This window comes from Schistocerca nitens, chromosome 2 (assembly GCF_023898315.1).
Source record: "Schistocerca nitens isolate TAMUIC-IGC-003100 chromosome 2, iqSchNite1.1, whole genome shotgun sequence".
NCBI lineage: Eukaryota > Metazoa > Arthropoda > Insecta > Orthoptera > Acrididae > Schistocerca > Schistocerca nitens.
This window is the reverse complement of record NC_064615.1, coordinates 960,881,587-960,953,675: the sequence shown is the minus strand read 5'-3', so window position 1 is coordinate 960,953,675 and position 72,089 is coordinate 960,881,587. Positions and strand designations below refer to the sequence as shown.

General features: G+C 42.5%; 1 protein-coding gene across 1 annotated transcript; it reads left to right on the top strand.

The window, feature by feature from the left end:
• The first annotated feature begins 20,638 nt into the window (after nt 1-20,638).
• On the top strand, nt 20,639-49,468 carry LOC126237281 (glutathione S-transferase 1-1-like). Its single transcript, XM_049947218.1, has 6 exons — nt 20,639-20,776; nt 40,243-40,391; nt 40,757-40,815; nt 45,613-45,751; nt 48,476-48,637; nt 49,225-49,468. Exons 2-6 carry the CDS (start codon nt 40,251-40,253, stop codon nt 49,372-49,374), a joined length of 651 nt encoding a protein of 216 aa, XP_049803175.1. The 5' UTR covers nt 20,639-20,776; nt 40,243-40,250; the 3' UTR covers nt 49,375-49,468.
• Nucleotides 49,469-72,089: the final 22,621 nt, after the last annotated feature.

Below are 72,089 nucleotides of genomic sequence, written 5' to 3'. Positions count from 1 at the left end.
TGTCCTTTAAGTTTTCTTGAGTTTTTGCAAGTTGCATAACCGAATCGGTAGATGCAACTGAGTCAGTTTTAGCTTGCAGGGTCTCATGATTTTGATGAACAATAGTTTGCAGTTCTTTTATGGCTGCTTCGTGATTCTGTAATGCATTTTCATGCCGCGAAAAAATAGGTTGAAAATGCTCACAAATTTGTGTTTTTACGTCATTACAGACTTTTTGACATTTCGATTCAATGTTATGTAACTCAGTAGTTAAATCTTCACGTGTTTGTTCAAGTGTGGTGTCTAACTTTTGAAGATTTTGTTCCATTGTGTCTAACTTTTTAAGATTTTGTTCCACTGTGTCTAACTTTTTGAGATTTTGTTCCACTGTGTCTAACTGTTGCTGTGTTTGTCTCTGGTGTTGTTCCATTGTGTCTAACTTTTCAAGCTTTTGTTGTGTTTGTCTCTGATTTTGTTCCATTGTGTCTAATTTAATTGTAATAACAATGCACTGGTGTCTGAAACATGTTCCTCAGTGCTTTTCGGCAGTGAATTTGCTCCGGCAACATTCACATTTTGACAAGTGGAAAATGTGTCTTGACTCATTTGAGAAAACGGTGAGAACCCAAAACCTGAGTCTACAATATTTGCAAAATTGTGTCCTGTCATTCCCGATTCCTGAGGCGAGCTGTTGCTGACCGATCGATCGATAATGCTTCCCTCTTCACTAATTGTTTCACTGTCCACGCCATTGTTTGCCGCCCGCTCCATTTCCCTATGCACAATTACCAAATTACTACTTTGAACATCAGTTAATTCATTACTCGGTGGCGCTAACACACTGCTTTCGTTTTCACTGTCATTTCTCAGTTTACTTTGGAGCCTAGTATTACGTTTTCCACACGCCATTATTGTCACAGTATTTCACACGACAACACAGAACAACACAATTTGAAGAGCAAAAATAAGAGAACACATTAACATAACACTGAAAATAATATCTAGTTAATTGCAGCTGCGAAATACTTGGTGCAAATCTACATGCATGCCACAACTGTTTTACTGTACAACAATGAAAGACTGCAACTACAAAGGAGATTTTCTCTACAATTACGCGCTAGCAATAAACAAAAGCTACACTAATTACACAAACTACAAGAAAAAAAAATCAGAAGATTCCAGTGAGGTATCCTCGGCTAAGGGTCGACATATGAAACGTCCCCTTAGAACAATTTATACATGACTGTGCTTAAACTGACACACAATATTTTTAGCGCAACGCAATATGACTTTCAAAAATCCCTACAAAAGAATGGCCCTGACTAACATTAACCTATACGTTTCACAAATCACTTACCTCACAAAAATCTTGGTTACTCGAACTACTGCAATACAGCGAGCACCACTACGGCCAGCTAAATAAAAGATTCAAACTACGGAAGGCACTAACTACTGATAGGCATAGTTAGCAAATGAAAGATTTTAATAGAGAACAAACAATGTATTTACCTTAATAGTCATAATATATATAGCAGTTCATGACAAATTACAAAACTCCGCCATCTCTCTCCCCACATCCACCACTGCTGGCGGCTCACCTCCAACTGCGCAACGCTACGCGCTGTTCACAGCCAGCTGCCTAACACTACAATGGCGAGTATTACAACAATGCAAAGCAGCCACAGACTGCACACAGCACAGCCAGTGATTCTCATACAGAGGTGGCGTTACCAATAAAAAAACCTACACAGCCTACTTACACTCTTTAGCATCGTTCCGTACGACCCGTAATATTTTTTATCTTCTCTTGATGGTCTTATGCAGGAAGTATGTTGGTGGTAGTAGCATCGTTCTGCAGTCGCAAATGCCGGTTCTCTGAATTTTTTCCCGAAAACATCTTCCCTCCAAGGATTCCGATTTGCGTTCACGCGCCATTTTCATAATACTCGCGTGTTGGTCGAAGCTACCGGTAACAAATCCAGCAGCACGACTTTCAATTGCTTCGATGTCTTCTTTTAATCCGATCTGATGGGGTTCCCAATCCCTCCAGCGGCACTGAAGAAAGGGTCGTGCTAGCGTTGTTTTACAAATAATCTACGCTTTACCAGAATTCTGCCAATAAACTGAAGTTACCTTCCCTACAACCGACTTTACGTGCCCCTTCCACTTCATGTCATTTTGAAATGTAACGCCTAGATATTTAATCGACACCTCAGGCAACACACCATTAATGCTGTATCCCAACATTACAGAATTTTTTTACTGCTCTTCTGAATTAATTCACATTTTCCACGTTTGGGGCAAGTTGCATACAGCCATACCAATTCTAATTTCTGTGAAAGTCATGCGATGTCGCCCTACAGTCATCCAACGGTAACACTTCCCCTTACACTACAGCATTATCAGCAAACAGTCGCAAATTGCTGCTCACCCTAGTAGACAGATTATTTATTTACGTAAAGAATGTCTGATGGACAATCACCGTCAAGGACAACGTCAGAGGTTTCTTTTATTTAGTCTTAAAAACACTCACACACCTGAGAAGCTATTCTGTGTGCTTGGACTTCCGTTACCACTCTGCAGTGTGGCAGTGTGACAAAGCTACTTAGTAAAGACCGATAATTCCGCCCTCCTGGAATGCTCACAAATGCTGGCTAAGTACTTTTCATGTCAGTGAGACATGCTAACTCTGTCACGTTTCCTCCTCCTTTGATGCTCTTAAGCGAGTGAGCTTGCTGTGGAATAATCTTTCGCGGTTATGTAAGTGCGGGCATATTACTTCGCTATCCACGCCGGCTCTGTGGCCGAGCGGTTCTAGGCGCTTCACTCTGGAACCGCGCTGCTGCTACGGTCGCAGGTTCGAATCCTGCCTCTGGCATGGATGTGTGTGACGTCCTTAGTTTAGTCAAAGTAGTTCTAAGTCTAGGGGACTGGACCTCAGATGTTAAGTCCCATAGTGCTTATAGCCATTTTAACCATTTCCTATCCGCTTCCAGTTTTGTTCATCCATTCGGGCTATTTATTTTCGGCGTGATAATTTCCACAAATGTTAGTGCTCGTAATTTCGTGTCCAAGAATTCTCAGTAAATGTAAAGGGAAATCATATCGGACTTTTGATTCGTAGATCTCAAGCAGAAGGTTCCGTCACCATCTACACAAATGGGCCACTGTCAGCGGGAGCAACCCAGAAGGAAGTCTTGAGTCCTGTGAATGTTTGACGAAGGTATACTTCCTAATATGGGGAAGTTTGGAGGGATTGTTACGTGGACCAACGAATCTACTCGCAAGAACAATCTAAAGCCTCCCGTAAAGCAGCACAGTTGTGCATCCTCGTCTATTATAAATGTTCACGTTCGAGTAAAAGAATGGAATGTGAGTCTTTCGAGAGCAAATATGTGGTGAAGTTTTTCGTCGTGCACATTAATTCATCAATTTGTCTTTGAAGATACGGAATCTCTTATGGATTTACGCACTCCAGCCAGATAAATGTGACCACCGACTACGTTCGACGTCAACGTGCAATAACCACTCACAGACTTTAAGTGGCAATATTAGTAGTGAAGTGTATATAAAACCTGTCCGGGGGCCCGAATCTCGTGGTCGTGCGGTAGCGTTCTCGCTTCCCACGCCCGGGTTCCCGGGTTCGATTCCCGGCGGGGTCAGGGATTTTCTCTGCCTCGTGATGGCTGGGTGTTGTGTGCTGTCCTTAGGTTAGTTAGGTTTAAGTAGTTCTAAGTTCTAGGGGACTGATGACCATAGATGTTAAGTCCCATAGTGCTCAGAGCCAGCCTGTCCGGGGGATGCGGAAAATAGCAGTTGTAATGCGGGAAAGGAGCGACTTCTGTGATGTCCAAATATCATAGGCTTCCTGGCCAAAGGTGGAAGCATTTTCGAAACGGCTAAGTTTATAAACAATCCGCGGTCCGCCGTGGTTAAAGTACACTGTGCATGGCAGACCGACCCCGTACCAACCGTGGTGCACCACGGGCCACGGATGACAGTGGTGAACGATGGCTGCAGAGATGTGTACGGCCGCATATACATGCAATGTTTGAGCAACTGACAGCCCAAATGAACCAAGGGGCTACCAACAGTATCTTCTCAACATCATTCAGCGAACGTTGAGCGTAATGGGTTCCGCAGCAGGTGCGAGGTGCATGGCTCATACGTCTATACTGGCTGCTGGAATTTGCACGCCAGTACCGCAACTGGACGTCCACCTACAGGTGGTCTATTCAGATGACAGATGACCGTTGGTATACACACCGTGGAAGATATGAAAGGAAACAGTCTGCAATAGTCGTCGATAGGGTCTAGGCCAGAGGAGGGAGCTTTGTAGTCTTGGGAATGTTTTCTTCGCATTCCCTGGGTCGTCTTGTCATTCAGTAAGGCACAGTGGATCACACAAGAATGTATCTACCCTTGGGGACCATTTTGGTATTCCTCGGCGCGATGTCATCTACCAGCAGGACAATACAATGTGTTAGACAGCTCTCAGTGTAAATGCGTGATTCGAAGTGGGCCAGGATGAGATCACCGTACATCCCTGACCCGACATCGCTCCACATCCCTGTTGGTACCTTCCAGAACCTCACAGACTCTCTTCCTGCACGTCTCGCAGCGGTCCGCGCTGCAAATGATGGTTATTCAGGATTTTTACAGGTAGGAACATTAATGTGACTGGACAGTGTATATAGTGATTGTGCCTGTCATTACTGAACTGTCTGGAGACGAGGGATGACACCTTAGTATAGTTGACATGTTGTGACATACTTCGGTGACACTATGTTGATGAGTCAATTCGAATTGTATTATTGGGATCCTATAACGATTTTCAAATTTCCATCCATGGTCTCTAAGTGTCGTCTAGAAGGTACGAGGCATAGACTACACAGAAGAGCTTCAAGCTGCCCCCGATTCAGATGCAACGTAGTGTGGGGTTAATTTCCAGAGAGGGTGCACACAACGAAATCTACACTACTGGCCATTAAAATTGCTACACCACGAAGATGACGTGCTACAGACGCGAAATTTAACTGACAGGCAGAAGATGCTGTGATATGCAAATGATTAGCTTTTCAGAGCATTCACACCTACAACGTGCTGACATGAGGAGAGTTTCCAACCGATTTATCATACACAAACAGCAGTTGACAGGCGTTCCTGGTGAAATGTTGTTGTGATGCCTCGTGTAAGGAGGAGAACTGCGTATCACCACGTTTCCGACTTTGATAAAGGTAGCATTGTAGCGTGTCGCGATTGCTGTTTATCGTATCGCGACATTGCTGCTCGAGTTGGTTGAGATCCAATGACTGTTAACAGACTATGGAATCGGTGGGTTCAGGAGGGTAATACGGAACGCCGTGCTGGATCCCAACGGCCTCGTATCACTAGCAGTCGAGATGACAGGCATCTTATCCGCATACCTGTAACGGATCGTGCAGCCACGTCTCGATCCCTGAATCAACAGATGGGGACGTTTGCACGACAACAACCATCTGCACGAACAGTATGACGACGTTTGCAGCAGCATGGACCATCAGCTCGGAGATCATGGCTGTGGTTACCCTTGACGCTGCATCACAGACAGGAGCGCCTGCGATGGTGTACTCAATGACGAACCTGGGTGCACCAACGGCAAAACGTCATTTTTTCGGACGAATCCAGGTTCTGTTTACAGCGTCATGATGGTCGCATCCGTGTTTGGCGTCATCGCGGTGAACGCACATTGGAAGCGTGTATTCATCATCGCCACACTGGCGTATTACCCAGTATGATGGTATGGGGTGCAATTGGTGACACGTCTCGGTCACCTCTTGTTCGCATTGACGGCACTTTGAACAGTGGACGTTACATTTCAGATGTGTTACTGCCCGTGGCTATACCCTGCGAAACCCTACATTTCAGCAGGATAATGCACGACCACATGTTGCAGGTCCTGTACGGGCCTTTCTGGATACAGAAAATGTTCGACTGCAGCCCTAGTCAGCACATTCTCCAGATATCTCACCAATTGAAAACGTCTAGTCAATGGTGGCCGGGCAACTGGCTCGTCACAATACGCCAGTCACTACTCTTGATGAACTGTGGTATCATGTTGAAGCTGCATGGGCAGCCGTACCTGTACATGCCATCCAAGCTCTGACTCAATACCCAGGCGTATCTAGGCCGTTATTACGGCCTGAGGTGGTTGTCCTGGCTGCCGATTTCTCAGGATCCAAGCACCCAAATTGCGTGAAAAGTAATCACATGTCAGTTCTATTATATTTGTCCAATGAATACCCGTTTATCATCTGTATTCCTTCTTGGTGTAGCAATTTTAATGGCCAGTAGTGTATATTAATCATCTGCCTTACGCCACGTAATTCCCAACGGGACATCCATCGACCAAACGTGAATATAAGCAGACACAGAGCTCCATTCAGTGTGTAGTACCTCAAGATAATCATCGGACAGTACCAGGACAAGGTCTTAGAGAGTGTCTCAAGACTCATCTACAACCTCCGCCAAAAAGAGCCAAACAAGATATTATACAAGTGATGTTAGTCGTCGTTAGGTGGATTTTGGACTATACTAGTGTTTAGAGATGGAGCAGTGTACGTGAACTTTGAACGTTATTGCCATCCACAATTTCATACCCCAGGTATTGTGTAATTTCTATCACTAAACCACTGTAAAATATTCCTAATCTATGTTGCTTTCAATTTTTTCCACAGCTGTTTCCTAACCTTATTTGACCCTCTGAGCAAGCCGCTTCATAACAGCAACTACTGCAGTGGTAATGTTTGACCCAAGTGCATTTGGTGACTATAACAGCAACATATCCAAACTTCTACTTATGGAGGACGTTGAAAGATGCCATTTATCAGCAAACCCCACCTCGAGTCTTACTGGAGTTTCATTTTCAGCCATCTCACCAGGCACAAGTGCAGCTCCAAATTTCTCATCAGTTCGGCGAATCCATTATGTTTAATCGTTGATGTTTTTCACTTCGAGCACTACAATAACTTGACAATCACGGAAGAAAAGTGATTAAACTTTATTTTGTTTCAAAGATGTAGACCTACACCCCAAAGACAGGACGTATTTTGGTACCAGGTGTGAAGGCTGTGTCCTGTTTCAGCTTTAATGCATAATATTCGAATGTCATTATGACAGGTATTTCGGCACATGTCATGTTAAGCATATCATTTAAAAACGAATCAGTGATCGTACTATTTCCTCAGAGGGAACACGCTAAAATCAAAGAAATTCGGGTTCATGCAAATGGACACCAATAGTCACTTCGTCGCGTTCCATCCGCGACTGGAAGAGAAATGAAAGACTATGCACGCTCGACCACACACCATATGGTGACTTAAAATGTGTTAATGTATCATTATATATCTTCGCTACAGATAAACCTGTTTTCGACTGTCGAAACTGAACAATCGAGTGGTACGGCTATGTCGTGGGGAACGCTGATTATTGACCTGATGGGTGGACTTCGTGGGATGAAACGGATGAAATATTTAAATCAATTTGTACACCACTTCGTGTGATCTCTAGAAAGACTGTGATTAATGCTATTTAAATTGTTAAATGTGTACTCCGCTGTTATGCGAGAATGAACTAAAACAACTTTTGCGTGTTCAATGGACGCAAATCGGCGAGTCTCCGGTGAAACAATATGTATGCACGATATTAGGTTCCAATATTTCGACGACTTAAAAAAAACCATGAACTATGTTGAATCAATTATTAGGCTGAAATTGTTTCGAGGGTGTCACGCAGTAGGACATTGTATAGACTGTGGAATATACTCCATAAATAAGTCAGTTCCGTTTACTTAAAAATGTGCACACTCTGGAAGTTGCAGTCCCAAGACATCAAGATCAAGACGACAGCTGCGACGGTACAGGAGCAATCGCACTGGAGACATAATTTTCAATGTAGAATAGTCTAATACCAGAATCGCGTGTCGTCGTCGCCACATTATACTTGAATCTTGTAACGAAGCGAGGGGCAGCCAAAGCAGAGATTTTTGAAAGACTGCTACATAAATTAGGCACTCATATGCAAAATTAATGTAGTACCTGAATTCTCTTTAAAACAGAATGTTGTTCCAATCCTAAAACTATAATTTCTCAGTCTATGACAACAATGTCGTTGCAATAGTGTCAACATATAAATGTAGGGTTTACTCCACATCCAACGCTACAATTGTCCTACTATTTAGTGACATAAGTCACACACGTTCCAATTTATCCAGTGCATTTGCCGTGTTCGCAAGTTCTGATTTCTCACGTAATAAATAAATAAGTTTATGAAGCGAGCAAATCTGCAAGCTGCCATTATACTGTGTGTCTGAGAACCTATCACAAATGTGCTTTGTATTGATTGGCCAAATACTGTAGCATGCTCGTTGTTTGAAATTGACAGCCGACATACACGTGTTTCAGACTGGTTCATTTACAATAACATGAGTTGTATATGTCTGGGGCATCAATATGTTTCGAGCAACTGAATGCATTTCTGAGCGCATGCACACTTATTACGCAAAAACGTTAGTACTATAGACACACGCCGACTGTATTTAATGTTGAGGGTCGTGAGTCGTGCTCATGAAGCTCAGTCGGTAGAGCATTTGCCTGTGAAAGGCGAAAGTCCCGAGTTCGAGTCTCGGTCTGGCACACAGTTTTAATCTGCCAGGAAGTTGCATGACATTGTTGTATGTCCTACCTTTGTATCTGCACAGTGAGTGTACTAATGTGTGCAAACTTAGCTTACCACTTAGTGTGCAAATTGACAAAACATCTGAACTGTCTCCTCAAGCCCAGTGTGTCAAACAGACATTCTAAATAAATATGACCCTGGCCCTGTAAGGCAGCTAATATCAGGTGCGGATCATAACAAAAATCACAGCTGCTGTCACGTATCACTTGTGCGGTCTGCTACGAGACGAGAGAGAGAGAGAGAGAGAGAGAGAGAGAGAGAGAAATTTTAGGTCTCAAAATGCTTTTATACAATGGGGATCTCCCCACCGTATGGCGTCTGTGTCGCCAAGTATGGCTTCAGCCAATCACTGTCTCGCTAGAGGGTAATAAACGTATTTTTCTTGATGGGTCGCAGCCTAGCCCTGTTAATGACATGCAGCCGCTTATCCTCGGTTCTGGCCTTATTTACGTTAAAAGGAATAATGTATTGTTCTTGCCTTATCCGTTTCTGCGCTGAAGCTAGCTCGCCATTCCCTTGCTAAACGGGAGTTTTACAATATCATGAACCAGCTGCTCTGTTCACCTCCAAACTGCGTTTCACTTTAACTTGTTTGTTCATGCCAGCCCATATATTGGTAGATATTGTTTTGTTAGTTTCTGTTACATGAGATTAACTGCAATTGCCTTTTGTTGATATGATATAATTATTATTTTCTGAAGATCTCATACTGTATCGCCCTGTCGTTATGGATCAAGGTCATGTAAGGTCCTTAAAATCCGGACGCCTTACAACATGTCATCATTGATTAGTGTTTGTTTAGCTTTGGACGTTATGCTTCCCCGTGTGACGGTAGCTCGGATAGGCAGATATCTATCTCTTGCGAGTTCCGATCGTTCCTATAGCCCTGGGAGCTTCCCTTGGGCAAAGGGTCCGCTAAACAAGTGAGGGCGCGACCGACAGCCATCTCTCCAGCTGTCCGTTCCGTTAGCGGCGAGGGCCGGCAGTTTGGCGCCCACACCGACGCAACAAATCTCACTTGCCTGCGAGGCTTTCACAGTCGCCACAAATTGGCGTTTACACTGCGCCACGATCAAACTGAACTCCCGGCCATCTTTCCCTCAGATCATATTCCATAGTCATTGATGTTGTGGTCCTCACGACGATAACTTAAAGACGTAATGAAACTCGACGAGAAAAAACGGCAAATTCTACGATTCAGTTAACATAATCGGTGAAAAGCAGGTAGAATGAAGCTTTCTTCCCCACTTATACGATTCAGTTCTACGATTCCTTCAGTTTCATGGGATAGTATCTTTTACATGAAAGAAGATAGAAACTGTAGGAGACTGTACGAAACATATATCTGTAGGAATTCATTGCCTTGTTTTGAAAAGGACAGTCCGATTTTATAAGACTTTACTGTGTATTTCAAAAACAGAGGGAGTAACTTTAGGTGTGTTTTACCAATATGTAGACAATTAAAACAGTTCATTACATTATTTCTCCAAACGCACGCCATACAAATCTGTAGCAGTACATAGTTTTTGTTTTTCGAAAGACAATCCGATTTTACAAGATTGTGCAGTGTGTTTCAAAGATTGGGGGCATAATTTCAGGTATGCATTCCCCATGTGTAGCCAATGACCATAGTTCATTACAACGCGCGTCGAAGTTACAGTTTTCAGAATGGTGATATTCCCCGAACGCATTCCTTCGCACATGTAGATGCCGTGACAGAAAATATTGAACCGACAGTTCCTTTCGAGACTACGTGTTTGACATTCGACATGAACTCAAGATGGCAGAAGTGTACTTTCTGTAAGGTAAGGAAGACGAAATTTCTCCGCTGGCTCGTAGTCTGCACCTGGAGAGGACTCGCACTGAAGATGTCCAGACATCGTCGTCTGCGCGCTCGTGAGAAGTTTATATCTCTTGATTTCCAGAGCTCTATAGTCCCAATGGTAGGTGAATAGAACTTGAATTTTTTGCATGCGACGCCTTCTGTTGGCACTCGAAATTTGGTATTGCAAGTGAATACTACTTCGACGACGGTATGAAGATAGTTTCAGTAGCAACAATGGTATTCAGTATGTAGAGGGACTCTGGTTCTTGCAGCGGTATGCTACAAATTCCAACTTTCGTGCCTTAGTATTTTTCACAAATGAAGCACAATTCAAACGAGATGACATTATAATTTTCGACAATCAACATATATATATATATATATATATATATATATATATATATATATATATATATATATATATATATATATATATATATGAAAACCCACAAGCAACTGTTTCATCTCATCACCAAGTGCGGTTCTCCCTCAAAATGTGGGCCGACATCTACATCTATACAGATACTTCGCAAGCCACTGTACGGTGCGTGTCGGAGGGTACCCTGTACTACTACTAACCACTTCCTGTTACAGTCACAAAAAGACTGAGGGAAAACGATCGTCTATATGCCTCCACACGATCCCTAAATTCTCGTATCTTATCATCGTGGTCTTTACGAGCAATGTATGTTGCTGGTGGTAGAATCCTTCGGTAGTCGACTATAAATTCCGGTTCTCTATATTTTCTCGATAGAATTTCTCGAAAAGAACGTCACCTTCCCTCCACATATTCCCATTTGAATTCTCGAACCACCTCAGTAACACTTACGTGTTGTTCGAACCTACAGGTAACAAATTAACAGCCCGCCTCTGAATTGCTTCAGTTAGTGACTGGTTAGTGGGACCTCATACAGCTGTAAACATACTTAAGGGGCAGTCTGTATAGGATGGGCTAAGGATGGATTTTTTTGTGGACTCTAGGATAGTTAAGTTCGAAAGTGAGTACCGCAGAAATCTACAAAAATGTTTCGAGGTTTGTTCCATTCCAAAGGGGTACAGGCAGCGTACCTAAGGTAGCTGCCATCCATCTGGAGGTGGGCGAAGTCCCAAATAGAACACGGGAGACTAGGAGAGGGACTTTTTAGCGGATCGGACGGCACCAGCCAAGAGAGCGAGGAGTCTATTCTGTAGCTATTCCAAGCAACACCCGAGCTAGAGGAGCCGAAATGGAGCTGGGTACCATTAGGCTAGAGTCAATATATATCTTTTACAGTGTCAGTCATTAATATGCGCAGTAGCGCGATCCATACTGATCTGTCACTTTTCATGAGCAATGAGTTCGCCAGCTGACCGTAGCAAACCCTTGTCGATAAGGTATAGTAGCACTGACCAATTGTCTTGAGAGTGTACCTCCAAAGGTATCTCTCTTAAATATAAAAGAAAAGTCTAAGTTTATACTGAAATGATATTTCAGGCGCTCTGACGACTTAGAAGTAGGTGTGATGCTACCACAGTGGGAACTATTAAACAGTAAACTGCTACCGATTAAAGTAACGCCGCAGGTTTCAGGAACAAACGCTTCAACATAACAAATTAGAGTAACAGTCGACGGTACAGACACAGAATACAATCGGCTGTTTTCAACTGATATAAGAGTAGCACTTGCATCCTACGTCCTTTCTCATTTGTTGGGTGTATTCCAACCTCTGTCTTCCTTTACAGTTTTTACTCTCTACAGCTCCCTCTAGTACCATGGAAGTTACTCCCTGATGTCTTAACACAGGAAAATTTGGAAATTTGTGGTAAGGTCTTATAGGAACAAATTGCTGATGTCATCGGTCCCTACACTACTTAATCTAACTTCAAGTAACTTACGCTATGGACAACACGCACGCCCGTGCCAGAGGGAGGACTCGAACCTCCGACGGAGAAAGCCGCACAGAACGATACAAGGCGCCTCAGACCACGCGGACCCCGCGCGGCTCTTAAGACAGGTCCTATCATCCTGTCCCTTCTTCTTGTCAGTGTTTTCAATGTATTCCTTTCGTTTCCGATTATGAACAGAACTTCCTCACTCCTTTCATTACTTTCATATGTCTTCAGATTACTCCAATACATATTCAGAACTCATTAGAATGTTCATTCCATTCAACAGACCGTATAATACTTCTTCACTTTTACTGAGGATAGCAATGTCATCAGCGAATCTTAACATTGCCATCCAACCGCCTTGAATTTTAATCCTACTCTTGAACCTTTGTTTTATTTCCGCCATTGCTTCTTCGACGTACGGATTGAATAGCAGAGGCTACAGACTACAACCCTGTCTTACACCCTTCATTTTTTCATGCACTTCTTTCTTAGTTTTCCACTTTTATTGTTCCCTCTTGGTTCTTGTACACTGAAGCGCCAAAGAAATTTGTTCACCTGATTAATATCGTGTAGGGCCCCAGTGAGCACGCAGAATTGCCGCAACACGACGTGGCATGGACTCGACTAATGTCTGAAGTAGAGCTGGAGGCAACTGACTCCATGAATCCTGGAAGGCTATCCTTAAATCCGTAAGAGTACCAGGGGTGGAGATCTCGCTGAACAGCACGTTGCAAGGCATCCCAGATATGCGCAACAATGTTCATGTCTGGGGAGTTTGGTGGCCAGCGGAAGTGTTTCAGCTCAGATGAGTGTTCCTGAAGCCAATCTGTAGCAATTTTGGACGTGTGGAGTGTCGCATTGTCCTGCTGGAATTGCTCATGTCCGTCGGAATGCACAATGGACATGAGTGGACGCAGGTCATCAGACAGGATGTTTGCGTACGCGTCACCTGTCACAGTCGTATCTAGACATATCGGGGGTCCCATATCACTCCAACTGCACACGCCCTACATCATCACAGAGCATCAACCAGCTTGAACAGTCCCCAGCTGATACGCAGGGCCCATGGATTCATAAGGTTGTCTCCATACCCATACACATTCACCCACTCGATACAATTTGAAACGATACTCGTCCGGCCAGGTAACATGTTTCTAGCCATCAACAATCCAGTGTCGGTGTCGATGGGCCCAGGAGAAGCGTAAAGTCGTATAGTCATCATGGGTATACGAATGGACCTCCGGCCCCGAAAGCCCATATCGATGATGTTTCCTTGAATGGTCACACGCTGACACTTGTTGATGGCCCAGCATCGAAATCTGCAGCAATTTACGGAAGAATTCTACTTCTGTCACGCTCAACGATTTGGTTCAGTCATAGTTGGTCTCGTTCTTGCAGAATCTTTTTCCGGCCGCAGCCATCTCGGAGATCTGATGATTCGCCGAATTCCTGATATTCACGGTTCAAAATGGTTCAAATGGCTCTAAGCAGTATGGGACTTAACATCTGAGGTCATCAGTCCCCAAGAACTGAGAACTACTTAAACCTAACTAACCTAAGGACATCACACACATCCATGCCCGAGGCAAGATTCGAACCTGCGACCGTAGCGGTCGCGCGGTTCCAGACTGAAGCGCCTAGAACCGCTCGGCCACATTGGCCGGCGACGTTTCACGGTTAACTCGTGAAATGGCCGTACGAGAAAATCACACTTCATCGACCTCGGAGATTCTGTGTCCCATCGTTCGTGCGCCGACTGCAACACCACAATGAAACTCACTTAACTCTTGATAACCTGCAATTGTAGCTGCAGTAACCAATCTAACAACTGCACCAGACACTAGCCGTGTTATACGTATAGGCATTGCCGACTGCAGCGCCGTATTCTGCCTGTTTACATATGTCTGTATTTGGATACGCATGCCAGTACCAGTTTCTTTTGCGCTTCACTGTACATATTGTATATTACGTGTCCTTCACTATAGTTTTTCTCCAGATATCGAACATCTTTTAACATTGTCGAACGCTTTTTCCAGGTCGACAAACCCTACGAGCGTGTTATGATTTTCCTTCAATCCTGCTTCCATCATTAACCGCAACGTCAGAACTGCGTTTCTGGTGCGTTTACCTTTCCTAAAGCCAAACTGATCATGATTTAACACACCAATTTTCTTTTCCATTCTTCTGTATATTAGTTTTGTCAGGAACTTTGATGAAAGAGTTGTTAAGATGATTGTGCAATAGTTCTCGCACTTGTTGGCTGTTGCAGTCTTGAGAAATGTATGTATGATGTTGTTCCGAAAGTTTGATGATATTTCGTCAGTCTCGTACATTCTATCGAACAATGTGAATAATCGCTTTATTGCCACTTCCCCCAAAGATTTAAGAAATTCCTTTCCATCCCTTCTGCCTTATTTGATTTTAAATCGTCCAAAGCTCTTCTGATTCTAATACGGGATCTCCTATTTCTTCCCTGTCGATTCCTGTTTCTTCTTCTATCACATCATAAAATGGTTCAAATGGATCTAAGCATATGGTACTTAACATCTGAGGTCATCAGTCCCCTACACTTAGAACTACTTAAACCTAACTAATCTAAGAACGTCACACACATCCATGCCCGAGGCAGGATTCGAACCTGCGACTGTAGCAGCAGCGCGGTTCCGGACTGAAGTGCCTAGAACCACTCGGCCACAGCGGCCGGCTTATCACTTCATAAGACTATTACTCCCCCTCATAGAGGCCCTCAGTGCACTCCTTTCGTCTATACCCTCTATCCTCTGTATTTAACAGTGGAAATCCTATTGCACTCTAAATGTTACCGCACTTGCTTTTATATTCACCGGAGGTTGTTATAACTTTTCTGTATGCTGAGTCAGTCCTTTCGACAATCATTTCTTTTACGATTTTTTCAAATTTTCATGTAGCCGCTTCGCCTTAGCTTCCGTACACTTCCAGTTTATTTCATTCCTGAGTGATCTGTATGTCTGTATTCTTGAATCTCCCTGAGCGTATTTTGTACTTCCTTCTTTCGTCGACCAACTGAATCATTTTTTCTGTTACCCATGGTTTCTTCTCCGTTACCTTCTTTGTACCTATGTTTCTTTCTCCAACTTTCGTGATTGCTCTTTTTAGAGATGTCCATTTGTCTTCAAATGAACTGCCTACTGAACTATTCCTTATTGAAATGTCTATAGTCTTAGAGAACTTAATTCCTTAGTACTTCCATGTCCCACATCTTTGCGCACTGATTTTTCTTCACTAGTCTCACAAATTTTAGCCAACTTTTCGTCTCTACTAAATTGTGATCTGCGTCCGTATGTGCTCCTGGGAACGTCTACAATCCAATATCTAATATGGGAATCTTGCTCTGACCGTGATGTAATCTAACTGAAATCTTCCTGTGTCTCCCGGCCTTTTTCAAGTATATCACTTCCTCTTGTGCTTGTTGGACAGACTATTCGCTATCACTACCTGAAAATTTTCGCAGATATTCAATTAGTCTTTATCTTCTTTTATTCCAAGTACCAATCCCGTATTCTTCCGTAACCCTTTATTCTGTTCCTTCCTCTACAACAGCATTCGAGTCCCCCATGTCTATTAAATTTTCATCTTCATTTAGTAGTGAATTACACGTTCAGTATCTTCTACTCCCTCTATCTCTTCATTTTATGCTCGCGACGTCTGCATGTGTACCTGAGCCATCATTGTCGACGTTGGTTTGCTGTCGATGAGAACAACTCGATCACTGAATTGTTCACAGTAACTCACTCTCTGTCCTACCTTCCTATTCATAACGAATCCTACCCCCGCTACATTTTTTCCTGCTGCTGCGGATATTACCCTACACTCATCTGACCAAAAATCCTTGTCTTCTTTCTACTTCTCTTCACTGACCTCCACTACATCTAGATTGAGCTTTCGCATTTCCCTTTTCAGATTTTTTAGTTGCCCTAGCACGCAGAAACTTCTGACATTCAACGCCCCGACTCGTAGAACGTTATCCTTTCGTTGGTTATTCAATCTTTTTCTCATGGTCATCTCCCCACTGGCAGTCCCCTCCCGGAGACTAGTCCGGATTTTTTTGCCAAAGGAGAGGTCATCATGACACTTTTTCAATTACAGGCCACATGACCTGTGTCTTAAATGCAGTGGTTTCCATTGCCTTTTGCATCCTTCTGCTTACTGCCCCATGGACAAGAGAGTGCCCTGAACCTCCGTCCACTCCTGCGCCGCCTTTGACAAGGCCGTAGGCCTCCTGCTGGAAGTTTCGGTCGCCAATGCTGATAACTTTTATTCAAAATTTAAGTATCGGCGATGTTCTAACCCGGGACCGAGGACATTTTGATTACTAACCAAGCACGCTACCCCTTGTCTTTGGTTGGGAACTCCACATTCCCTATCAAACCATCAGTTTCGAGGCTCCATCCACCTACGACGAAGTTAACCAATGACAGCTCATATCTGGCGTCTCCACTTACATAGAAATCGAACAGGACGTCATAGGGGTACTACTGTTTTCATCCAGCTTTGCAAGTCACCCATTCCGAAGACCGAATCCGACAACCTAAATCACCCTTGGTAAGATATTGTAACTTTAGGGTTTTGTAATGGTACGATTTATGTGTGACGAAAATTCCCGTTACGGGCCGTATGGTTGATCAAAGTTCCCTGTGAGATGCGGCGAGTTCTGCGCTTTGGACTCTCAATGAAATATCCCATAACAGTGGTTGCTCTTCATTCTTAGACGTTTCCGATCGTCCAGCTTTCAGTTTTACGGAACTTCGCGAGAAGTATTATCACCCCTTTCCAATCACCCCTTTCGAATTGTACAGTCCGAGTTGCATCCAGGATGGTGGCTTCCAAATCCAAAATGGCCTCCGTGTTGATAACGTAGCCTCAAAGATTTTTCCCTTCACCTTTCTCTTACGACTTTATTTTAAATTTGCGTTTATACATTTATTTTTGTGTTAGAAGCGTGGTTCCACACCTATGTACCAACCTGTGTACTGTTCTACGACCGTTTCTGCAGCGGCCTACTATTTACCGGCTTCCAGTGGTCTTATTCTAATAATTCCTAACAGTAGCTAACACCTAAGAGAAGTGATATATTTGGGCGTTCAGTTTAGTTCTTTTTAATCTAGTAGCTTCTCACGTTCTTCTAGCGCGCCGTTAGAATCGAATTCATGGGAAGACCTAAGGATAGTCTTCATTCTTCATCGACATTTGTTACCTGCGACCCGTCTGAAAACCACTGTCCATCATTGTCTTGACACTAGAGATTATCCAGAGTTGTAAACAGTTTATAAATATAGATCAAGGATTGCAAAACAGTTTCTGTTTCGACATAAAAGTTTTCTGGGTTTGGTACCTCGTCATAATGTAAAAACTACTGCTGCTATAGAAAAACCAACGTTTCGGCCACGATTGCAGCGGCCTTCTTCTGGGTCTAATGGTCCGTTCTAGCTATGCAGTGTCCTTTATATTTTGTTGTTAGTGTTCACTGCGCATGTCATTACGTCATAATTTTAAGAAGGTAGTTTCATTGGTCACTTAAGGAAGAAGGAGAGGGAACTTTATTTTAATAGGTTATTGCGGTGGAGAGAGAACGTGACCTCTGTTGTCCATTGGCTCTTGTGTTATGTACCATGATTGGTGGCCACCGTCGAATGAGAAGTTTGCTGCTGTTTACCAACTGCTGGACGTCGGCCGCGCGGCGGCAGTTACTCGCCGGTGGTGCTCGTGCCTCGTGTTGACAGTGCGGTCTGTTAGGCTCTCATTGCTGGCAGCAAAGATGGGGTAAGCCTGAGTCCATCCTCCCTGTTCATGTTGTTAGTATTTCGATGGCCCCTCTGATTTTTCGTTTCGTCATAATTGGCTGCTTGGCCAACACACAGGCTTCGCTGAATTTTATTTCTTTTCCGCAGTCATGGTGATGTTCTGCCACTGCGGATTTGTTGTGTTGCCCTAGACGAATATAATGCCCGTGCTCCCGAATTTGCGTTGCTATTGGCCTACCAGTCTCGCCGATGAATGCCTCTCTACATTCGCATTCCACTTTGTAAACGAATGCAGTGAGTAATGCATTCACCTTGTCCTTGGTGGAGCCGAGCACGTCCTGGATCCTACGACCACTATAGAAGACAGGCAGCACTCCAACGCGGCGAAGGTGTTTGCCTATTCGGTCAGTGACGTTTTTCACATAGGGTAAGCGCACTGTTGACTGCAGTTTATCTGTTTCCTGCTTATCTTTCTTGCTTTTGTTCGTCGACAGGGCTGTGTTTATCGACTTATGGCTGTAGCCACTGGCTAGAAACGTTGTGCGTAACCAGTCTCTCCTAGAATTTATGGTGTTCCAAAGCCTGTGGCTTTCCCAAGTTACTAAGTACTCATAAGTATGTAATCTCAAGTATGTAATTTACTGTGTAATCACTCAAATTATTTAAATGAGTTTGTTTCTTTGAACTTACGTTCAAGTTTTCAGTATCGAACTGCTTCTATGTTTCATATCGAAGACATGGGCACGTATATTGACATTATATAACACACAAAATTTATGGCAGTAGACAAAAACTTCCAGATAAGACACAAATTTACGTTTATATTAGTTCCTGCCCTTGTACCAATCTGTATTTTACTCATATTTCCTCTTCGCTTCTGCCTACATCAATTATTTTGCTACCGGAACTGCAAAACTCATCTACTACTTTGACTGTCTGTGTGGCCGTGCGGTTCTAGGCACTTCAGTCTGGAGCCGCGTGACCGCTACGGTCGTAGGTTCGAATCCTGCCTCGGGCATGGATGTGTGTGACGTCCTTAGGGTTAGTTAGGTTTAAGTAGTTCTAAGTTCTAGGGGACTGATAACCACAGATGTTAAGTCCCATAGTGCTCAGAGCCATTTGAACCATTTTTCACTGTCTCAGTTGCAAATCTATGTCCCTCAGCGTCACCTGATTTAATTCGACTTGTTTACATCATCGAAGTGCAGCTCTTTTCGAGGTTCTAACACAAGAAGCAAATATGATAATTTGAAACATGGTTTCACGGAACCGTGTTAACAATGTATACAGAGCAAGTAAGAAAAAATAGGCATGGAAAGAGGTCAACGGAAAACCTCAGCTATAAGAATGGGCAGTTTAATAAGATACATGATTTGACATTCAGGTATAATTATTTTGTCAATGGAAGCAGCGACAGAAGCGAAAAATTGTAGGGTAACCAAGGATAAGAACTATATGAAACAGATTGTAAGAAACATTTAATATCCTTTGTGTACACCAACTACAAGATTAACGCAAGACAATGAGTACTGCTGACTGGCATTAAACCAACAGAGTTACATCTTTACTGTATCTCATGAATGGAATACAGATTATTCCGAACAATAAAACCATGTTCTTAATAAGTTTTTATTTCTATTGATATTTCTTACTCGTTGGGCCTCTTCTTATATCTTTTTCTTCCTGTTGCAATTGAATTTGAGTCTATGAAACTTTTGTTCTTAGGTCACATCATCTTCACGGTTTGGCTCTGGCTAATTAGATGTTATTCTAAGATATTAATTAGACACTAAACGAAAATGTACGTATTCGCCGTACCTTTGATGTACAGCTTGAGGTTGTAATACAAGTTTATGTACACGAGCTTCGAAAACTTATTTCCACTAGCTGTGAAGTCCATAAGAAAATACATATGGCATCAAAGTTTATACATTAATTTTAAAGCAGTGCGCGCGTCGGACGGAAAGTACTGGATCATCCTCTCTATAGGTCATACTTGGCACTCAGTTATATCTTTCATGATGGATAGAGCTTGGGTGCATTTTTTTTTTCAAGTCCTGCAGGGCTATCAGTGCCCTTGCTACTAGTGTTATGTTTCAGTATCCAGCAACTGCAGCAATTTCCTTGTCTTTTAATAAGCGCACATTATGGATGCTACAAGTATAAGAGCCACAGAGCCAGTCTCGTGGCTGTGAATCCGTGAGTGAAAATGTGGGTAAACGTGTAAAAGTAACGTCCTCACTCAGTGAATTTCTGTGTTTCGCAGCTGTACTCTTAAACCTAAAAAAAGAGCCACGAAAGTTTCAAGCAAGAGAGTACAGGAAGTGAGTAGTAGCATTTTGAAGAGCAGGTTGGAATACAAGTCATGGCCTGTTTGGCCACAGAGGAAATGATGCGGGTTGTAAGATAAGTTACGGGCTTTCCACAAGAGCAGAACAAGCCGGCATGATAAGCAAGTTTGGAGCGCGCCGTATCACGGCCGATGTGCGTGCGCGCGCGCTGAGTGACCTTGACGCTGCGTCCACATAAAACCAGTAGCAGCCGCAACTCCGCTACAGACGCAACTTGGCTCCACAGGCAGTACGTGCTACGCTGACCTCATCTGGTAAGTAACGTATCAAATGTGATTCTGTACGCACCAAAGCTGTATGGCAGTGAAACGGCTGGTCTCTTCTCCTACAGCGTGTTGTAAAATCTGTCTCGAGGAAGAGGAATAATTCCGTGCGTGTCGTAAGACAAGTCACTGCGATATTCGCGTACCAATAAAGCTACTGGAATACTCAGAATTTTTTTTCGATATTACCGTTTCACTCACGTAATATTTCTAAACATTTGTCTTTCTAAAGTAACCAAAGATGGAAACGACATCAATGATAGTTGTTTACATTTGATACCAGCTACCTGGAGTAGTGAGTACATTGCAACTCTGCTCCACATATCATCTTTCGGTATTTGGCGGAGCGTACTTTTTGTACCACTATAATTTCTGCTTGGTTCTGCTTGTTCGAGAAGGATGCCCGGGAAACCGACCGTGAAAAAGAACGGCCTAGTGCATTAAGCCACATCAAACATTCAGTTTTGGTCTGTCCCTTATCTGCTGCATCGCAATATCTGTACGTTCTCCGGACCCCGTAATGCACATTGTGCCTGTTTACATTCCCGGAGATGTGAAAAGTCGCTTCATTGTCTGCATAGATTCCTTCTAGCATTTTCCTAGCAAGCTCAGAACTTCTAGACCTATCACCTGGCTGCAAGCTTTCAGGAGTTGGCACCTTGTATCCACGCAAATGCAACCGTTTGTGTAAAATCTCTGGAAACACGACGCCTCGATTTTCGTGGATTGCGTTAAAAAGCTGTACGCACGGTATCAATGGTGTCGTCACTCACCCCAAGTCTGCCGCCACTTGCTTTGTCACTCAGTCTGCCGGTCTCTCTAATCTTCTCGTACCATCCTTTCATGCTCTTCACATCTGACAATTCTTGACCACAGGCACTTCAGAACTGTCGCTGCACTATTAGAGGCGACCGTGTTTCATGAAACAAGAAAACACGTTGGGCTCTCTCCTAAAAAAAAAAAAAAAAAAAAAAAAAAAAAAAAGTTCAAATGGCTCTGAGCACTATGGGACTTAACAATTGAGGTCATCAGTCCCCTGGAACTTAGAACTACTTAAACCTAACTAACCAAAGGACATCACACACATCCATGCCCGAGGCAAGATTCGAACCTGCGACCGTAGCGGTCGCACGGCTTCAGACTGTAGCGCCTAGAACCGCTCGGCCTCTCGGGCTCCCTCCTACATAGAGGCCATTGCCACAGCATAACTCCTGAATTATGTTACCTGCAACAAACAGAAAAAATGAATCAGATGCTGCCAGAGCACATGCAGAACAGCATCCATGAACTAAGCTACTATTTGCAGAAAAACAGGAAACATGTGTGGAAGTGTATTCGTAAAACAGCTTTATGCATTGCGCTACCATTTGCAACGAGCCACATAGCTGTATGTAGCATATTTCCTTAGAAACAAATATTTTTAACCAAAGAAAGACTTTACGCTCATTCTGTATATGCACTCCTGGAAATTGAAATAAGAACACCGTGAATTCATTGCCCCAGGAAGGGGAAACTTTATTGACACATTCCTGGGGTCAGATACATCACATGATCACACTGACAGAACCACAGGCACATAGACACAGGCAACAGAGCATGCACAATGTCGGCACTAGTACAGTGTATATCCACCTTTCGCAGCAATGCAGGCTGCTATTCTCCCATGGAGACGATCGTAGAGATGCTGGATGTAGTTCTGTGGAACGGCTTGCCATGCCATTTCCACCTGGCGTCTCAGCTGGACCAGCGTTCGTGCTGGACATGCAGACCGCGTGAGACGACGCTTCATCCAGTCCCAAACATGCTCAATGGGGGACAGATCCGGAGATCTTGCTGGCCAGGGTAGTTGACTTACACCTTCTAGAGCACGTTGGGTGGCACGGGATACATGCGGACGTGCATTGTCCTGTTGGAACAGCAAGTTCCCTTGCCGGTCTAGGAATGGTAGAACGATGGGTTCGATGACGGTTTGGATGTACCGTGCACTATTCAGTGTCCCCTCGACGATCACCAGTGGTGTACGGCCAGTGTAGGAGATCGCTCCCCACACCATGATGCCGGGTGTTGGCCCTGTGTGCCTCGGTCGTATGCAGTCCTGATTGTGGCGCTCACCTGCACGGCGCCAAACACGCATACGACCATCATTGGCACCAAGGCAGAAGCGACTCTCATCGCTGAAGACGACACGTCTCCATTCGTCCCTCCATTCACGCCTGTCGCGACACCACTGGAGGCGGGCTGCACGATGTTGGGGCGTGAGCGGAAGACGGCCTAACGGTGTGCGGGACCGTAGCCCAGCTTCATGGAGACGGTTGCGAATGGTCCTCGCCGATACCCCAGGAGCAACAGTGTCCCTAATTTGCTGGGAAGTGGCGGTGCGGTCCCCTACGGCACTGCGTAGGATCCTACGGTCTTGGCGTGCATCCGTGCGTCGCTGCGGTCCGGTCCCAGGTCGACGGGCACGTGCACCTTCCGCCGACCACTGGCGACAACATCGATGTACTGTGGAGACCTCACGCCCCACGTGTTGAGCAATTCGGCGGTACGTCCACCCGGCCTCCCGCATGCCCACTATACGCCCTCGCTCAAAGTCCGTCACCTGCACATACGGTTCACGTCCACGCTGTCGCGGCATGCTACCAGTGTTAAAGACTGCGATGGAGCTCCGTATGCCACGGCAAACTGGCTGACACTGACGGCGGCGGTGCACAAATGCTGCGCAGCTAGCGCCATTCGACGGCCAACACCGCGGTTCCTGGTGTGTCCGCTGTGCCGTGCGTGTGATCATTGCTTGTACAGCCCTCTCGCAGTGTCCGGAGCAAGTATGGTGGGTCTGACACACCGGTGTCAATGTGTTCTTTTTTCCATTTCCAGGAGTGTATTATGACTTATGCTAGGACGTATGTTCAAGTATATTTAACAGTATACCACTCTTCGCACCTGGTAAGGAGACGCGATACTCAAGAATCGGCAGGAAGAGGGCTAATATACCGATCAGCCGGAACATTGCGACCATCTACCTGATAGCCGGTATGTCATGCTTTGGCACGGATAAAGGCGGCGACGCGTCGTGGCATGGCAGCTGTGAGGCCTTCGTAGGTCGCTGGAGGGAGTTTGCAACATTTCTCCACACACAAGTCAGCTAACTCCCACAAATTCCGGGGAGGGGGCAATGAGCTCTGTCGTCACGTTCAACCACATCCCAGATGTCTTAGATCGCGTTCGGATCTGGCGCGTAGAGTGGCCATGGCATCAATTGGAACTCGCCACTATGTTCCTCGAACCACTCCATCACGCTCCTGGCCTTTTGACATGGGGCGTTTTGTTATTGAAGACAGGAAACGTGATCGTTATGAAGGGGTATACGTGGTCTGCAATCATTGTACGACACTCCTCGGTGGTCATGGTGCCTTGTACGAGCTCCACCGGACCCATGGATGGCCATTCGAATGTTCCCCAGAACATAATGGAACCGCCGCCAGTTTGTCTCCGTCCGGCAGTATAGGTGTCAAGGAGCTGTTCCCCCGGAAGACGACAGATTCGCGCCTTCCCACCGACATTAAGAAGAAGGTATCGTTATTCATCAGACCGTGCAATGGTCTGCCACTGTGCGAGCGTTCAGTGCCGATGATCATATGCCCATTTCAGTAGTAGTTGAATATGTCGTGCTGTTAACATTGACAAATGCATGGGTCGCCGTCGGAGGAAGCCCATTGTTAGGAGTGTTAAGTGCGTTGCGTGTTCTGACACACTTATAACCTGGCCAGCATTAAAGTCTGATGTTAGTTCCACCACACTTCGCCGCCTGTCCTGTTTTACAAGTCGGCGCAGCCCACGACCTGCGACGTCTGTAATGAGGGTTGCCGCAGAATCCCACGAAGTATGGATGTAGTTTCACCTTGGTTTCGTCGCGTGTTGAAGCCTCCTACCACAGTACTCCTCGAACACCCCAAAAGTCGTGCAGTTTCCGAAATGTGTAATCGATAATCATAGCACTATTTTGGCATTACGAATAGTCAGTGGTAACGGGTTGAAAACTGAGGTTGAAGAACATGTTTTTCGTGTTAATTTGTCCTTTTTCAAGGGCTACAAGCAGATAAAGCCGTATTCTGTACGCACTGGCAGCAGATCAGTTACTTCCTATATTTGTTGTGTACTATAAATAAATTGCGATAAATATTTTAATTTATGAATGTTACCTTACTTTTCTTCCTCCTTTATTATTTTATAAAGACGGTAGGTATATCTTTAATCTTTTAAAGCAAATGAAGCGTTGTACTTCATTGCTACATCACTTTCTAAAAATATTTCAAGGCTAGAGGTGGTGCCATTCTGCGATACAATTGACTTCCGGCGACGGCAGCGAGGTTCCTTCACAAAATAAACCTTAACATGAGCAGACAATGAAGCATCTGTCAATTTTGAAACTTTCTTGATCATCGATATTAACATACTTCGTTCCCTTTTCGTTAGGTTCTGTGTTCGACCTAGTCTTTCGCTATTAATTAAAGCGTCTCCTTCTCTAAATCGCGATATTGCGGACTGCACAGCTGCCCGATTTCTTCCATCAGCATCAGATATTTATGAAAATGATTTTCATATTGGTAATAACTATTTGCTTTTCTTTACAATCCTTTCTGGTAAGCTATAGGACTGGTAAGTAGGGCACATGGACTACAGGAATAGACTGTTGACCCCATTTAGTTTCACCACATTAATTAAAACAGAGCATTGGTAACAATAAAATGATTAATTAGCATTTGCTAATTGCGCTGACCTTCACCAATTACTCAATTGTATAAAAGGAATGAGAATAATCCAAAAATTTTTGAAAGAAAAACAGCTTTATGGCTCCAATTTAAAAAAAAAAGATTACTTTACTCAAATATAATTTTAACATAACTGCAGATCTGAGCTCACTAGTTGTGAAATTAAGTCAATTATCAGGCCTTGTGAATATGAAAATTAACAATTTGTAAAAGCTATTATATCTCAAAAGTACTCAAACAGCAAAATCTCATAAATATGTGAATTACCCATTATGGAAAGCCTTCGGCAATGTGCTATGATAGCCTGAAAGACCTACACAGCAAACAGCACATTCTCGACGTTTGGCGTTCACGACGGCCGCGCGTCTGAATTCCGTGTTGGAGAGCTCAAGTGACAACAACAGGCAGGAGGGCCTACGCACACCAATAGCGGCTTCTAGAACACACGAAGCCAGTATTAATACACAGTTCACTGAAATGTTAAAACCAACCGCCAAGGACTGGGTAGCGCGAAATGCAGGAAGAGATGTTAAACGTTACAGTGTGACAACCACAATTAAAGCAACAGTTCATTAAACAATCTCCAATGACGTGAAATTTCACTAGATAAATTTATAAACCACAACTAGCTCAAGGTGATAATGACTAGACAACCCGCACACAAGCTTAAATACCAAAGCAACGTTTGACAGCGCAAAATTGTTATTATAATTGCAAACAAGGAAGAAGTTTACAATTCCAATTTAAATTAGCGGCTTAAGTTTTATACAGAGAATAAACTTCGATTCATAAAACTGACCACTTAATATATTAAGAATAACAATAAAAAAATGAATCGCCGAATATAGGTCACACTTGTAATTCAAGATAAATGCAACGGAACCAAGGTACAGTGCAGTCACATGGACTTGCAATACCTACTATCCTGGACCCACGCCCAAGCGGTTTAAGGACTAACTAGCGAAAATCAAAGTGGCTACAAGGAGCAGTCACATTCAGAAGTTCCACCACAAAATAGCTCACCCTTTAAAGTTAGTCCAGGAGCTCGCAGTTAACATGCACGCCAGGGTAAACTCCCGCGCTCTCCTCAGGATTCGAGACAGACACGACTCTTACACAGACTGTATGTTGACAGGTGACTGCTTCCACACTCCAGTTCCGCTCGCCGCCAGACCCAGGCGCCGGAATGTCAACACGGTGCGTCCTCGCAGTACACCAAGTGCCGACTGACTACTTGCGACGCTCCGTGCGCTGTCTTCCCTCTGTCACTGCCGCCAACCGAGTTTCCGTCACTGTCCCCGAACGAGTCTCACCTCGCGAGCCGTGCCCATCCTAAATAGAGGGCGCTAGCAAACCAGGACGCCACAAAGCGCGTAACTTCGACAGAAAAACTATCGTGTCAAGAGCATCGCAGGAAGTCACGGCTCACTTTGCGCCCCTTTGAGGCCCATTTTACTGTTGCACGACATTCACCGCGTAGCAGAACTAACATTCACGACTTGCTGCTTGGCGCTCTAGGCATTTCGTGCTGTAAGCGGTTCGTTATTCGTTTCTATGTTTGCATTTCTGGCATTTGAAAATCTGCAATCTCTGTGATAACTTCACATGTGGCAAATTCTTTTTGGTGTGTGTGTGTGTGTGTGTGTGTGTGTGTGTGTGTGTGTGTGTGTGTGTGGTGCTTTGCACAATATGGTGCTGTACAAATTACCTAAGTGCTGGATATATTTTGGAATATTCGAAAGATACAATCCTGCAACTTCGCAACAAAATCGCGCGGAATTTTCGACGGCAACAACACGCCAAAAATACTTCCCCACAGTGGAAGAATAAAAATCGAAAACGGACGATAATGTAAAGTGTATCTTGAAAATCATATGAACAGCCGTCTGATGATGAACTTGCCAGTTCGAAACCAGTAACGGTGCTATTTACCTAAATCAATAGCAGTATTAATAATGGCTGGTTGCTTGTCATCTTCATTGTAAGAATTAACCTACATTAATTGTACACAGCCACGGTCTCACCATGTCAGTTTTAGACAAATAGCATTTCTAGTAGTGTATGAGTACTTCTTTCCCAGTCTGCGAAGCCAACTGGTACAGAAACTTTGTCGGCCGATGTGGCCGAGCGGTTCTAGGCGATAACAGTCTGGAGCCGCGTGACCGCTACGGTCGCAGGTTCATATCCTCCCTTGGGCATGGATGTGTGTGTTCTCCTTAGGTTAGTTAGGTTTAAGTAGTTCTAAGTTCTAGGGGGCTTATCACCTCAGAAGTTAAGTCCCATAGTGCTCAGAGCCATTTGAACCATTTTTGAACAGAATCTTTATTTAAGTTTTGCAGAAGGCTAATTTGGTTACCCCTTTTATACACAGTTGGAGGAGGAAAATGCATAACGGTAGTTTACGAAATAACATCTCTGGTTGTGATCTTTAGTTCTACTCACTAAGTTATTCTACATGAACAACAGTGTATGAATAAGTTTTGCAATTACTGTATATTGCAGGACACCAACGATAAACACGATGAAGGGAACGGCGAGGCAGCATCTCGGCGACTAACCGATATCGCATTTGTGTGGTTATTTACGTGGCAACGCTTTACTTCGATTACGTAACTCAAAGTCACTCGAGTCAGAGATGCTTATCTCGGACGGTAGAAGTTTTCGAGTGCGCGTATCGAGCGACAGCGTGATGCAACTGCTTACACAATCTGCTGAGCAACCAGAGGGGGTCTTGGAGACAGGTACTGCGTTCAGGACCCAGAGGATTATATCGCTTCTCGGCTCTTATTTCTTAAAAATTTCTAGAAAAGAAAAAATAAAATAAAATAAAAATACATAAAAGTAAAATAAAACAAAAAATCAGGCTTCAGAAAATTGTTGCTCAAGCAAAAAAAAGAAAGAGAATCCCCTTACTTTGCAAACGGTAAACATATTTTATACAGGGTATTTCTGACCTTTTATGTGCTCTTTTGTAAATAGGTTCTTAATAAAACGGTTACTTCACATTTCAAGAGGTAGCCATCCCATCTTCAGGCATAAAAACGCAGTAGTACGCAACTGTATTCACGTCTGGTGTTCAATGCATGTCAGTCATCATATGCAATAAATCATGATGGCCTTGTCCACCTAACATTCTAAAATAATTACTGTTTTTTCAGTTTTCAGAAGTGAAAAATATACATATAGGAAATAGGAAGAAGAAAAAATATTTTCCTTATTAAAACGTGATAAATGTGTTTGAATGTCATCAATTATCCTTCAGAATTACTGTTTCCTTCATTAACCGTTCCTTAACTCGCCAGAGTTACTTACGCTGAGGTGAAAAACGTCATGAGATACCTTCCAATATCGTATCCGACCCACTTTTGCCCGGTGTAGAGAAGCAACTCGACTTCGCATGGACTCACCAAGTCTTTGGAAGCCCCAGCAGAAACAATAAGTTATGCCACCTCTATAGCCGTCCATAACTGCGAAAGTGTTGCCATGGCAGGATTTTGTGCACGAAATGGCCTCTCGAATGTCCCATGTCGGGCGATGTGGGTGGCCAAATCAATCTCTCGAACTGTCCAGAACGTTCTTCAAACAAGACGCGAACAATTGTGGCGCAGTGACATGGCGAGCCGGCCGAAGTGGCCGCGCGGTTCTGGCGCTGCAGTCTGGAACCGCGAGACCGCTACGGTCGCAGGTTCGAATCCTGCCTTGGGCGTGGATGTGTGTGATGTCCTTAGGTTAGTTAGGTTTAACTAGTTCTAAGTTCTAGGGGACTAATGACCTCAGCAGTTGAGTCCCATAGTGCTCAGAGCCATTTTTTTGACATGGCGCAATGTCATCCATGAAGTTCCATCGTTGTTTGGGAATATGAAGTCTATGAATGGCTACAAATGGTCTCAAAGTAATCAGTGAAAAATCTTTCCATGTCATGATCATCAACCCCAACTTTTGCAAATATAGCTGATTCTGTATTTCCACCACTTCGGAAAGCAAACTGTGACACGATAAGAAATTTGTATTTATAGAAGCAAATCATTTCACAAATCGTTTACTATCAAAAACAGTCTTGATCACAATTTATTTATTACGGTAACCGGTTTCGACCACTACTGTGGTCATCTTCAGACCAATGAGTAAGAACCCCCATCTGCTAGGGAATCATTGAGTAGTGATTCTCCAGCAGAAGGAGGTTCTTACTCATTGGTCCGAAGATGAAAACGGTAGTGGTCAAAACCGGTCACGGTAATAAATAAATTGTGATAAAGTCTGTTTTTGATAGTAAATATTGATCACTGTTCACTCCCATAATGTATTCAAAAGTAATTTCACAAATCGGTTTTTGGATGGCGAAATTAGGAAATAGGCTTGTGGTTTTCCACGTATGCCGGCCACTGTGACCGAGCGGTTCTAGGCGCTTCAATCTGGAGCCGCGCTGCTGCTACGGTCGCAGTTTCAAATCCTGCCTCGGGCATGGATGTGTGTGATGTCCTTAGGATAGTTAGGTTTAAGTAGTTCTAAGTTCTAGGGGACTGATGACTTCCGATGTTAAGTCCCATAGTACGCAGTGCGTAGTATCTTGAAAAGATATTATAAAATGAAAATCAATTAAAGTAAAACAAGGTTAATAGAATATAGCCGAATTTAATCCGCGTATTTTGTGCTACTCTTTATTAGCAGAGGTATAATTCTTGCCAGTTTTAAATACTGTGTTAAGTGTCCTAACGCGAAATCTTGTACACACTGTATACGTTGTTTCAGCACACAGACTGCTAAATCATTTACGCTTCATGACATTTTACCTTCTAGTTTTTGCACTCCTCAGAGATCTCATAATCAAGGCAAATAGAATACACTAAAAGACTGACTATCATAAGACTCACTTTATATGGACACATCAGTGCTTTCGATAACTAAGGAAAGAAGAAAGGTGTGTAATAGACGGATGAGCCGAATATCGTGAATAGTATCAGAAATTTCTGAATATGGTTTATAGGTTTGACTTTGCCAGCTCATGTATTGTGAATTGCAGGCTCACGGAGCTTAAAGCAGCTGTGTTAGACGTTACACACACTATACTGCAGCACTGCTGTGGAACCTCCGACAGCAATCGTGATATTTACACAGGCTGTCTGCGATAAATCTGCGCCCGTGAGAAGAAAAATGTCACTTCACAACAAAAGCTTACACAATTATATTGATTAACAACCCATCCCTCTATGAAATCTCTCTGATAAACAAAATGATAGAACAAATGGGCTTAAAAGGCTAACATAGTATGTTCAGAATGAATATAGTAGGGTTATGTGGAAGAACTAACGATTAACTCTCGAAGTGTAGACTTTGTGTACTAAATTCACTTAAATTTATATTAGACTAAAAAATTCCTCTTTTTCAGAAGTGCTATGTTTGCTACTGACAGTCTGCATTTTATAACTTCTCCACTCCGGCCATAATTAGCTATTCTGCTGCACAAATAACAAAACTCACATGTTACTTTTAGTATCATCTCCTAATCTAATGCCTACGGCGTCGCCGATTTAATTCAGCTATATTCTATTAACCTTGTTTTACTTTCATTGATTTTCATTTTATAATATCTTTTCAAGATACTACGCACTGCGTACATATGCTCTTCGTAGTTCTTAGCCAGTCTCTGACAGATTTAAAAGTCATCGTCAAGCTGCAAGTTTCTTATTTCTTCTCCCCAGGTACTAGTTCCCTTTCCAAATTTCTCCTTGGTTTCCTTTCCTGCTTGCTCAATTTACAGGTTGAATAACATCGGGGATAGGCTACAATCGTGTGTGACTCCTTCCTTAACATTGGCGTACCTTTAATATCCGTCGATTCTGCTGACTGTACTCTGGTTTCTGTACAAGTCGTAAATAACTTCTCGGTTCCTGTGCTTTATCCTTGTTACCTTCATAGTTTCAAAGAATACACTCCAACCCACACTGTGAGAAGCTTTCGCTAAATCTACAAATACAGCAGAAGTAAGTTTGTCTTACCTTAACCTATCTTCTCAGATAAGTCGTGTGTTCCTGCATCTCTCCAGAACCCAAACTAATTTACTCCAAGGTCGCCCTCTACCAGTTTTTCCATTCTTCTGTAAATAATTCGTGTCAATATTTTACAATCATGAGTTCTTTAGAACTAGAGTTATTACATTTTTCCTGAAGTCTGAGAGTATTCCACCTGTCTCATATATCATGTACACCAGGTGGAATAATTTTATCGTGGTTGGCTCTCATAATGACCTCAGGTATTCTGATGGAATGTCGATTACTCCAAGGAACTGCTTTCCACGTAGATCTTTCTTATCTCTGCCAGATTCTTCTCCCGCTATCATATCTCCCACCTCGCGTTCACCTACTTTCTCTTTTATTTCTTCAACACTGTTCTCAAGACTGTTTCCCTTACGTAGTCCCTCTTCAGATCCCTTCCGTCTCCACAATTTCCTACCTTTTTGTATTTTCATCAGTTTGGATCTGCAGTTGTGCAGTTGATAACGAAAAACAATAATGGTCACTAAGAGCACCAAGAGAGAGACAGGATCAACAACAAGAAAAGTATTTCTAGAGCATCAGTCCAACATTAAATCAGGATTGAAGATGTTTAAAGGTTAGTTAGGATGTTTACAATGTCAAGTAAATGATTATCAAAAGTCCATGTGGGACAATGGATCTGAATCCTGCTGCAGTCTCATCACATGTTTCGGACGAGTTATTATTCACGACTTGTGCATCTCGTATGCTGGACAAAACCAGAACCACACATTGGTAAGGTTTTTTGTGCTTTTTATAATTGTTAAGCGATTTAATGACATGCTAGTGATAATAGTTTCTTTTTTACATTTTGACCGGATCTTCGAGTGATAAAGAAAGTGATTTAAGGCCCTGATCAATATGACAGCCTGATTAACACTATTAAAACAAAGTAACCTCCATTCGCCGTTAAAACAGCAGTAAATGAATACATTTTGAACTTTAAAGACTGGTAGCCACAATTTTTCAAAAAGATTGTCATCAGAGCTACTAATAAACAGTCTTTCAGATAAGTCTTATAGGACCTCACTTTCACATCAGCAAGTAGAGGATATGTTACTGCTTACACGTATATAGCTGGCATGCACAGAGAAGTCTTCAAGTTGTACAAAGGAACATATCTGTTACAAAAGCGTGTAATGGAAACGTTCCTGTCAAAAACAAGAAACTTGAAGATGCTGCCAAGATAACACATTATGTGCTTGATATATACAGATAGTTTTATAACAGTATTTCACAATGGCATACAGCTACCACTAGTCAGACTACAGATTATGACAATGATTAAGGCCGCGCGGGTAGCCGCGAGGTCTAGGGCGCCTTGTCACGGTCCCTGCGGCTCCCCCCGTCGGAGGGTTCAGTCCTCCCTAGGGCGCGGATGTGTGTGTTGTTCATAGCGTAAGTTAGTTTAAGTTAGATTAAGTAGTGTATACGCTTATGGACCGATGACCCGAGCAGTTTGGTCCCATAAGACCTTACCACAAATTTCCAATTCTTTTTTCCCCAATGATTAAGGAGTCAGAAACTCTGCAAGGACTCAAAGATGAGGAATTTGTATTTTTGAAATTTAAATACGTCTCTGTCACTTATCCGTTTTTTGCATTTTAAGGCAATAAAAGTCCTCTAATAAGCAACGGAAACATCGTTTGTGTACTATTCTCACTATTTTACTCAGTTGAGAGAAAGAAGGGAATGATTCCACCAGTTTTGAAAATATATCAGAGCTAAAACAAAGATAGAAAAAAATCACTAGTGGAATATTGCTATTGTGGTTAAGTTTGTAACTTAATTGTAAGTTTCTTCATTCTACTTTTAGTTTGGTTGCTTTGAAGTTTTTTCCGAATATGTGTTCAAGTGGAATCTTTCCCTTCTTGGTCTCACCGGTTCAATTACAGATCTACATCGTTGCCCTCAACCTACTGTAGAATTATGGAACATGTTTTATGCTCAAGAAATACAACATTTTTGGAGAACGAAAATCTCCTCTATAAAAATCAATACGGTTTCTGCAAACAGAGAGCTTGCCAAATTCAATTCGCTCTGTTCCTCCGTAAGATCAATAGCTCTGTAACTCAGGTTGATGCCGCGTCTTTGGCTTCAGGAAGCCTTTTGGTACCGTCTCGTACTGCCGTAATTTCCGGAGTACGCCAAGGAAGTGTGATACGGCCGTTATTGCTTACAACATATACAAATGATCTAGCAGAAAGCGTCGGATGCTCTGTAAGGCTGTTTGCGGATGAAGCGGTTGTCTATAACAAAGCAGCAACGCCAGAAGACAGTATCGATTTGCAGAATGACCTGCAGTGGACTGATGAATGGTGCAGGCTCTGGCAGCTGAGCCTGAACGTAAATAAAAGTAACAACATCTACATCTACGTGATTACTCTGCTATTCACAAGAAAGTGCCTGGCAGAGGGTTCAATGAACCACCTTCAAGCTGTCTCTCTACCGTTCCACTCTCGAACAGCGTGCGGGGAAAACGAGCACTTAAATTTTTCTGTGCGAGCCCTGATTTCTCTTATTTTATCGTGATCCGCATAAACAGGAAAAGAAAACCCTACTGTACAATTACACTATCGATGATAAAATGCCGGAAACAGTATCTACAGTAAAATATATAGAAGTACTTATCCGGAGCGATCTTAAGTGGAATGACCACATAAATCAAATAGTAGGAAAAGCACAAACCAGATATTATTCATAGAATGAAACTTAAGGAAATGTAACTCATCCACGAAGAAGTGGCTTATAAGGCGCTTGTTCAACACATTCTTGAGTATTATTCAACAGCATGGGATCCTTGTCAGGTAGGACCGATGAGAAGAGATGGAGAAGATCCGACGAAGATCGGCGTGTTTCGTCACGGGATCGTTTAGTCGGCGCGAGAGCATTACCACGATCCTCAACAGACTCCATCATCAGACGTCTGCATCTCGGAGAAGTCTGCTATTGAAATTTGGAGAGGGAACTTTTAAGAAAGAGTCGAATAACGTATTACTTCCTCCCACATTCATCTCGCTACCAATAATTCTTCCCACGCGACATTCGCGAATGGAACAGGGTAGGGGCTATCAGTTAGTTATACCAGAAATACCCTCTGCCAGAACCATTAAGTGGCTATCGGAGTAAGATATAGATGTAGGGCAAAAAGCACCCCCAGAACAGCACGGAACCGCCTCTGGCCTATATCCTCCACACAATGAGGATCAAACGCCTCATTTGGCTTTTGATACATTCGACGCCTTGCATTCAACATACTACCCTAATCGTGTGGATTCAGCTACTCACAAGTTTCTCAATTGTACGAATGTGAGCTCTTGCGGAAATATCCATTAATATAATATTCTCGAGTTTCAAGCTGCATCAAGTGGTTAACTGCCCACGAGCTTTCAGGAGAGATCTCCTCTGTCATTATCAATTAGTTAGCCACTTGACAATGGCCGAGGAGGTCTCTGCCGAATTCTCGTGGGCAGTTAACTACTTGACGCAGCTTGAAACCCGGAAAAATTTTATTACGTTTCTCCATTGTTGGACTCATTTTGTCGTGTGGCTTTACATGACATTGTATGCTTTGGTCTTTTGCTATGTATTCGAACCCAACTGTCTTCTGCTTGCAGTTTCCTTTTCAGCACGCACTCGGCTACTGCTTGAGATGGTTCTGCATTCGCTAACAGTGGCATTTGCTCTCGGGTTTGAAACCGACTGTCACTGACAAGCCGTAGCACTCATTTCCACTCTGCGTGTTTTTACGACCACTCTTTTGCGCCGTGTTATGCGGCTGTGAGTGGTACACCATTCCTTGTACACGCGTTGTATAGGCAGCAGTGATACACAATCCAGTCGCATAAATGTACTGAAATGTGGCGGTGGACATACCCAAACACTATAGCTTCCTTCTGCCGTGCTGTCACGTCTTCACGTGATCCATGTTACATCTTAACCTGTATACAATCGGCTGGCACCGCTCCCCCCTTACACACACACACACACAACCACTTTATTACGATAATTTACGCCAGCATTTAGGGTCACGTGACCGTCTGGTAGCAGTTCTGCACCATATAAAACACTCCAAAGCTGTGAGACTCTTTTAATGGGGCGACTAATATTTTGTCTGGAGAGATTAACATCGAGTGCGCCCCAAGGAAGCGTAAGAGGACCATAATATTCTCAAGACAAAGCGAAATCAGTGATAGTTTAAAACTTTTGGCTGATGATGCTGTTGGCTACGGAAGAATGTCATTGCTGGATGGTTATGAGATTACGCTCAAGTAGTATTCATATGCTAACATCCTTAAAAATTGCCATGGCAAGTTATGAAAAGGAACCAACTCGTGAAATGACCAGCGAGGAAGGCGAATGGACAATTCAGTAAATATGTCAAGAAAAACGCATGATTACATTAGTGAGACCCTGTTCTAATGCAAAAATTTTTGGAGATTTCACAAAGTTTGCCTTCCAAGTAGACAATGAAGATAATAAACGGCCTGTCATTACGATTCTTAAAAGACGGTATAGCCCACGCTAAATTGTTACAGACACTCTAGGGAAACCTTTTTCGTCTTTCTGAGTGGACTGCTGCAGCATTCCACGACTTACTCTCCCGTATCTGCCTCTTCATCTCTGAGTGTTATCTCTGTACAATAATTCATATTTCTTTACACATGGAAATAATTTTGTAGCTCTTCACCAACAAGATTGGCTACGGAAGTGGGTCATGTTAGCGTTTGCCTCTGGAATTTGGTAATTACTTAACCCTGTGGCGCATAGCGTACAGTACAGTGGACAGCTGTTAATGATCGCTTCTTTGGCATTTTCAGTCAGTCCTGAGGCTGCAAATGCACACAGTTCACTGCAGTGGGCACTCCCTACTGGTGCTGTACCCTGCATGCATTTGTAGCCTCATGACTGATTGAAAACGCCAGAGAATTGACCATTAAAAGTTGTCCATTGCAGTGAAATACATGCACCATAGGGTTAAGGCTGCCACACACAAGCGGACTGGTCCACCGACCCGCTAGCTAAGTGGGTCAGCTCCGAACTGTTCGCCTCTGAGTGGACGAAGGTTTCAGCTCGGGTCCAATGTCCATGTCCGTCGGTTCGAACGGCAGATCTCCACCTACTTCTCCAGGGAGCTACCTACCAGCCCACACTGCGTCAGTGCAAGCAGGTAGGGTCCGGCACACAGTCACCGGTGTTCACTCAAGTTGGACGGGTCAGCAGACCAGTCGGGCTGTGAATGGATGCCTTTAGCCGTCGATCTCCAATCCTGAAAGTGCCTCCCAACTCCAGGGGTCATTGTGCCAAACTTGATGAATCCCATCTGTACCGATCCGTGAAAGCTTATTAGGACTCTGTTATCACTGACGCTTAACTGTAACGTCGTATCCAGCACATCTATATTTACTCGTAAGCACTTTCAACTTGTCCTCTTTGTATTGCTCCCTGTGTACAGTGCACAATAACTTCCTTATGAATTCCTCATACCACACGCTTTTCATTAGATTAATCCAAATTTCCTCACCATCTGGGCTGCTTAGTGCTTTTCCACGTGAATAAATCCCCAATCCTGATAAAGCATTAGGTATTATGTTGGTCTAACCAGGTCCGTAAGTTCCTTCAAAATCATAGGGTAATAGTACTAGCACATATTAGACAATTTCGAAACTAAAATGTTGCTTCTGTTTCAGGATATCTCTTTTACTTATTTTAACACTTGTTCTAATGTTTCAAGTAATCCTGTAGTCACATATAGTGAATAACGATTAAGAGAGTTGTCAATAACCATCCCAAAAGCCCTATGTTGAATCAAGAAAATTACATCTTTCACTGCAGGATTAACACGAAGTTCCATCGACAGCCATGTAGACATCTCTTGTTACTAACCACCTACATCAGAATCCATCTTATCAAATTGACTTTTTGCAAGAACGATTTTCCTTGCTGACAACGGTGTTGGTCTTTGACACACTAAACACTATTAAATCACGTCCTTCACACAGAAGCTAATGAGGTCGTTTTCTACAGTCTCTCTCTCCCTCTCTCTCTCTCTCTCTCTCTCTCGCTCGCTCGCTCGCTCGTTCGTTCTCCATCCGTCTGTCTCTCTCTCATTTTAGAAATACACCCATGCACCCCCCCCCCCTCCCACACACACACATATCACGTAAGTTCTCCCGCCAGCAGAGGCACTGCAATAGTTCTCACGAAACATTCAGAATTAGCGTCACTCTAAACGTAAAACACACTACGAAAAAACAACGAACGACAACAATACAGCATCTTTCAATGAGTATGGAGACAGAAGTATCTGCACAAATCACGTTTTGTGGAAAGTAAATATGAAGTAAAGGTGAGAGTGAATCTACAAAAAACAGTGTGAAAGCAGTGCACATAATAGAAGCAGAAAGAGATATCCACCAGAGATAAACAGCACGAAAAATGAGGATACAGTAACGCACATAGCCACTACCCACGAAAAAGTACATAAAGTGCCCTTATTTTCTTTCTGACTACCTTGCAGATGACATGCCGTCAATACGACAAAAAAGGAAAAAACAACGATCTATAAAAACACGTTTTCACTAGGAATGTAATTTTCGGTTCAGCAGGCGAAACAAAAAAATCAAAATGCACAAGTCATAATCTTTAGCCCTACGATCGATAAACGATCATAAACTTTGTATTGTACTTGACAGGAATAAATTTGAACCAGAGAAAATGACACGTAAGTATCGAAACATAGCGAGGAGAAATAACTTTCCATCTGGCGGATTTAAAAAGAAAAAGAAACGAAATTGTAAATAGCAAACACAGAAAAAGCTCGAGAGGAGCTTTCAACATGTGTAAGATGATATTACCACAGACATTAAAATAAAATGTTATGTTGTCCATTCAGAACCTCATGACCTCATTGGCCCTAAAGGACTGTTGCTGAATAACGCAACCAGCCACAAACACTTTTAAAATACTTTATTTCAATGCAAAACCGCTCTCAGGCTATCATGCTGAAAAAGGGGCATGACAGCCCGAAACCGGTTATGACACTGAAATAAAGCTTTTTAAAAACATTTGTGGCTTGTTGCGTTATTCACCAACAATTCATACAATACAGGAGAAGATGAATAATGTGAGTGGAAAAAGGAATTTTTCACATGACATGAATTGTCACATGACGTTGAAAGCTCTGCTTGCGGATTTTCCCTAGTTTTCCACAAGAGAAGACCAAATCGTGGGGCAGTATAAAAAACTATTATTCCCGGGTGAATGAATTTTCGACTCTCATGCCTATATAGAAGAAAATAAATGTTATTTGTGATTAATATAATTATGAACTGCCTGATACCACGTAAAGTAAAAGTATCCTTAATATGGCCAAACTTGTGCGATGTTCAAAGAAATTGCTACAGTGTTATTACAAATGACACAGCAACTAATCACCCAAACTCGCTAAAATTTGTTTCCGATATTCAGATTGCACAACTCAGAACATGTCTCTAGCGATAAGAACGCGCACTTATCACGAGATGATACGCTTGCCTGGCGTGAACCCCAATAATCGCACCCAGGTGCTAGTACCATTGTACGTCTCACAATCTGACAGTGAAGACTAGCATTACTTACGGATTGGACTATGTGATCTTTCTTCTGAGTTGTCACTTTCCTGCTTTTGTTGGATGTTTCCAAATTTATGTCATTCCCTACAGTTTCTACTCTCTACAGCTCCCTCTAATACCACGGAAGTTATTCCCCATCTCTTAACACGCGCCTTATCATCCTGCCTCAGAGCTGCAAAGTGTTATATTGCTTATTTTCATTAATTCTGTATCATGATCAGATAACCCATTAACAGTGGGTTACACATTATGGTTTCAGCCTGAACACTGTCTATCAAAATTTTGTCTGGATCCCAATACCCTGCTGCACACGAGTTGTAAAATTAACTACTGAAATTAAACTGAAATACCCAAATAATGGTTGCAGTTAATTTTACAGTTTATATCTTTAATATATCCACAGATTACTGTTTCTTCTTGTCTGCCAAAAGCTCAATAATTCTTTTAGATTTCTCATAAATAGCTGAAAGCTTCCTAGAGGGGATTTGTAGACTGTTACAATTACAAGAGTAGTCTTCCGCTGTGATAATTCACAAGCACATGTATCTAGGTTCTGATGCACACAAAAACTATTTTTTTGAATATCTTTTACTTTGTTTCGATCTGTTACATATGTTTCAACTCCTTCTTTTGCCATGTTTATACGAAAATGATGCTAGTCTACAAAAGATTATATTTAAATTCTCCATCCCCGTAGTTACATAGAGGCACAGAATATCTACCACGCCAGATGTCTCCACACCTTCTACACATACAAGAAGCCCATCTAATGTTCTGATGAAAGAAATTATTTGTATTTTTCTGGCAACTGTCACATATATTATGGTTCGGATCTGTTCTAATTTCTTTTAAGTTTGACTGTCTATAGCCTGACAAAGCTAAAAAATATTCCCCTCGGGCTCCAGTAACCACAAGTATTTTGCTTTGTGTGCTTGTCCCCCTCCCTTTTACACTTACTACAAGATGCTCAGCTAATCTGTTCTTTCCTCCTCCTATTCAGGTACACCACACTATGATCGACTTAAATGCATTTTATTTTTCAGAAACAACCATGCCACCGTTGACTCTCTACAATAGCAACCTGAGCGTCCCATGCCGCTTAGTACGTATAGTGGCTGGTGTTGTTGGAGTCGACCTGAAAATTGTTAACGTCGTCCCTAGGGTTGATCTGAGGACGCCTGAGTGGTTGAAGGTAAGCTAGAACGCAGTTTTGAAAAAAATTCGTCTACAAAGACAAATGTCAAAAGGTATTCGTTTTAAAAGAACTTAGGTTTTATGCAATAATTCTGAATGTAACCATGAAAACAATGAAATAAAGCATGAAAAATGACATAACGGAAAACCATTTTCGTTGTCTTAAAAATAAAATTATGTAATAATAATAATTCTGTCTACTCAGTTAAATGTTTGTAAAAGAGTTGTTGGCAGAAATGTAGTGTTAGTTAATGGGATCCTAATTTTATTTTCCATCTCTTAAATTGGATACGTTTTAGGGTATTGCTCATTAAAAACCAGAGTTTTGCACGACATTGTCAGCTGAATTTACACTTGTTTCAGAAAAACCCACAACACACAGTTCCAGTAGTGGATGACAATGGGTTATGGCTTAATGAAAGGTAGGTGTTAATGGTCACTGATTATCCTCTTACTGTCGACTACCTTAGAGATGGATACGATACGATAAATTTTTTTTCACTTAGAAAAGAATAAAACAGATGCCTCAGCTAAAATCGGTCTTTCAAGTTTAGACGCGCACAAGTTTACATTCGACGAAATATGTTCGTACTGGTAATCTCTACCTATACAAGTATTGAGGGATGAGTGCTAAAATCGGTCTTTCAAGTTTAGACACGCACAAGTTTACATTCGACGAAATATGTTCGTACTGGTAATCTCTACCTATACAAGTATTGAGGGATGAGTGCTACGAACATGTTTGTTTTAAGCACCTATGTGTGCGTTGCTGAAAAAGTAATGTACCTTAATGGTACAAAAGGTTTTTGCTTCATAAAAGAACAATCTTTCAGCTACAGTCAGATTCTTTTCTATTTCTCTTGAAATCTATTCCAATATCAAATATTTAGAGGCCGTAAGATGATGCTGATTCGTGAACGATGTCATTAATAACAGTTTTCCTGTTCCTCACTTGTTCCAGTGACATAACGAATGTGCCCCATATAAAGCGAGAGATAAGACATTTCTTATCGGAGCTAATTTAAAGAGAAGACACACTCATGTAAACAATGGCCATCGAACAACAAAATAAACGCCCGAGTGGCATTAATTTCTTTCGAATTTTTAATGCTGGTAAACGACCCCTCCCGCCGGAGGTTCGAGTCATCCCTCGGGCATGGATGTGTGTGTTGTTCTTAGCATAAGTTAGTTTAAGTAGTGTGTAAGTCTAGGGAACGATGACCTAAGCAGTTTCGACCCTCAGGAATTCACACACATGTGACCATTTGAATGCTGGTAAAATGGTTTCTTCTGCTTATTTTTGCAGGTCCTCCGAAATTCCATGTCACAAAACGACTCTGAGATTAATAACGCCACTTAGTCTTTTTCGTGCCATCGTGTCGCAGCTTTGGAGTGACTTAACAAGTTTATGTGGGAAGGTTATACATTTTTGTGAAAGCACTGCGAACAGCTATTAAATATCTTATGATATTCATGAAGTGTAGCTGTCTCTATGTTCTTCACAAATTATTATTGGTTTTAGTGAGAAACCATCATCACATTAGAAAAGTCAATATAGACCCTGTTATTTATGTATCATATCATTCCATATTTGATGTCATATCTGATGTGACACGAAATGATACGTAAATAATATATGAACTTTTGTGTCGTGGGGATGGTTATTAAGGGAAACCGATAGCGGTAATAGGGGACACACAGAAAAAAGGGACACATATTCGTGCACGAGGTAGTATTGGTCAAAACTAGAAGAAACGTTCATATAATGACATGTCCGGGAACCAATACCTGTTGAAATAGGACTCGTTGGGGATCCACTGGACATACTCTGCATTTTATTTACAGACGAAGCTGGATTCACGAGACAAAGATCTTGGAGCAATCATGGAACTGAGGCATCAGGATCACTTCAGTGTATGGGCAGGAATTTTCGGTGACAGATTCAGAGGAGCATGCTACGCCTTAGCAATCAGATCAGCAGATGCTGTGTGCCACCGATTTATGCGCGGTAAATTACCAGCCTTATTTGAGAACATAATTTTATTGGGAAGACCAAAACTGCGGTTTATGCACGACGGGGCACCATCTCATTTTTTTACAATACAAGTTTATCACTTAGCGCTAGAAAACGCAATTTCTTCAAAAAAAGGTAAAATATAAAAAAGAAAACAAAAATGTACAAAGCATCAAAACATCGCTTCACTACTTTGTCAAGCTTGTATAAAATATGTTTCTATTATTCACAAACAACTTTCACACTTATCAACAATAACGGAAAACTCCTGTCTTTGATCATGGCGCAGAGCGTTCTATTGAGGACAAAAAAGCAACAATAATTATGTTGTTTCCTGTTTGTGCAAGTAAACAGTACTTCCAACACACATAATTGCTTTGGTTGCATAAAAGCGCAGAAGTTACATGATCGACTAATTTTTGCATATAAATGTAGTTTACATTTTGTAAAGGTATACAATACACAGTTGACTAACACTGAAAAATGTGATCTAATTATGTATAAAACTAACAAACAAAAAACAAAGAGAAGTGTCAGCACGCAGTTTCTCTTTCAAACATTTATCTATGTTTCTTTCCCTGCTAATGCTACCAATATTACCGGTAATCCCATTATTTACTGCGTCATTTACATACAGTTTCAAAGCTATCGAACCATTGTTTTGGTTCACCGCTTCTCTAGCTCTACTTATGCTATTAGAGTTATTGCAAATTTTGGTGATAAACGTATCAGTAAATTAGCCTACTATGCTTATTTTCATTCACTGCTTTCATATGGCATCGTATTTTGGAGCAATTCGTCATTAAGAGAGAAAGTATTCATTGCACAAAAGCGTATGATCAGAATAATAGCTGGAGTCCACCCAAGATCACCTTGCAGACATTTATTTAAGGAACTCGGAATATTCACATTACCTTTGCAATACATATATTCACTTATGAAATTTGTCATTAATAACGCATCTTAATTAAAAAATAACAGCGAAGTGCAGGATGATCTTCACTATTCTGGATTAAATCTCACTTTGGCACAGAAAGGGGTGAATTATGCTGCCACAAATGTCTTTGGTCATTTGCCAAATAGTATTAAAAGTCTGACAGGCAGCCAACTGACATTTAAAAGCAAATTAAAAGAATTTCTGAATGACAACCCCTTCTACTCAATAGATGAATTCTTAGATATGAAGTAGTAACTGTAAAAAAAAAATAAAAAAGAAAAAGAAAAAAAGAAAAAATTAATTTTGTGCGAAGAAAACTTATGTTAAAGTGACACGTTCCACATCATTACGAAATGTCGTATTAATGATCTATGGGACAAGGATTAATGTATGTATGTGTGTGTGTGTGTGTGTGTGTGTGTGTGTGTGTGTGTGTGTGTGCGTGTGTGTATGTATGATAACCCGCTTACCACCGGGTGGTTATAACTAACTGATTGTGTTATGCATTCAGGCCTGTATACATCGCAAGTATTTTCATTAATCGGTGCACTGGCGGAGTGTGCTGAAAACAATAATAGTTCCACTTTCTGCCAGCATGTGAAAATAGGGCGCTGTAAGCAGTCCGAATGTGAAACGTGTCTTGTTCTGACGACAGTATTCTATTTGCCGCTTGGAGACTGCTCGTCCTTTTGTGTGTGTGAAGTGGCTGTAAGGTTCAAGTTTCCCGTATGAAACGCATTGGCTATTGAGAAGAAAGGCTCTGCATTCTTGGTAAAGCTGTTTTATCAGAACAGTAACAAAGGCGGCGCTGCAATCTGGGAATATCGCCGACAGATACAGATGCGAAGAGGTGTCATGCCATGAGTTGAGGAATATGACCAATAAATTCTAGGAAACACGTTAATTTTGTGGTGCAGTAGGGAGAAGGAGGTAGTCAATTCCCGCGGCAGTTGGGGATGAAGTTGCTGTAGGTATAACCGACTGTGCAAAACATGCCTCAAATTCTGCAGCCAGTGCTCAAGCTGTGTCACGGGAATTGTTTAATCCCTGGTCAACAGTTGATAAGTTTTTGCGGCGTTTTTTACATTGATATCCCTACAGCATTCAGAATGTGCAATAAACGAAGCTCCAGCATAGGCTACAACATCATGACCTTGTCCTTCGTGTTTTGGCACGCATGGAAATTGATGGCGGATGAATATTCTTTGGAGGACGAAGCACAATTTACTCTACACGGTGTCATGAATGCACAGAACCGTCGCATATGGGGTTCTACCCCGCCACATGTTGTGCAGAAACATCCATTGCATTCACCTTACGTCACTGTCTAGTGTGGTTTCACAAGCTCCTCCATTCTCGGTCCGTTTTCCTTCGAGCAGATGACACCTCGTGGTCCTGATAAGTGTACAGTGACACCTGCACGTTATAAAGTCGTCGTTGTGCAAAAGGTGATTCCAGCTTTACAAGAACGTAGCTGTGTCCACACCACTATTTTCATGCAAGTTGAGGCGACACAACATGTATCTTGACATGTGGAACATTTAATTCGAGAAACCTTCGGTAACAACCTTATCATCTCTAGGCAATTTCAACACCTATGACCTTCCAGATGCCGCTACCTGAAACCATGTGACTTCTGATTGTGGGGATATCTGAAAGTTGGTATCTATCAGGGATGTATTTGGATTCTTCCTGGTATGAAGGATGGCACACAATGACACATGGCTCTAATTACATTGGATACCCAGCGAGCAACCGTCGACCAGCCCGATGTTCGGATGCAGCATGTTGCTGAGTCGCGAGACCATACTGAACACATAACTTGTTACCATATGATAATAACCGTGCCAGAATCAAAGTTATCTTGTGTTTCATCGTTCCTTCCCATTTTCTGCACCTACACCACATTCTGACTGCTTACGGCGTAATATTTTCACTTGGTGACAGAGGGTGGAACTACTGTATTTTTTACAGCATACTCCGCGATCGCACCGAATAATGAACATGCTACGATTGTCATCGTCCTGCGATATATAAAGGTCACACTGCAGCACTCGGAATGTCTTCAGTTTAATTATGGCCACCTGGCATAATAACCGATGTAGTAAATTACAGCAGTAGTTTGTGGAATGATATAATAACTCGAATTGAAGGGAACGAAACATTCACAAACACACATGACCATACAAAAGAAGTAACAAGTTAGTTTCTAAGATGTAATTAATTTGACATGATACGTTGATAACGCGTCATCTCTTTCCGTAACAGCCGCGCCATATCAATGTACCTCATCTCAAAGTACGCAAAAGACGACTCTCTGTACCCGAAAGATGTGAACAAGCGGGTTCTCGTCGACCAAAGACTCTTCTTTGATCAAGACCTGTTCGGCAGGTTGGCGAACATTTTCGTAAGTACAATATTACTTGGTTCCATGTACGTTTATTTGTCCTGTCAATTTTTACAGCGTCATTTAAGACCCATCTGTTTGTTTAGATTCACTGATTGTCTCATTTCGCAAGTTAGTTTCATTAATATCTGCACTCACTTTCTTTGATTTACTCGATTTACTGCAAAACTCTCAAATCCGCACTAGACACATTTACCTCATTATCTACACTCATGGTCATAAATTAAGGATAATGCTGATATATGGTGAAACAACGCTCTGGTGGGCGGTTTGCGGGTTTAAATCACTTCGGGATATGACCATGCGGTGCATTTGACCTGCGGTCGTCGCACGGTGGCGCTGGCAGCAGTCCACATACGCAGAGTTGTGTTGGTGCATGTCAGAGTGCGACGCAGCGAGTAAGTGTGCAGACGTTTTCAGACGTGCTAATGGTGAAGTGTGGTCTCACGATTATGGCAAAGATTCCAGCAGACAGGAAACGTGTCCAGGCGCTACAGTACTGGACGTCCACGGTGTACAACATCACAAGAAGACCGATATCTCCCCATCAGTGCCCGCAGACGGCCACGGAGTACTACAGGTAGCCTTGCTCGGGACCTTACCGCAGCCACTGGAACAGTTGTCTCCAGACACACAGTCTACAGACGACTGAACAGACATGGTTTATTCGCCCGGAGACCTGCAAGGTGCATTCCACTGACCCCTGGCCACAAGAGAGCCGGTAGAGCCTGGTGTCAAGAACACAGTACATGGTCTCTCGAACAGTGGTCCCAGTTTATGTTCACAGACGAGTCCAGCTATAGTCTGGACAGTGATTCTCGCCGGGTTTTCATCTGTCGTGAACCAGGAACCAGATAGCAACCCCTTAATGTCCTTGAAAGGGACATGTATGGAGGTCGTGGCTTGATGGTGTGTGCTGGGATCATGATTGGTGCATGTACACCCCTGCATGTCTTTGACAGAGGAACTGTAACAGGTGAGGTGTATCGGGACGCCATTTTGCCCCAGTATGTCTGCCTTTCCAGGGGTGCAGTGGGTCGCACCTTCCTCCTGATGGATGATACCGCACGGCCACACCGAGCTGCCATCGTGGAGGAGTACCTTGAAACAGAAGATGTCAAGCGAATGGAGCTGCCTGCCTGTTCTCCAGACGTAAACCCCATCGAGAACGTCTCGGTAAACGTATCGCTGCACGACTTCAAACCCCTAAGACGCTTCAGGAGCTCCGTCAGGCACTGGTGCAACAATGGGATGCTATACCCCCGCAGCTGCTCGACCACCTGATCCAGAGTATGCCAACCCATTGTGCGGCCTGTGTACGAGTGCATGGTGATCATATCCCATATTGATGTCGGGGTACATGCGCAGGAAACAGTGGCGTTTTGTAGCACATGTGTTTCGTGACGGTTTTCTCAACTTATCACCAATACCGTGGACTTACAGATCTGTGTCGTGTATGTTCACTATGTACCTATGCTATTAGCGCCAGTTTTGTGTAGTGCCGCGTTGTGTGGCACCACATTCTGAAATTATCCTTAATGTAAGAGCATGAGTGTATAATACGCCCCGATTTAGTTTAACGGCACCATCTGCCAGGATATAAATAAAATCAAGGAAAACAACTGACGCCCGTAAAGACTGCAACACCACCAAAGCGCCATGCAGCAAGCATCAAATGGGCATGAAGTGTACAAAATGTGTAAAATAATAGCATTCCAGCACAACTGCACAAAGTTGCTAGTGGTATCGCCATATTCAGTATCTGGTCACAAATATCCGAAGACCCTATGTAATGCGGAATTGTCCACTAGATGTCACAAGAGGCGGATATGCCAGTAAAGACGGAGATTGGGATTGTTGTGTTGTCAGTAGCAGTAACAAGAAGAATAGATCGGTTGAGGGGACTCGGGAAATTCTAAAGTGGGCTCCACCTGAGTAACAAATCCATAAGAGGTATTCCAGACGTTATAAAGTAGTCCAAGTCGACTGTTGCTGATGTGACTGTGGAAGGGAAGGACGCAGTAACAACCACGGTTGAACCAAGGCCAGGCAACCTCGTGTATACTGACGGACAGGGACCGCCGAGCATTGCGGAGTCCGGGTGTAAGAAATCGGCGGAAGGAATGACTAGTGAGTTCCAAAGTGCTACTAGCATTGCAATTAGCATAATGACTGTGCACAGTGAGTTAAAGAGAATAGCGTTCAATGGTCTGCTAGTAACAGCATGGAAAGGATATGATCCATATACACAATACTTTTCTAGTTAAAAGATTAAGCTTATCCAGTATGGATGTTTAAGAACCCGTGACTGTTCATTCAATATAAAAACAGAACACTGCAGCCAGTCACTTTTTAAAAATAGAAGCAGTGTCATATAAGAAAATGAGAGACTAATTGGGAACAGAGAGCGGTGGAGTAGAATAATTTCTGTCAACCAGTCTTCGGATAGAGGTTTAAGAAATCTTCTGGATGTTAAGTCTGTAATGTTCCTCTTCCCGTTGGGAAACAAATTCGCTCTGATTTCCAGCTTTCCTTGTGACTTTTTACCTGTTCTTCGTGTTTACTTATAAATCCGTTTAGCTGGGTTGTAGTGATTACTAAGTTTTCTGTTTTCTTTATGGTTTTTACCTATTCTTCACGTTTACGTACAAGTGCGTTTATTTGGGTTATAGTCAATGCTAATAACCGGTGATCTCTGTGCTGATCTTATGCTTTTTTCAACAGCATCCACAACTTTTTGGCAAATCGTTCGACCCCAGCGATGTCGAAAAAGTGAACGACAGTTTCGAGAGCCTGTCACGAATGCTGGAGGATAAACAGTGGTTGGCTGGGGAGAATATCACCCTTGCGGACTACGCTGTAGCTACTTCTCTAGTCGCTGTTGAGGTAAACTTCACACATTTCCTCTTGGAGACTCATACGTAAATGGCTACACATTACGACTCAAGGACATGTGTTCATATTTTTTATACACCAAAGTAAACCTTTTTTTAATATCGACGTGCTCCCATTATTAGTTACTGATATTTTTACAAGACGATGATTTCCATACGGTCTTTCGTGGGGAGCCAATATTTTTCTTAATTTATGGCCAATTTTGTGCCTGATGTCCTGCAACATATGTTAATGACATAAACACAATCATGTGGAAATAGCATAAAAGGTCCAAACCTGGGTCGTAATTTAACGAACAACAATACAGTCAAATGGTGACGTGTTCTTTTAAAAATTATTGTATGACTTTTGCTCGGCAACATCAAAAACTATTTATAACACTCTTTGATTTACACATGCAACATAGCATGCGAATATTGTTCATTGTTCATAAAATATTGAGATTTAACAAAATATTGAGTGAAATTAGTTTACTTCACCGAAAATTACTTCATCCAAATTCGTTGTACTGGCTGTTAATTTCAAATGTTAATTAATTATTTAATTGGCGCTTAACTTTTATGCTTGATTCTTTCCAGAACTCTCCAAAGGCCGCTGGACTTGACCATCTGAAACACGCTAACATCAAGCAGTGGCTGTCACGTTTTGAAGATCGCTACCCACAGATTTTGGAACACCGCAAAGGAGTACGTGAAGCTCTCGAGCAAAGACTACAGTCAATGAAGTAAATTATGGAACAAAGATTTGTAAATATACTGTTTATTTATGATGTCGATTATGTAGTGTTCAAATAAATCTTCTGGATTTTTCGTTAAGCGAAAATACTGTTATGATGTATTTTACAAATTCTTCTGTGGCATTTACAGACGTGGAAAGAGAATCTGAAAAACTAAAAGTGTAATGAACTATTTTTTTTCTGTAGCAGTAAATTCGACGTTTCCGTAGGCATTCCCTTTAGGTAATATTGGAATGGCACCCGTCTGTAGATGCGTTTGACACGTAGGTACCTGGTTCGAATCCCAAAGGTGGAATTAATTTTCGCCATTCAAGATAAGCGTAATTATTACGACTAGGATTTTTATGATAGAGCACGTATTTTTCGACTGACATGTTCTTTATATACATATAAATGTTTGTTATGATAAAATTAAGTCGTTTACTGTGATTTGTTAGGTCATATATATGCATATGTGACCATTTCTCTCTGATAGAGCATATTTTAGTAAGTAAATGGTCAGATTCGTAATATTTTCACTGTTTCAAGGAGTAACTGCGAAAGCTATTTTATATCATGGAAATTGGCAAATAAGTACGTTCCTCCCCTATTTCGTCTGAATTCACAACATTGGCTTCAGCCTTACACAACATAGAGATTTTGTAGCTTATTGCTACTCTGTGAGCTGGCAGTTGGTTAAGCTACTTGGGCGGTGCGATTACGTTCGTCCATTACCTGCACTTACCTGTGAACTCGTTGCAGCAGATCGCCGGTAGGAAAGCCGAGCAGAACCTAACGTACTGCAACTCGCACCAGGCTGCATACAACGTAACTTTTCTCGCACAACTCCTTCTTGGTGGTGTGATCTTTTCCGTCAATGTGTTAAGTGTACTGGTGGCCATTAAAAATGCATACATACACGCCGAGCGATCATAGACCCTTCAGATCACACGCTGCTTCCACAAACTGCCTCCTTTCCGTTTTGTCTCGGTTGCTCCAAGTATCTTCTATTGCCAGGGCAGATAGATCTTAAAAGGCCGTCCACCCGGTGCTGCCTTTGTCCTTGCATGGGTTTCCCAACAAGTGCCTCCTTCGCCTTCTTCCTTCTGGCACACACGGCCCGTCTACCGTAATTAAGAGAGCAATATCAGTAAATAACGACAATTTTGCGTGGATGTAATGTAGTAGGAAGCTTAAGCCATTAAATTACTAGATCACGTTATGGTATACAGTGAGCGAAATTTAGTACTCAGAGCTGCAATTCGGGCAGAAACAGTGGCACTAAAACGGCTGGGCATCGAGTCAAACTGAGCTTAGATGTCAGATACGGTGCTACGTCATTCCATGCTGCATTAGCTCTATGCCAAGGCGGACGTGGCAGTATCTCGGCAAATTGCTGTGGGTAAGAGCTGTGAAGAAATTGCTGGCTAGGACAACAGTCGAACACTTTCTGTATCGAGCTACGTCAGGATAGCACATGTAACATGGAGCATTTTGATATCTTGTTGGAATATGACGTCTTAGAGCCTTTGAATTTTGGGCAAAGCCTCCGATCTTAAAACGCCATTTTTTTTAGGCTTCCGTATCTGACTGATCTGACGCTGCCCGCCACCTATTCCTCTTCTGTGCCAACCACTTCATCTCAGAATAACACTTCCAACCAACATCCTCAATCATTTGCTGGGTGTATTCTAATCTCTGACTTCACCGATGTCTTAACACATGTCTTATCATGTCCCTTACTCTTGTCAGATACAGCTCTTGTCAGTCTTGCATATATTCCTTTTGTCGCCGATTCCGCACAGAATCTCCTCATCCATCATCTTATCTGTCCACCTTATCTTCAACATTCTTCTGTACCATCACATTTCACATGCTTCTATTCTCTTGTCTTCCAGCTTTCCCACAGTCCATGTTCTACTACCGTTCAATACTGTGCTCCAAACGTACAGTGAACAGCTGGAACATTATGACCACAGAGCTGCTATCGATACAAACCCGACCAGGCGATAGCAGCGTCATCTGGCGCGGAATGACTGCTAGTCAGAAGCACGCACGATGCATGTGGTATCAGTGAGTACACTGTCCGTGTGTAGAATGGGGAAGGCGCGCGATCTGTCTGACCGAGGACAGATTGTGATGGCCTGGAGGCTCGGCACAAGCATTTCGGAAACTGAACGACTTGTCGGGTTTTCGAGGAGTGCCGTAATGAGTGTCTTCAACACATGGTGAAACCACGTCCAGATGTTGTGGGCTTGGGTGCACACCCCTCATTAGAGATGTCGGAGGTCGTAGATTGGGCAGACTGATGAAAGAGGACAGGCGGCGAACTTTGGCGGAACTAACAGCACACTTTAATGTTGGGTAGATTGCAAGTGCACCTGACACTCCTAACGGTTGGCCTCCGCAGCGGACGACCTATGCATGTGACAATGTTAATACCACGACATCAGCAACTGCGACTGAAATGGGCGCATGACCATTGGCACTGGACACTGGCGCAGTGGCAGAGCGTTGCATGGTCTTATGAATCCTGATGACTTCTTCATCATGTCGATGGGAGGGCGCGAATCCGTCGTCTTCCACGGGAACAGCTCCTTGACATCTGTACTGTGGGACGGTGAGAAGCTGTAGGCGGCTCCATTATTCTGTGGCGAGCATTCGTGTGAGCATTCATGGGTCCAGTGGAGGTTATGTAAGGCACATGACGGCCAAGGAGTATCGTACGCTGGTTGCAGAGTACTTACAACCCTTCATGACGATCAAGCTTCCCGACGGCAGTGGCATTTTTCAACGAAGATTATGCGCCATGTCACAACTCAGGAACGTGATAGAATGGTTCGAGGAACACAGTGGCGAGTTCCAATTGATGTACTGCCCCCCCCCCTCCCCATTTCGCCAGATCTGAACCCAATCGAACACATTTGGGATGTGATTCAACATGAGATCATCGCTCCCCTCCCTGGAATTTAAGGGAATTAGGTGACTTGTGTGTGTAGATGTGGAGTTAACTCCCTCCAGCGACCTACCACGGCCTCATTTCTTCCATGTCACGACGCATCCCCATAATCATCATGTTCTGGCTGATTAATGTACGTATATTCTCGGAAATTTCTCCCTGAAATTGAGGCCTATTTTGAAACTAGTAGACTTCTCTTGGCCAGGAATGTCCTTTTTGCCAGTGCTAGTCTGGATTTTATATCCTCCTTGCTCCATCCATCGAGGGATGTTATTCTGCCCAGACAGCAGAATTCCTTAACTTCGTCTACTTTGTGACCTCAATTCTAATGTTAAGTTTCTCACTGTTTTTATTCCTGTTACTTCTCATTGCTTTCGTCTTTCTTCAACTTACTCTCTATCCATACAATGTACCTATTTGACTGTTCATTCCATTTGTAGCGGCACTAACATATTTTGAAGCACAGAAGTTGCAGTGATGGCCTGTTGACAGTAAGTTACGCTACCAGCGGTTCCGAAATAGAATGGAGGCCACAGGGCCGTAGACCCGCTGAAAAGAGTAAATGCATCGGTTTGCATGGCGCAAGTTACAGGCAGAAGGGACCCACTGGCCGGCCTAAGTGTTACGAGTACATGACTTGGAGCTGCGCGTTAGCAAAACAGAGGCACACAGCTGCGTATAAATAAGTGCCAGTTTTCTAACAAGGCATTCAAGTGTGGCAGCTCTCCAGGACGGCAGGGCGTGTCACACCACTGGCTACACACAGCACCAGATGGGGCGCAAGCATTCCGGTCTCCGGCGGGTCGCTGGTTTGACACTCTGAAGCCGAAATGGGGTCCATAGCCAGCCAGCGACGAGCCACTCCACGGCTCGCTACTGTGTGCAGTCGTTTAGGCTCCCTCCACGCACCGGAGACATCCAGGTTGAGGGCCGCAGATTCGGACTCCGGATCGTGGGCACTCGTTGTCGCCGCGTTCTTAGCCACACTGGCGAGGGAGTGCGCCACAGGTCACTTTGCAGCGGGCGGCGCTGAGGCAGCAGAGGCAAAGGCCGCTGAGTCGGCTCCTGCTGCATCATGACGAGGCAGCAACTCCACTGCCGTACAAGGCCGACACACAGCAGTGCTTGGATGGGTCGCTGAGGCAGCCATTCTGCAGCAAGCCGTTTTGCAGACAGCAAAGTGGTGTCCTCAACATTGCAGGACCTGATGACACAGACCGAGAGGAGTGGGGGCACTGTAGTTGAAAGCAATAAATCACTTGGATAGCTGGCACGAGTCTTCATACGGTGCCTTCTACCACTTCCTGCTACATTTGGTGTTGTTGTTACATTCGGTGTCAAAAGTTGCCACTACACATTCAACAGATCCTGTGATGCTTATTCACTTTCACTGAGGATGGCAATGTCATCAGCGAATCTTATCAGTGATGTTCTTTCATCACGAATTTCAATTCCATACTCGAATCTTTCTTTTATTAACGTGATTACTCTTTCGATATATCGACTGAACAGCAGGGAGGAAGATTACAGCTCTGTCTTACACCCTTCTTAATCTGATCACTTCATTCTTTGGTCTCCCACTCTTATTATTCCCTCTTGGTTCCTGTACACATTGTACTTTAAACTTTTCCCTGTAGCTTATCCAACTTTTCTCAAAATTTAAAATATCTTGCATCATTTTACATTGTCAAACGCTTTGCGAAAGTCGAAAAATCCTATGAACGTGGCTTGATTTTTCTTTAGCCCTGCTTCCATTATCAACCGCAACATCAGAACTGCCTCTTTGTTGCGTTTACCTTTCCTAAAGTCACACTGATCTTATACAGCCTCAATTTTCTTTTCCATTCTTCTGTATATTATTGTTGTCAGCAGCTTGGATGCATGAACTGTTAAGATGATTGTGCTATAAATCATGTCGGCTCTTGTAATCTTCGGAAATGTGTGGATGATATTTGTCCGAAAGTATGATAGTATATCGGCAGTCTCACACATTCTACACACTAACGTGAATAGTCGTTTTGTTGCCACTTTCCCTGATGATTTTAGAAATTCCGGTGGAATGTTGTCTACCCGTTCTGCCTTATTCGATTTTAAATCGTCCAAAGCTCTTTTAAAGTCTGATTCTAATACTAAATCGCCTTTCCCTTGTGTACAGGCTCCTGTTCCTTCTTCTATCACGTACTCAAAAAAAATGTATAAATGTGTGTGAATTCCTAAGGGACCAAACTGCTGAGATCATCGGTCCCTAGAATTACGCCGACACACACACACACACACACACACACATGCCTGAGGGAGGACTCGAACCTCCGGTGGGAGGGCCACGCAATCCGTGACATGGCGCCTCAAACCGCCCGGCCAGTCCGCTTGCTCCATGTAATCAGACAAGTTTTCCCGCTCATATGAGCCTTCACTGTACCTATCCGCTCTCTCCTATGAATTTAAGAGTGAAAGTATCATTGCACGTTTAATATTATCAGCCTTACTTTTAATTTCACCGAAGGCTTTTTTGATTTTTCGTTGTGCTAACCAGTCGTTTTAGCACATGTTTCATATATTGTCAGGAAATATCGTAACTTGGATAAAAAGACATGGACTTGTTGATCGATTACCAGTTGGCTGTCAGTTGATATTTCATGAAGCTTTAAAGAACAGAAATTTGTATATAGGAGAATAAAATTTATATATTGTTAATAACACAAAGCGTCTCATTCTAACCTTCCAGATTTCAAAGCTCCAGGAACAAAACTGTAGTAGTTATAATAATTAAATTGCATCATACGCTAGATCGTCTCAATTAATTTATATTCCTGCATCAGACTGGTAAGTATTGTCGGCAGAGCGCAGCAAGAGTGCATGAAGCGAAAATGGCGACATCACAGCAGCACGCGCAAGCAGTAGTGTGGTGTGAGAAGAATTTATAGTGAGGTGAATAGTGTGTTTCACCTGATGTGAAAACAATTAAGGAATGATTTCGTCGGTTTCTGCCAGCTAGAAGAGCTCTGAAACATTCTGGCGGCGCACGCGTTGTGTTGCCGTATCGACAGTGGAGGACATCTGCCAAGCGTCTCTCAGAAGCCCACGTAAGTCCACTCGACAGGCATCTAGGCACCTTAATGTACTTCGAAACACATTCATCGTGTAACAGACCAGCGTTTTCGTCTGTATACCTACAAAGTGCAAATTCTCCAACATCTGATGGCGAAGGACAAACCATGCGCGACAACAATGTCCTACTGTTATGCTGCAGCGTAGTGACACGAATGACAGCTTCCAACGAGGCAACCTTTCATGTATCAGGAACGGGTAATCAGCATAATGTTCGGCTTTGGATCTTGAGACGTCAGTACGCTACCAATGAACACGTTTGGAATAGTCCTAGAACGTCTGGTGTGGGCTAATACATGACACCACTGTTGGACCGTTCTTCTTTGCAGAAAACACAGTGAATTGTGCACTTTACCTGGACATCATACAACAGTTTGTGTAACCTCAGGCACAAATCTTCCGACTCAGCTTCTTTCTATAACATGGAGCTCCATCGTATTGGTCAATGACTGTTCGTAAGTTCCAGGATACGAAATTTCGCACTCGCTGGATCGGATGCGGGAGAGCCATTACCTGGCCACCACCTTCCCTCCGACGTTATCCCGACGGATCTTGTAGAAATTCGTGAAGGACCGCTTGTATGCGATCACAGTGGACGATGTTCCTGTGGTAAGACGCCGCATCAATGATGCAATTATAACAGTGACAGAGGCAAAGTTACGAAGAACAGGGTAAGAAATTGAATACAGACTCGTTATTCTTCATGCTACACATGGTTCGCATGTAAGGGTGTATTAATGATGTGGTGACGGTACTCACGACTGCCCAAGGGCACCGCAGCACAATCGATAAGCCGCGCTCGAAACACTCGTAGCGCAGCAGCTGTGTGGGTTGGTAGTACGAACTACACGTTTACCGAGGTCCGCCAGGGGAAGCAGCTGCTGCTGACACATTGACAAGATGTGTTTAGATAGTGATTGGTCGACGCCTCGTTAAACACCGGTGCACTGAGCTACGGCGGACAATTCTCCTCAGTGCGCCGAGTCGAGTACAGTTTCCTGTTACAGCGTAGTCTACAAGCTGCTCGATTCGTCCGTCGTCTCCGAGAATTAGGCTCCGTAGATATTGCAGGCCGGCTCTGGACTGTACATAGGCATCACTCAGAGGCATAGTGACAGTGCTTTAATAATTTAGAGGACTTGTAATAATTTCAAACGTCTAATTGTGCTGGATATTTCAAAAGAAGAAGCATCATTTATTTCTTCATACGAGGTGCATTCAAGTTCTAAGGCCTCCGATTTTTTTCTAATTAACTACTCACCCGAAATCGATGAAACTGGCGTTACGTCTCGACGTAATCGCCCTGCAGACGTACACATTTTTCACAACGCTGACGCCATGATTGCATGGCAGCGGCGAAGGCTTCTTTAGGAGTCTGTTTTGACCACTGGAAAATCGCTGAGGCAATAGAAGCACGGCTGGTGAATGTGCGGCCACGGAGAGTGTCTTTCATTGTTGGAAAAAGCCAAAACTCACTAGGAGCCAGGTCAGGTGAGTAGGGAGCATGACGAATCACTTCAAAGTTGTTATCACGAAGAAACTGTTGCGTAACGTTAGCTCGATGTGCAGGTGCGTTGTCTTGGTGAAACAGCACACGCGCAGCCCTTCCCGGACGTTTTTGTGCAGTGCAGGAAGGAATTTGTTCTTCAAAACATTTTCGTAGGATGCACCTGTTACCGTAGTGCCCTTTGGAACGCAATGGGTAAGGATTACGCCCTCGCTGTCCCAGAACATGGACACCATCATTTTTTCAGCACTGGCGGTTACCAGAAATTTTTTTGGTGGCGGTGAATCTGTGTGCTTCCATTGAGCTGACTGGCGCTTTGTTTCTGGATTGAAAAATGGCATCCACGTCTCATCCATTGTCACAACCGACGAAAAGAAAGTCCCATTCATGCTGTCGTTGCGCGTCAACATTGCTTGGCACCATGCCACACGGGCAGCCATGTGGTCGTCCGTCAGCATTCGTGGCACCGACCTGGATGACACTTCTCGCATTTCCTGGTCGTCATGCAGGATTGTGTGCACAGAACCCACAGAAATGCCAACTCTGGAGGCGATCTGTTCAACAGTCATTCGGCGATCCCCCAAAACAATTCTCTCCACTTTCTCGATCATGTCGTCAGACCGGCTTGTGCGAGCCCGAGGTTGTTTTGGTTTGTTGTCACACGATGTTCTGCCTTCATTAAACTGTCGCACCCACGAACGCACTTTCGACACATCCATAACTCCATCACCACATGTCTCCTTCAACTGTCGATGAATTTCAATTGGTTTCACACCACTCAAATTCAGAAAACGAATGATTGCACGCTCTTCAAGTAAGGAAAACGTCGCCATTTTAAGTATTTAAAACAGTTCTCATTCTCGCCGCTGGCGGTAAAATTCCATCTGCCATACGGTGCTGCCATCTCTGGGACATATTAACAATGAACGTGGCCTCATTTTAAAACAATGCGCATTATTCTATCTCTTTCCAGTCCGGAGAAAAAAAATCGGAGGCCTTAGAACTTGAATGCACCTCGTATTTAATAAATATCACGCTATTACTAATAGTTGGGAATGTTTCTGACTGAAGATAACCTACGCCGTTCTCCTGTATTCCCATCAAATGATTATTAAATAAATTCTTTGAGATGCTCTAATGTCTGGTGCAATTTCATTATCAAATTTGCTGCAGATTTTTTCCCTTGGGTGTTTTAAACGTGGGAGGTTTCAAAGCGACTCCCAGCATAATTCATGGTCACCTTATTCAGTCAGTTGAATTCAGATACAAAAAAAATTCCATATTACTGACTCCAAAGTTCTCAAAAAGCGTGCTTGGTTTCAACAACTTCCCGTTTAATAACAGGATTAATTTTAGCATTGTTGTTGTTGTTGTTGTTGTACTCTTCAGTGCGACGACTGGTTTGATGCAGCTCTCCATGCTACTCTCTCCTGTGCGAGCCTTTTCATCTCCGAATAACTACTGCAATATACATCCTTCTGAACCTGCTTACTGTATTCATCTCTTCGCATTGCTCTACGATTTTTACCCCCACACTTCCCTCCATTATTGCATTCGTGATCCCCTGATGTCTCAGAATGTGTCCTATCAACCAATCCCTTAGGGTCAAGTTCTACCACAAATTTCTTATCTTTCCAGTTCTACTCAAAACCTCCTCATTGGTTATTCAGTAGCTCCTCATTAGTCACGTGATCGATCCATCTAATCTTCAACATTCTTCTGTAGCACCACATTTCGAAAACTTCTATTCTATTTTTTTCTGACCTGTTTATCGTCCATGTTTCACAGCCATACATGGCAATACTCCATACAAATACCATCAGAAAAGACTTCCTATCACCCAAATCTATATTTGATGTTAACAAATTTTTCTTCTACAGAAATGTTTTCTTGCCATTGCCAGTATACATTTTATATCCTCTCTGTTTCGTCCATTATCAGTTACTTTGCCACCCACATAGCAAAACTCATTTACAACTTGAAGTGTCCCGTTTCCTAATCTAATTCCCTTAGCATCCCTTCATTTAATTCTGCTACATTCCATTATCCTTGTTTTGCTTCTTTCAAGACACTGAGCAGTATATTCAACTGCTGTTCCAAGTCCTTTGCTGTCTCTGTCACAATTAGAATGTTATCGGCAAAACTTAAAGTTTTTATTTCTTTTCCCTGAACCTTAATTCCTACTCCAAATTTTTCTTTGATTCTTTCACTACTTGTTCAAAGTACAGATTGAATGACTTCGGAGATTGGCTACAGCCCTGTCTCACTCCCTTCTCAACTGCTGCTTTCCTTTCATCCCCCTCGACTCTTATAACGAGCGTCTGATTTCTGTTCAATTTATAAATAGCCTTTCGCTCCCTGTATTTTACTCCTGCTATCTTTATAATTTCAGAGTATTCCAGTCAACATTGTCAAAACCCTTCTCTACGTCTCCAAATGCTGTAGACAGAGATTTGTATTTCCTTAACCTATCTTCTAAGATAAGTCTTAGCGTCACTAATGCCTCATGTGTTTCTGCATTTCTCCAGAATCCAAAGTGATTCCTCGAGGTCAAATTCTGTAAAGAATTCGTGTTAGTATTTTGTAACCGTAACTTATTAAAATTATAGTTCGGTAAGTTTTATACCTGTCAGTGCCTGCTTCCTTTGGAAGTGTAATTATTATATTCTTCTTGAAGTCTGAGAATATTTAGTCCGTCTCATACATCTTGCACGCAGGTGGAACAGTTTTGTTATGGCTGGCTCTCTCAAGGCTATCAATACTTCTCACGGAGTATCGTCTACCCTCATGGCCTTGTCTCGACTCACATCTTTCACAGCTCTGTCAGATTCTTCTCGCGGTATCACAACTCCAATTTCATCTACGTCCACTTCCCTTTCTATAGTGTTGGCTTCATCTCCATTGTATAGACCCCGTACATACTCGTTCCATCTTTCTGCTTTCCCTTACTTGCGCAGGACAGGTTTTCCATCTGAGCTGTTGGTATTCATACAGGTGATGCTTTTTTCCCGAAAGGCCTCTAATTTTCCTGTAGGCAGTATCTATCTATCTTTCTCCTACTGAAATAAGCTTCTAAATCCTTATATTTGTCTTCTAGCCATTCTTGATTAGCTATTTTGCACTTTCCGTTAAGTCCATTTTTAAATGTTCGGAAACAGTACATTGAAGGCCTCTGTGAGGGGGAAGGAGAAACAGGAGTCGATTTAGAAGAGATAGGGTTGGGTTGGGTTGTTTGGAGGAAGAGACCAAACATCGAGGTCATCGGTCTCATCGGATTATGGAAGGACGGGGAAGGAAGTCGGCCGTGCCCTTTCAGAGGAACCATCCCGGCATTTTCCTGGAGCGATTTAGAGAAATAACGGAAAACCTAAATCAGGATGGCCGGACGCGGGATTGAACCGTCGTCCTCCCGAATGAGAGTCCAGTGTGCTAACCACTGCGCCACCTCGCTCGGTAAAAGAGATAGGGGATCCAGTATCAGAATCAGAATTTAAAAGGACTTTGGAGGACTTAAGATCAAATAAGGCAGAAGGGATGGACAACATTCCATCAGAATTTCTAACATCATTTGGGGAAGTGGCAACAAAACTACTACCAACGTTGGTGTGTAGAATGTATGAGTCTGGCGACATACCATCTGACTTTCGAAAAAGGATCATCCCCACAATTCCGAAGACAGCAGGAGCTGACAAGTGCGAGAATTATCGCACAATCAGCTTAAGAGCTCATACATCCAAGTTGCTTACAAGAATAATATACAGATGAATGGAAAAGAAAACTGAAGATGCGCTAGGTGACGATCAGTTTGGCTTTAGGAAAGGTCAAGGCACGGGAGAGGCAATTCTATCGTTGCGGTTAATAACGGAAGAAGACTAAAGAAAAATCAAAACACGTTCATAGGATTTGTTGATCCGGAAAAAGCGTTCGATAATATAAAATGGTGCAAGATGTTCGAATTTCTGAAAAGTAGGGGTAAGCTACAGGGAGAGACGGGTCATATGCAATATGTCACAACAGCCAAGAGGGAATAATAAGAGTGGTCGATCAAGAACGAAGTGCTCGTAGTAGAAAGGGTGTAAGACAAGGCTGTATCCTTTCTCCCCTACTTTTCAGTCTGTACACCGACGAAGCAATGATGGAAATAAAAGAAACGTTCAGGAGTGGAATTAAAATTGAAGGTGCAGCGACAATAATTTTACGATTCGCTGATGACATTGCTATCTTGCGTGAAAGTGCAGTAGAATTACATGATCTGCTAAACGGAATCAACAGTCCAATGAGTACAGAGTATGGAATGAGAGTAAATCGAAGAAAGACGAATGTAATGAGAAGTAGTAAAAATGAGAACTACGAGAAACTTAACATCAGGATCGAAGGTCAAGGAAGTAGATAATGTTCAGGAATGCTGCTACCTAGGCAGTAAAATAACTAATGACGGACGGAGCAAGGAGGACATCGGAATTTCACTGAGGCTTTTTGCAGATGATGCTGTGGTGTATCGAGAGGTTGTAACAATGGAAAATTGTACTGAAATGCAGGAGGATATGCAGCGAATTGACGCATGGTGCAGGGATTGGCAATTCAATCTCAATGTAGACAAGTGTAATGTGCTGCGAATACATAGAAAGATAGATCCCTTACCATTTAGCTACAAAATATCAGGTCAGCAAATGGAAGCAGTTAATTTCATAAATTATCTGGGAGTACGCATTAGGAGTGATTTAAAATGGAATGGTCATATAAAGTTGATCGTCGGTAAAGCAGATGCCAGACTGAGATTCATTGGCAGAATCCTAAGGAAATGCAATCCGAAAACAAAGGAACTAGGTTACAGTACGCTTGTTCGCACACTGCTTGAATACTGCTCAGCAGTGTGGGATCCGTACCAGATAGGGTTGATAGAAGAGATAGAGAAGATTCAACGGAGAGCAGCGCGCATCGTTACAGGATCATTTAGTAGTCGCGAAAGCATTACGGAGATGGTAGATAAACTCCAGTGGAAGACTCCGCAGGAGATACGCTCAGTACCTCGGTACGGGCTTTTGTTAAAGTTTCGAGAACATACCTTCACCGAAGAGTCAAGCAGTATATTGCTCCCTCCTACGTATATCTCGCGAAGAGACCATGAGGTTAAAATCAGAGAGATTAGAGCCCACACAGAAGCATACCGACAATCCTTCTTTCCACGAACAATACGAGACTGGAATAGAAGGGAGAACCGATAGAGGTACTCAGGGTACCCTCCGCCACACACCGTCAGGTGGCTTGCGGAGTATGGATGTAGATGTAGATGTAGAAAAGCAGGCTAGCAATGGCAAAAAGGGCATTTCTGGCCAAGAGAAGTATACTAATATAAAATATCGGCCGTAAATTGAGGAAAAAATTTCTGAGAATGTACGATTGGAGTACAGCATTGTATGGTAGTGAAACATGGACTGTGGGAAAGCCGGAACAGAAGAGAATCGAGGCATTTGAGATGTGGTGCTAAAGACGAATGTTGAAAATTAGGTGGACTGATAAGGTAAGGAAGGAGGAGGTTCTGCGCAGAATCGGAGAGGAAAGGAACATGTGGAAAACACTGATAAGGAGAAGGGACAAGATGATAGGACATCTGTTAAGACATGAGGGAATGACTTCCATGGTACTAGAGGGAGCAGTAGAGGGCAAAAACAGTAGAGGAAGACAGAGTCTGAAATACATCCAAAAAATAATTGAGGACGTAGGTTGCAAGTGCTACTCTGAGATGAAGAGGATAGCACAGGAGAGAAATTCGTGGCTGATCGCATCAAACCAGACAGAAGACTGGTGGCCGAAAAAAATTCCCTTTCGCTTGGTTCATTTGCTACATTTTTAAATTTTCTCCTTTCACCAGTTCAATTCAATATCTCTTGTGTTGTTCAAGGATTTCTGCTAGGTCTTGTCTTATTACCTACTTGGTCCTCTGCTGCCTTCACTTTTTCATCTTGTAAACCTACCCGTTCGTCTTCTGCTGTATCCCTTTCCCCAATTCTAGTCAGCTGTTGCCTAATGTTCCTTCTGAATCCCTCAACAAAAACTGGTTCTTTCAACTTATCTAGGTCCTATCTCTTTAATTTCGTACTTTTCCAATTTCTTCTTTGTAATCTACAATTCATAAATAATAAATTGTGGTCAGAGTCCACATCTGCCCCTGAAAATTTCTTACAGTTTAAATCTTATTACGATATTTCTGTCTTACCATTGTATAATCACTCTGAAGTCTTCCAGTGTCTCCGCGTCTCCTCCACGTATACAACCTTCTTTCATCATTCTTAAAGCAAGTGGTAGCGATGATTAAATAATGCTCTATGCAAAATTCCATCCGGCAGTTTCATTACTTTCCCACAGTCCATATGCACCTACTATTTTTCCTTTCTACTATCGAATTTCAGTACCCCGTCACAATTAAATTTTCGTCTCCCTTAGCTACCTGAATAATTTCTTTTGTCTCATTAATATATTTCTTAAATGTCCTCATCATCTGCTGAGCTAGTTGGCATATAAACTTGTACTACTGTGACAAGTGTAACATCCACGTGATAAATTTTTGGCTACAGTGCGACGAGAGGAAAGTATGCCTCTAACAGTTATAAACATTATCTATTCGACGTATGATAAAACAGTGGAAACTATGATGAATATTAATTATTTATATAATATTCTATGATGTAATTGGACATATCGATGTGTATCATACAAAGACAATGATAATTGTAAATTCCTTTTATGATCTGCGTTTGTCTTCCTTTGTTTTTACTTTCTGTTGGTTGGCTTTTGTAGGTTGCGGACGCATATCAAACTGAGGTCTGTTAAGAAATTGTAATTATTTGTTAATTATTGCTTGAAAATAGAGTTCATTATTATTATAAATATGAGTGAATAATTATTTGTAACTTTAATTCCTCTCTCAGTAAGCATTATCTCTGTTAATTATTTCTTTCCGCTGCAAGGAGCGCAGCCATTGATGATAGCGATTTGTGTCGCGTTTTTGTCTGTGTTTTCCTTAGAAACAAATCAAATGTTTGCTTGATGAAGTCTAAATGGTGTACAATAGGAAAGTAGAGTTTATAGAGTTTAATAAGCATTTCAAACACTTACTTATTTGGTCTAACAATAGAAAGTCTCTATCAATTGTCTGCCGCCATCTTAACAATTATCTCAGCGGCAAATTCAAATTACGCAACTCTGCAGACATAAATGCCGAACGTAATACAAATGTGTGACAATAAATGTGCACCGGTGGTCCCGAACTCATTTTAATGAAAGTGGTTCGAATCATATTGGTTCTTTAAAAACAGTGCTCATAGCACTATCCTTATAACAAAATTTTCTAGCTGATGTATGGAGCCGAAATTAATTACGCACCAGTTGCGAAGAATATTGTTTCAGGTAACATACGTCAGTTTTGTGCGCGGCTGATATTCGGTGCTTTTAATGATCATTTTGCTGAAGATGACTGCTTCCATCATAATCAGTAGTTGTATAGAATCTGTTGTATGAACTGTGATTTAGTGACACTTACACAACTTACAGACAACACTTTAACACGACGTTAACTTGGAGTTCTTTAGCAACTTGACCAAATCTTTAGCCGGGAGAAAAATAATTTAGTAATTACTCAATGTAATAAAATAAGATTATCATTTTCATTTACAAATTAGTTAAATACTAAACCACTGAATAACACAGCGAACGCCACACAGGCTTCGGCTTCGTGTCTGTCTTGGCTACGATAATGCATTCACTATGCTGTTCATAGTAGCTTACCCACATTCCTATTTCCTATTCGTTATGAAACCCACTCCTGCAATGCCCCACTTTGATTTTGTATTTATAACCGTGTATTCGTCTGCCCAGAAGTCCTGGTCCTCCTGCCACCGAACTTCACTAATTCCCACTATATCTAACTTCAACCTATCCATTTCCATTTTTAAATTTTCTAACCTGTCTGTCCGATTAAGGGATCTAACATTCCACGCTCTAATCCGTAGAATGCCAGTTCTGTTTCTCCTGATGACGACATCCCCGTGAGTAGTCCTCGCCCAGAGATCCGAATGGGGAACGATTTTACCTTCAGAATATTTTAACCAAGAGGACGCCATCATAATTTAACCTTGCAGTACAGCTGCATGACCTCGGGCATAATTACGGCTGCTTTCAGCATTCAGCTTTAGTGTTCGCAGTACCAGCACAGCAATGTTATTTTGGTTGACCTTACAAGGTCAGATCAGCCAGTCATTCAGACTGTTGCCCCTGAAACCTCTGGAAAGGCTGCTGTCCTTCATCAGGACCCACACGCGTGTCTGCCCTCTCAAACAGATACCCCTCCGTCCTCCATTGTGGTTGCACCTACGGTACGGCTACCTGTATCGCTGAGGCACGCAAGCCGACCGACAGACGGCAAGGTCCACGGTTCATTGAGGGGGGGGGGGGAGGAGGATTGTAACAGTTTTTGAATTTCAGTTCTTAATTAAACTTTCAAAGCACGTAATTCAAGTAATAGCTGTTTAATAGGTATGTATGCGACAGGAAGTGTCCTAACATGTTTCAAAACGCTGCACGTAAAAACGGGATTATCCGTTGCTCATACCTTCGGTTATATTGGTGATAAGAAGATATGGTCAAGTATTTTCGATATCCCTTGGGCTAGGAACCACTTGCATACCTAGCGGATGGATCATCTAAGTGTCACTATCCTACCGTTCAGTGTCACATTGGATATGGCACACCTTCTCCTGCTTAGGCAAATAGAGCAACTCATTTGGTCCTTTTTGCATTTGATGTGGTCTACGGTGATGTGATGGAACCTATAGAGGCACTATTAGTTAAAGGGCGGTCCTTGGGAAACCCCACCAAAAAGTTTTTTTTTTGTACTATATTTTCGCGGTCACCAGTGGAGCAAATCCCAGCCGAGCATTCCAAGACGGCTATGCACAGCAAATGGCCATAATTTTTGCAGTGTATCCCTAAGATCCTGATCCCTAACAACCTCGAAAATTTTCTTCTGCATCCGAGATACAGATTTTGAGTTACGCTACTTGTTCACGTAAAATCTGGAGTGAGGCAATAGCGTAGTTAGTAAAGTGACGTAGCACGGAGAAAGATGCTGTAAAGTGTCTCCGTTATCATAATGGGTGGCACCCCATTTTGTAGTACTGAAGCACATGCCCCTTTTTCTTTTTTTTTTTTTTTTGTGCCTAAATTCCGGTCTGAGATGTAAAATTGGTTTTGCGTTATTTCAATTTCACAAACGTACACTATGTAAATTTTACTTACCAATCCACTTCTTTTCATGTGAGTTACATGTTCTGCTGCAGTAGGGAAAGGAAAGGAACCAGTGGAAAAATGCTCCTATTGGATCACAAAAAATGCGAATATCTTACAGTTTATTGAAAAGATTCTAACTGAAAAGTGAAGTATCAACTGCCTTATTCTGCCTTCCTCAGCCTCTTTAAAGTTTTCACAAACATTTTGGGATGCAAACATGTTTGCACTATTTATGCTGAGAGTGAAGAAGACAGTGACACTGACAAAGAGATGTAAAAATAATAAATACTGGAAGATAGTAGACACTGGCTGTGTTATAGAAAGATCGAAGGAAACAACGACAGTGTAAAAAACACAGGGGATAAAATGGCAGTGTAACATAACTGAAAGTGACAGAACAGTACTAAGAAAAGAGTGAAGGAGGAATGAGATACTAGCAGTAAGAGAGGGCAAGAGGGACACAGTAACAATGAAACGACACGAGCGTAGTGGGACAGAAAGAAGGGGACTGTGGCTGTGAAACGGGAGTCAATGACAAAGAAACGCATGATAGTGATTTGACTAACTGTATCAGTGAGAATGGGCAAGTGGAAGTGGACTGGTATGAGCGACCTAACAGTGGTAGACTAATGGCTGTGAGAGGGTTACGGTTAAGGGAGCCTGTAGGATTTAGAGGCGAGCTGCATGTTAAGAAAGCGCGAATACCTTCGCATCGCCAGAACTTTCAGGAAAATTTTTAGAGGTTCTGATGAAGTTAAAATGTAGCAGCTGGTTCTCCACTTCTAATTCAGAATCTTTTAAATAAACTGGAACATATTCGCATTTTTGTGTTCCAATAGGAGCATTTTCCGCTGGTACTTTATAGCCCACATATAGTAAAACATATAGTACTTTATATTGTCATTACGTTCGACAGATTTGCGTTACAAAATGTTCTTGCACTATGAAACAAAACGGCAATACCCATTTTGTCAGGTAATGGTGAAAGGAGAAGCCAACAGGTACGAAAACTCGTGCCTGACTGTACTGATGAATGCTCTCACTGCAGTGCCGCAGCGGTTACAGTTTCGTAGTTCCCTGAAAATATTCCCAGACAACATGCGATGTGGCCCGGTCGCTGACCGACGTTCGAGAATTCTGTGCCTATTTGTGTGACTCATTCCTATAGATTATACGACTGGAAGCTCACGGTGAGTACAGAAGTATTCTTTAACGGACGAGTAGTAAATTTCTGACGAAGACAAAGATAATGTTTTTGGTGTAGGGTTTACGACCGACCTAGAAACAGAACTCAGAAGCTCAAGAACAGTTGAGGTCTGCGATGTTAGCTATAAATGAAGAGGAAAAACTACCTAGCAGTACTCGTTTCTAAAGGCGGTCGTCTCATGCTCTGTCTTTGTTTTTCAACTTCGGAGCACAACTGACACAAGCTTAGGTTTTGAAGATAAAAGTCCGACGGGTTGATATCTAAATGTTGAATCTGCAGTCATAACTTTCCGTAGAAAACAGCAAAAATTGTATCGACAGTCAGCATAAAGACTAAAGGCTTTTTCTTTCATTCCAGCGTTAAGTATGATTACAGGACCTAACAACAACATAAACCAGGAACCACCACACCTCAGATCATTTAAAGAATCGAATTCCCATATATAAAACAGCTTCAGACATCTGATTAATCTAAAAAGGACTTGTTTTTGTTGTTGTTGTTGTGGTCTTCAGTCCTGAGACTGGTTTGATGCAGCTCTCCATGCTACTCTATCCTGTGCAAGCTTCTTGATCTCCCAGTACCTACTGCAACCTACATCCTTCTGAATCTGCTTAGTGCGTTCATCTCTTGGTCTCCCTCTACGATTTTTACCCACCACGCTGCCCTCCAATGCTAAATTTGTGATCCCTTGATGCCTCAAAACATGTCCTACCAACCGATCCCTTCTTCTAGTCAAGTTGTACCACTTAAATATTTGATATAAGCGTGTGAAATCTTTATGGCTGAAGACATAGTTTCTCGTTCATCCTAGTGTTTATGATTTATCTCCTGAACTATGAGTAGCACAATGATAAAATTTTGCTGATACGTTCATTTGTATGTTTAGATACTGTCTACAAAATGTGTAGCGAATAGAATTGGTAGTAAAAGAGTAATAAATAAAAGCGTCGTGCTTCATGATGAAGTTTTACTGCTTCACCAGCGAAATGTAGTAAGTACAGAAGTATCTGCGCTTATACCCTTTACATCCTATATACGATAAACATCTTTTTTTGCGGTCATCAGTCTTCTGACTGGTTTGATGCGGCCCACCACGAATTCCTCTCCTGTGCCAACCTCTTCATCTCAGAGTAGCACTTGCAACCTACGTCCTCAGCTGGATGTATTCCAATCTCAGTCTTCCCCTGCAGTTTCTCTCCTCCAAGCTCCCTGTAGAACGATGGAAGTTATTCTCTCATGTCTTAACAGATGTCCTGTCATTCTGTTCCTTCTCCGTGTCAGTGTTTTCACATATTCCTTTCCTCTCCAGTTCTGCGTAGAACCTCCTCAGTCCTCAACTTATCCACCCACCTAACTTTCAACATTTTTCTGTAGCACCATATCCCAAATACTTCGATTCTCTTCAGTTCCGATTTTCCCTCAGTCCATGTTTCACTACCATACAATACTTTATTCCAGACGTACATTCTCAGAAATTTCTTATTCAAATTGAGGACTATGTTTGGTACTAGTAGACTTCTCTTGGCCAGGAACGCCTTTTTTTCAGTGCTAGTCTCCTTTTAATGTCCTCCTAGCGTCGTCCGTCATTGGTTATTTCGCTGGCTAGGTAGTAGAATTCCTTAACTTCATTTCCTTCGTGACCCAAAATCCTGATGTCAAGTTTCTTGCTGTTCTCATCTCAGCTACATCTCATCACTTTCGTCTTCCTTCGACTTACTCCTAACCATTATTCTGTACTCATTAGATTCTTCATTCCATTCATCAATTCATGTAATTCTTCTTCACTTGCTTCTGGATAGCTATGTCATCAGCGAATCGTACCATTGATATCCTTTCACCTTGAATTTTAATTCCACTCCTGAACCTTTCATTTATTTCCATCATTGCTTCTCGATGTACATATTGAATAGTACGGGCGAAAGACTGCATCCCTGTCTTACACCCTTTTTAATCTGAGCACTTCATTCTTGGTCGTCCACTCTTATTATTCCCTCTTGATTCTTGTATATATTGTATATTATCCGTCTCTCCCTATAGCTTACCCCTACTGTTCTCAGAATTTCGAACATCTTGCACCATTTTGCATTGTCTAACGCTTTTTCCAGGTAGACAAATTCTATGAACGTGTCTTGATTTTTATTTAGTCTTCTTCCATTATTAACCGCAACGTCAGAATTACTTCTCTGGTGCCTTTACCTTTTCTAAAGCCAAACTGATGGTCTTATAATACAACCTAATTTTATTTCCATTCTTCTGTCAGCAACTTGGATGCATGAGCTGTTAAGCTGATTGTGCGATAATTCTCGCACTTGTCAGCTATTGCAGTCTTCGTAATTGTGTTGATGATATTTTTCCGAAAGTCAGATGGTATGTCGCCAGGCTCATGCAATCTACACACCAACGTGAATAGTCGTTCTGTTGTCACTTAAAGATTTTATTAATTCTAATGGAATGTTGTCTATCCGTTCTGCCTTCTTTGATATTAAGTCCTCCAAAGTTCTTTTAAATTCTAGTTCTAATACTGCATCCCCTACCTCTTCTAAACCGACTCCTTTTTCTTCTATCACATTAGACAAATCTTCCTCCTCATAGAGGCCTTCAATGTACTCTTTCCACCCGTTCGCTCTCTTCTCCGCATTTAACAGTGGAATTCCCGTTGCACTCTTAATGTTACCACCCTTGCTTTTAATGACACTGAAGGTTGTTTTGACTATCCCGTATGCTGAGTCTGTCCTTCCGACAATCATTTCTTTTTCGATTTCTTCACATTTTTCAAGCCGCCTTTTCGTCTTAGCTTCCCTGCAGTTCCTATTTATTTCATTCCTCAGCGACTTGTATTTCTGTATTCCTGAGTTTCCTGGAACATTTGTGTACTTCCTCCTTTCATCGATCAACAGAAGTATTTCTTCGGTTACCCATGGTTTCTTCGTATTACCTTCTTTGTATCTATGTTTTGCTTACCAATTTCTGTGAGACCCCTTTTGGCATGTCCATTTCTCTTCAACTGTACTGCCTATTGAGCTATTCCTCGTTGCTGTATCTATTGCCTTAGAGAACTTCAATCGAATCTCATCATTGATTAGTACATCCGTATCCCACTTCTTTGCGTATTGAATCTTCCTGACTAACGGCTTAAATTTAAGACTACTCTCCTGGGTATGCCTTACAAACCTGGTTTCGGAATCTCTGTCTGACCGTGTTGTAATTTAGTAGAAATCTTCTCGTTTCACCCAGCCTTTTCCAAGTATTCCATCTCCTCTTGTGATTCTTGAACAGCGTATTCGCTTTTATTAGCTGAAATTTATTACAGAACTCAATTAGTCATTCTTCTCGCTCATACCTTGTCCGAAGACCATACTCTCCCGTAACATTTTCTTCCATTTTTTCCCCTACAATTGCATTCCAGTGCCCCATGATTATTTGTCATGGTGGACTGTGTGGACGATGTGTCCTACTCTACACCTTACTTTAGATCTATGTGACGATGCAGTGATGAGTATATTTATAAGTTTCGACGATGCCATTACGGCCTTATCACATTATGGTATGGTGTAGAACAGATCTGAGGATGGTCATTACTGACTGAAACCGGTAATCGTCAAAGGAATTGATGTTGTGATCAAAGACTGGAATAAAAAACATTTGACAGTATTGGATTACTGTTCATATTCGTGACTATGTCGCAGCTGGTGAAACTGTTTACTAAATTTCTAAACTTTTACGTCCGCAAATCACCTAGAAATTTCTTCATGTATTCTTTCTATCATACTGTGTTCATACAATAACCATATATATGTTTTTAATACTTCCTGATGCTGAAATTTTAATTTCCATCAACTGAATTTTGTCATTTTGAGAGTACTGAAGCGCGATCTGTTGTAATTGCTAAAAACCTTTCAACAGCCAAGATCACATAAAATATTTATTCATTTAAGACAGACGGTTTCAAAGGACTTTGCTGTCATCTTCAGTTCTTAAAACTCTTTTTGTTGTAAAACGTGTTCATTTTACGCTAATCCTCACGCAAGGACATCAAGTGGATAAAAAAATCAGCACATTATAAAGGGTTTGTGCTGATTTTGGTCCACTTGATATCTTAGCGTCAGGTTCAGTGTAAAATGAACGTTTTACAACCAAAAGATTTTTAAGACCTGAAGATGACAGCAAAGTCTGTTAAAAGGTTGTCGTAAATAAAGAAATATTTCATGCGATCTTGGGTGTTGAATGGTTTTTAGTTAATATCAATAGATGTAGTAACACCAACACCAAACTTTTCCTCTTATTACGTAATAAAATGAAAAAGCTGCAGCGGTCGTTTTTATGTTATTTTATTACACTGCAACCAGTTTCGGTAACAGTACACCATCTTCAGGTCTTACCTGACGCTGAGTGTTTGAACTCGAATAGTATATAAGCGAGCCCATCAGTGGACAACATTTATGAACTGGATTGCTTAGAATACGGTAACATAGATGTTGCGACGGTTGCAGATACATCACCAATACTGTATTCTACGAAAGCCAGTTCACAGATATTGGCCACTGACGGGATCGTGTATACGACTGGAGTTCAGTTAAGGCCTGAAGATAGTGTACTGAAACTGGTTGCAATGTACTAAAACAACATCAAAACGACGGTTGCAGGTGTTTCATTTTATTACGT

What these genes read in the sequence shown, in the direction of transcription:
- LOC126237281 (XM_049947218.1), top strand. Translation starts at nt 40,251, where the DNA reads ATGCCACCGTTGACTCTCTACAATAGCAACCTGAGCGTCCCATGCCGC. An exon ending in GGACGCCTGAGTGGTTGAAG is followed by an intron (nt 40,392 to 40,756) that starts GTAAGCTAGAAC and finishes CACTTGTTTCAG; the next exon opens with AAAAACCCACAACACACAGT. An exon ending in GCAGGTTGGCGAACATTTTC is followed by an intron (nt 45,752 to 48,475) that starts GTAAGTACAATA and finishes TTTTTTCAACAG; the next exon opens with CATCCACAACTTTTTGGCAA.